This window comes from Emys orbicularis, chromosome 1 (genome assembly GCF_028017835.1).
Source record: "Emys orbicularis isolate rEmyOrb1 chromosome 1, rEmyOrb1.hap1, whole genome shotgun sequence".
Classification (NCBI taxonomy): domain Eukaryota; kingdom Metazoa; phylum Chordata; order Testudines; family Emydidae; genus Emys; species Emys orbicularis.
In genome coordinates this window covers 50,517,841-50,589,929 of record NC_088683.1, presented here as the reverse complement: position 1 = coordinate 50,589,929, position 72,089 = coordinate 50,517,841, and the positions used below count along the sequence as shown (strand labels likewise).

Sequence of the window (72,089 nt, the reverse complement as noted above, 5' to 3'; positions counted from 1 at the left end):
GGGGATTGAAGCCATGATTATTGCATTACAGTCACATGGGGCTGTTCATGTGTTGAGGATGGACAACACCAGAATGCAAAAGCAGTTGCTGTATGGCAAACTGAATGTGGGGAACTGCTTATGAGGCAGCCAGAAGAAACACTTCAAGGCCACAATGAAGCATAACTTGAAACAGTTGTAACATTGACGTTGACACATGGGAGTCGTCAGCAATGGATAGATCATGCTGGCAAGCAATAATCACTGATGGGGTTACCCAGTTCGAGATTAACCACCGTAAGGATTTTGAGGCACAGAGGCTGAGTCGTAAGCAGCGGCGGACTCAGCAGGCACCCTTCCTCCGCATTGAGCTACTATGCACTTCATGCAGAAAGGACTGCCATACATATATTCATGTTTTTAGCCACAACTATACTCAGAAGATGTAAAACCATTCTCAAGGTCACGTTCAGTCACTAAGGACAACAATAATATTCCCATGGACAACCTTGATTCATATCCTTCTTCTCTGGTCAAGCAAACTCTTTGGTCATTAATATGGCAACAAAAATAATTTTCATTACACACTCCCAGGAATTGCTTAGTATGAGTTATAAATTACATACGTCTTATTCCAATGGGAGTCATTACCATATGAATTCCTAGTTTCCACTCCTTTCAGGCACCCATCACAGAAGAGCTCCAATTGCTATTGTTATTGCATAGCTCTTGTGTTCTGCTGGAGCCACTAACTGCAAGGTTAATGGTCTGTCTGACATAGTATACAGTATAGGTAGGCGCTCTTGGCCTCTCAAACTCTACATGACTTTGAGGTGAATTAGTTGATACTTGGCAAACACTTAAGATGAAGGCCATTAATAACACAAATGCACATTACACCCTCCACTCCACAGACTTTTTACATTTGGGGCCAGGTCCTTAGGTGGGGTAAAGTGCCTTAGCGCTGTTGAAGTCAACAGAACTCCACTGATTTACACCAGTGGAGAATCTGGCCCATAAAGTTTGGTATGAGAGTAAATAAGTTCTCAGGGCTGAATCCAACTTTGCTTTGTCTGGGCTTGAGTCGGCTTAAAATATTTGGCCAAGTTGTACAGGGACTTCAAAGGCCAAGTTCTCCTTTCTATGCCAGACATTCTTAGATAAAAAACACAGATAAGATTTCTCATTCCATTAACTTGTATACTTGAAACAAAAACGAAACTTATGCACTACGCTCGCTTGCTTTGGGGACTTGCATGCTGGATTTGGTAGACACAGAACATAACAGGATAAAATTCACCTTTTCTGAGTCCTCCTATATGAAAGCACTTTATTCAGGCTACTAATGTAGATGAGAATAATTTCTAAAAGGACAAGTTAATTTTGCCATGATATCTGGATCTTTGTCTTGTCCAGGCCCTTCATTTTTTACACTGCTGATGCATTTTAGCAGCAGAATCTTGCTAAGTAGCTCAGGAAGGATCAGCCCTACCCAAGTGTGATCCTGCAGTGGTATATAGCAGACATAAGGACATGAATCCCCCACTCTCCTTGCTGTTGGTGTAGGTGGTGTCATTACCAAAAGGACATGTGGCTTGACATGAGCACACTATGCTACGCTGATCCTGGGTTAGTGCTTTGTGGATGTTGCAGGCAGATGTCACTCAGAGCACGCCACACAGCACATGGTTGGAAGCATGAAGAGACGCATCAGGACTAGGGCAACATACCTGGCAGCCCTATGCCAGCTTTGCTCACTACCCAACTGAGCTCCCTTCTGTGTATTTTGTGAGAGCCAAAGGACTTGGGCCATCACTTTGCTCTGGGGAATTCTTGATAACTAGAAAATGTGCTTTCTGTTAAACATACAGACAAAAGCCCTGGCCCTGCTTTTCTAATTACATTTCTACTCTTTGTCCATGTCCGAAACCATCCATCTCTGCTCTTTGTGAATTCTGAGTAAAATGTTCACATTGCCAGCCATGAGTTTTTCTCGACACTGGTTGATTTTTGAACAATTGGCTGAACAAACATGCCTTTACTGGGTGGGAATAGTGACGCAGTCATGAGATGGGATAGAGTTTATATGGTACCTTCCTTCAGAAATGATTGCCCCAAGCAATGATTTGTCAGAAACACTTATTTGAATGTTTCTGTAAAGACAAGTTGTATCATGCCACAACTGCCCGTGGATAATGTTTCCTAACCAAAAAACAAAAACCCAACTGGTGTTCACTCCCAGGTCTCAGCCTTTATTAAAGCACTATGTATAAACCACTAAAAGGACAGACTGAAGCATGTCCTGTGTGTGACTGACTTCTCATTCCAAGGTGAGTCCTGACTATCTGAATTCTTCCTCCCAGTCCTTTGACACCCATTATATGTGATGTCGGATTGCTCAGCTCATGTTTTCTGTTGCAACCATGGATTCATTTCTTGAAAACACAGATATCAATCTTTATTTAGAAGAACATTCTCAGCAGAGCCGTTGGCAGTAGGAGTGCCCCAGTTGTACGGGTCACAGCTGTGCACTCTGAAATGTACTTCTTTCTGCCTGCAGAATTCATTACACTGAGCTGCATATTTATAAAATAAACTATACGTTGGTTGGCATGCATTTCAGTGGGCACAGATATAGAGCGAGACTGTGACTCTCCCTGTGCACTCACACATGGGAGCAAGGGAGCATGAGATGACCCTTGACTTCCCTGCTGGCCTCCCTGCATTGGCTGTGCTCATCACAGGTTACAGCACTTCAGAGAAAACACCACTGCTCTTCTTTCCATGAGGATGGACTGGGAATGGGCAGACAAGGGAGGGAGTGGTATCTTCACTCTACCCCCACCTACATGCTGCCAGCACAGCTGAGCATATGCAGAGGGAGAAGTAATGTGCACCAGATAAAGGACTGGCACAGATTATACCCTTTCTGGAGCAAGGGGGGGAATCATGGATTCCCTGTGGTGCTGCCCCTTACTCAGGGCACAACTGAGCCCTTCATGTATTGTCAAAGTTACTGTTGCGTACATTAAGTTGCAATCGCCATTCATTTCCCCACATACAATATGTATTTTACCCTATTTGAAACAGTTTTCACATTCCTGATGTGACAATTTCAAACACTCTAAACACTAAATTACCTTCATTACAACATATTTAAAGAATCACAGCATTAGGGTGTCATAATAGGGTGCAATTCAAGTGACTATAATGGGATTTAATGTACTGTTGCTGGAGGCCAAGGTACCTGTACAATGGCATCAGGGAGTGTACTGGAAGATTGAGACATAAGATAAAACTGGATTGCCACAGTATTTTCATTTTCATGACACGGCCTGGCGATTACAGTAACTATACAAACCAGTATGTATTAAATACACAATAGGTTACACAAAGAGCTGCACCAAACAGAGGCAGACACAAAAGTAAAAAAAAAAAATCCTAATTATGTATTGCAAGGAATGTTTGTTTAATAAAATACCATGTTTTGTTTTTCATTTAACGAATGGGGAGCTGCAGCACAAAGAGGTCAGGTGACTTGCCCAATGTAAGGCAGAGGCAGGAATAAAATTCAGGTGTCATGAGTCTCTAGACTGGTGCCCGGTGCACTGGCCCATTTGTGCATTACTCACGTTCATGTGATGGGGCCCTTAAAGCTTGCATGCCTTCTGCCTTTTGCCTCACTTCACTAGCAAATCTGAAGCAGAACAGAAAGCTCACAATGAAGAGAGCTTTAAAATAATCTCGAAAAACTGACTTATGGTGCCCCAGCAAAATTAAAACTACTCTATCTAGCCGGAGTTGCAGCTGAAATGGAAAATACCATAGGTGAGAACTCAAGACACACCTCAGGATTCCACTGCCTTTTGGTATAAGATTGTATTATTAACTAATGCTCCCGTTTCAAAATGCTCATGGTCTCAAGGTGTGTTTTTTTTTTTAAAAGTCATCTACACCGGAAAGCAATATGGAATGGGAACACTAGCGGTTCATGATCTTCTGGATGTAATTTGTATCTAGTGTGTCTAGTGTGTGCATCAGTGACACAGACAGAGTGGTACTGAGGACTAAACAGCTCTTCAGCCTTCATCCTGCAACTTGTATACACTGTGCAGCACTCCAGCACAAAGGTGAGAGGAGGTACACATGAGCACAAGCAAGGCTAAGCTATCTGCCTAGGCACTGTAAGTATTAGCCTCTTTGCACCCACTCCCTTACTCCCAAGGATTCAGTTAGAAAAGGGGCAAGGTGTGGTGGAGAAAAAGCTTAAATTTGATCTGCAGCCTGCAAACAGGGAGAGCAGGAATGCCTCATGTCTTGCTCTTTGAGAGACAAACAGCAGGTTACTCACTGGAATAGAGCTGGGCCAAGATGCTGCTGTTTGCCAAAGATGAAGAAGGAGAATAGTAAAGGTGGAAAGATGAGCATCAAAAGGTGTAAACCTGAGCAAAGAGCACGAATGCAGGATAATGAAGACAGAGGAAGCTGACAAAGAACCAGAAAGAGACCAAAGATAGCCAGAGAGCACAAAATTGGCCAGATCCTCAGCTGGGATAAATGGGCAGAGCTCCACTGAAGCTAAGCATCTGGCCCAATATTTTCACTGAGATGTGGTGTGGATTTGTTACTGTTTTTAACAGCTTTCTCAATAACAGGAAGAATACTTGAAAGCAGTAATGCCAATGAGAGCCTAGGGTAATAATGGACAGGAAAATCAATACATTGTTTGCAATGTGATATGGCCACAAAAGACACTAGTGTAGTTTGGGGCTGCATACACAAACACATCGTGTCAGAGTAAGGAGGGGACAGTCCTTCTTCATATGGCATTATGTGCATTTGTGGTCCTCTGAATAGCCAACTGATAAATGGAAAGCAACAAAAATGGTCAGCTAGCTGGAGAGACTGATTTCTGAGAAGAGGTTAAAAGAGAGAAATAGATTTTTAAAAGCTTGACTATCTGACAATTAAAAGGGGTTATAATGATCATCTAATTGACAATTTGAAGGGTATAAGCACAGAACCTGGAGAGGAATTTTTATGCATAGTACAAAGAGAAATAACTCAGGACAATGCCATGAAATTAAAAGGAAAATGTAGTCATCAAGAAAACCTTCCTGAAAGTGAGATCTATTAGTCAGTGGATAGTCTCCCAAGGGAAGTGATGGATGGCCCATGTAACAGGCTAACATTGTTTGCCTGAAATACCCCTCTCAGGTCTTGTCTACACTACACTTTTCCCTAAAATTTCCCACAATTGCAACCACAGTTCAGTGTCCACTGGTAACAAAGCAAGAGAGCTAGCACAGACAGGACTCGGGTGGCTGCTGGCATTTTAACCATTGGGTCTTCTAAATTTGCTTGGAACAGTGCTGGACAACAAGGCGACTTTTGACTTGTTTCCATGAGCATTTGCACTATCGCTACCACTGATAGAACTACCCAAGCAGTAGCAAATCTTAGGGGAAAAGGGTGGTGTGGACACAGCTCTTCTTAGCAGGTGTTGGTCCCACTGGGAAAGTGTTAATTGGGTTCTGTGGATTCACTGAGACAGGGGTTCACATTACCCTACCTGGCTATAGGGAAAGTAGTGGCTTTGAGGAAAGAAAGGATCTAGATTGTGATCTGAGCAGTCTGGAGGGAGAAATCCAAGGTGCAACCAAGCCTGGGTTCAAACCGAATTTTATGTTACCGTGTTTATTTCTGTACCGATAAAACCAAACCCCATTGAAGGGGTGAGTTGGACTCTACCTCATGTGTGTCCTGTGTTTGAGGGTAGGTTGGAAAGACACCTGTTCACACCCCATTGCTTGGAACTTTTAAATGTAGACTGAACAAAAATATGCACAAATATATATTGCATGGAATGATCCTGCATAAGCGGGCAACAGTGGAGACAGGTGACATCTGATAGTGAGTAGGCAAAACTGACACACAGTGTGATCCAAGCCAATGCACAAGAGTGAGTAGAAATTAGGTGGTATATGAATGAAAACAGGCTACGCAAACCTCACCTGCCTACCCTGAAGAATATCCAGAGGGAGACTCAATGAACTAACAGGTTTTTTCCTTCTCTAATTTATTTGAATCCATATATTTCAGAATGGAGGGAACAGTCAAGAGATCTCCAACCAATTCAGAACAATGACTACAGTTGAATTCTAACATATATACTATTCATATGCATCAATACAGCTTTGACTGGATTTTTTTCATTGCTGAGTATCATTTTCTTTTGGCCATAGCACTTGGCTATTTGTACCCTGCTCCTTCATAATCTTGCAGGAGTTTTCAAACCTAGCAATTTGAGTTATATACCCTTTAGACCATTTGCATTCTGCGATTCTACTATTTCCAAATAAAGTAGCATCCCATTTTATCAACACAAGCCTGTTTTACTGCTAACATTATTTGATGACTTGTTTATCCCAAGAATACAAACGTCAACCAAAGGCACCAGTTTTCCACATCTTCCACTCAAAGAACATAAACCAAAATTATGTGTTAGCGAGTGTGATTGCTTTGAGAAGACATAGCTATGCAAGTAACAGTTTGCAATTATTAGCACTATTATAAACCCTAAACGTATGGGCTATCCAATGCTATGAAAAGGAAAAACTGATTATTTTGTACATTGCTGCCCAATAATTATTTCTGACTTTCTGGTTAAGTCAATATAAAACTAGAATCCTGCTATACAAATGTGGATGTTAGAGAAATGTTTGTACATTTTAATGAAACATTTTGTTGTTTCTCCTGGGTTGGGATTACTAAACTCAGAATGTCCTCAGTTCTCTGGCGGATTTCTGACTTAACACACTGCAAACATGCCCCAAATTTGCTCTCCGGATAAGTAGTTTATCAGATAGTTTGGCATTTTTGGTGAGGCAGTAGACGTGTACAAGCGAATTACCTCATTCAGGCATAACATGCTCAACATTTCCCTTTCACATCCATAGCGCAGAAGGAGCAGCAAGGTGTGGAAAGATCAGAGAAACAGACACAGGAAGTCATTACATAGTAAATTGCAAGGATCCTTGGAAAACCTTTGTGATAATAAACCATAGAAGTGTGGTTACAAAATAAATCCATCTCACTTAAATCATGTGATTAGTCCCATTAAAGTCAGATTTCAGTGAGACAACATGCATGAGTAGGGCAGACCAGGATTTGACCCAGTTGCTGAAAAGAGTAGAAAACCACAGCTAGTGAGTCAAAGAATGTGCTTGCAACTTGAGAGAGGAGCTAGAGCATCCATATTTATTTAATTTACATAGCACCTATGGCTCTGGCAGCTTCAGTTTTAATTACATTTTAATTCCACAGAAAGTAAATAACCCTCAAATGATAGCACTCACGCTGGCACTCTTCTAACCATCACCTACCTGCCTCAGGACCCTGAGGCTAATCCCAAAGAACCCAACATTATTTATCAAAAGCAGGGCCGGCTCCAGGGTTTTGGCCGCCCCAAACAGCCAAACAAAACAAAACAAAACAAAACAAAAAAAGCCGCGATCGCGATCTGCGGCGGCAATTCGGCGGGAGGTCCTTCACTCCGAGCAGGAGTGAGGGACCATCCCCCGAATTGCCGCCGAACAGCTGGACTTGCCGCCCCTCTCCGAAGTGGCCGCCCCAAGCACCTGCTTGGTAAGCTGGTGCCTGGAGCCGGCCCTGATCAAAAGAAACATAAAATAAGCACTGAGGCAGTCATAGCTAAATAAAAACATACAGCAAATGCTGAAAGAATGATCAAGCCCCTGGCAACCTGAGCTGAAGAGCACACCCCTGCACAGCAACAGATAGCCCCCAGTATGCTTGAAAGTCCACTGCCATGCTTACATTATGCACCACTGAGGGACGTATAGCTGCCAACCACAGGTACTGCTGCTTGTGATATTTCCCATCATAATTTATTGTTTGTTTCCAGGATAATCATGCATAGTACTTTGGCTTTACCTGATCCTTCTCACCCACAGACCGCACCCCCTATTAATGTTGTTGGCAAATCAACTGTACAATAACATTTTTGTATTTTAATTAATGGGCCATAGTCCAACTGGGAAATTTTGACTAGTGCTCAGGATTTGTGGTATATTCAACTATTACAAGTTTCTTCACTCAACAGGATCTGCACTACGAGCTAGGGGTGTGTTTCCCCAGCTCGCGGACACATTCTGACATTAGCGCTCATCTGGCTAGCGTGAGTATAAATAGCAGTGTAGATAAGGCATGACTTAGCCATGTCAAATCCATACTCACCGATTTCAAGCAGGTACTTACTCCGCACAGTTAAGCAGTGCCTGCGCTGCCACTGCAATTGCACTGCTAGTTATACTCACGCTACCTCAATGAGAGCTAGCGTGAGTATATGTACAAAAGCAGGGGAATCACACCTCGAGCTTGTAGCGTGGATGTAGCCTTAGTTTCTTTTCTTATACTTCATAGTCTGCAGCCATCTAACTTGAACAGCAACTATCCATCCCAGCCATTCCACTTGCACACATCTGTCCACCACTGGTTGTTATCCAGCTTCCATTACTATAGTGTCTGAGCACCCTGCAATCTTTAAAGTATTCACCCTCACAGGAAAGTATGATTATCCCCATTTTACAGATGTGGAACTGAAGCTCAGGTCACACATGAAGCTGTGGAGGAACAGAGAGTTGTACCCCCACCTCCTAAGTCCAAGGCTAGTACCCTAGCCACTGGATCGTCCTTCTTGTGGGTCAAATCCAAGTCCCAGTGAAGTCACTGGGAGTTTTACACCACTGAGCTATCATACCAGGTTGATAGTAACTATGCTGATACTACCTATGTACTGCAGTTCAACATACACAATAAAAGAACATAAATTGACAAATGTGGGTTATGGAAACATGTTGGAAACTTTTCCCAAATTTTTACTGAAAGAAGAAAAATAACAACCTAAAAATACCTCAGCCCAACCCCTTGGCTACTACCCAAGTTCTCCATGTGCTCAGGGGGAACTGGATTCCCATTGCTAGTATTTAACAGCAAACTCTCCCACCCCCACACTTGATAGATGACTTAAGTGTTGAACTGGTGGACCACCAAAATAGTAATTTAGGAGGCCCCCAGAGGATTCGTTCTTTCTCCCTTTCTCATCTCCGAATTCAGAGACTAAACTGAAAGCTGCTACAAATAGCTCCATTATTATTGCCACAGTTCTGTGGAAAGGGAGCCAGACACTCCTTAATTCTAATCCCAGCTCTGCCACTGATTTGAATCCTAGCCTTAGGCAGGTATTTAACCTCTCTGAGTCAAATTCAGCCTCCATAAATAAATGTAGTTTCCATAGAAGTCTCTAGTTCAAATCCAACAATGCCACAAATAGTGACATAAGTTACACATTGAGGGCAAGCTGGTCAGAAAAAGGGTGTAAATGGTAAAGTGGAATCACCAGCCTTTGCACTCAGTGATCAGGCACAATTAGTGTAACTTAGGCCTGGTCTACACTTAAAATTTAGATCGATATAGTTATGTTGCACAGAGGTGTGAAATATTCTCATGCCTAGGCACCATAGCTATGCTGACCTAACCCTTAGTGTAGATGCGACTAGAATGCTTCTGTCAGCCTAGTTACTGCTGCTTGGGGAGGTAGATTATCTACAGTGATGGAAAAACCCTTCCCATCATTGTAGGAAGTGTCTACACTATGGTGATACATCAGCATAGCTACAGCGTTTGAGCTGTGCCACTGTACAGCCCATAGTGTAGACGTGGCCTTACACTCAGAATGCAGAAGGGAAGTTAGTGTAGCAGGAAAAGCACCTGACAGGATAAGAGTGTCAGAAAAAAGAAAGACCCAACCCCTTCACACACAGAAATAGAATGTGATTCTCCTCTTCTCTTACATTAATACAATCAGAAATCATTGGATCAATGGAGTTAAACTGGTGTAAAACAGGTGCACATGCTTTTTCCTATATCCCCACTAAGTAGCTTTTCTTGCTACTGCTGCAACAAGTAAGTCACATCTGTTTATATGGATGTGGCTGAACCAAAACAATAGATCTGGGATTGCAGCTCAAATCTGTCTGCATATATAATGTGCCAAATCTGAACACCAAATCTAACCACCCTGAACACTGGGAAAGTTTAGATTCAGATCCAGAACTTGACTCTCCAAATTCAGGAGTGCTCAATTCTGGAGTTATTTCCCTTTTTTGTCTTAACATGTCTTATATATCCATTGAATGCCATGTGGGTGAAAGCTGCACTATTTTACACCCATTTACAATTGTTTCCTTTACTTCAACTTACACCAAATTTGTAAATTACACCATCAATCACAACAACTCTGATATTCTGTGTCTCAGTATTCCATCTGTAAAAGGGAGATCATTAAACTTACCCAGCTACACAAAGTGGGAGTATGAGGATTATTTCAGTAAGTGACCAAGGGTGAAAACCTGGCTCCAGTGAAATCAATGGGAGGTTTTACCATTAACTTCCAGGAGCCAGGATTTCATCTCTAGTGCATATCTGGTGCAAGTCCAATAAAGGCAGTGGAGTTACACATAGAATCAATATGGCCCATTGTTTATTAAACTGTTTGAAAATATAAAGTGTTATTATTTTAGATGTAAGATAAAAGGGGTTTTGTTTGTTCGTTTTTCTTTTTAAATAATAGAAGGAAAACACTGAAAACTTTACCGAAACAGATAGATACTCATGTGGACAATAACCAGGGTCCCAGTGCAGAGATTGGAGAGGTCTTTCTTCGCAAAACAAAGTTTAATTTAAAAAAATTGTGCCAGCAGAGATCCAACTGGCATCCTTTTTATGTTCAGGAAAGATAGCTGCTATTTGTATATAAAGTATTACAACAATCAATGTGATACTCAAAGATTAAACAGGAACATCCTTTACTTATAGAACAAAGGACAAACTGACTTACGTTGTTTAAAGTTAGAGTGGAACTGACCTGCCCATTCTTTGCCGCTAATGAATTCCAAAATTTAATCTAAAATAACTTTAATTTTAAAAGGTACAGTAACTAACAGTATATTTACCTATTACACTATTCACAAACCTAAGAATTTAAAAGCAAGGAAAGGATTAAATTAAATCCACCATAAATCTTACATATCTGGCCAGGCACACTCCCTTTTAAGTCCCTTTTACACTGATAGAGTGGCATAAAGCAACTGTAGTGCAAATAGGAATTTGTCCCATCATTCTTATCAAGTACAAATAAATTCATAGTTTTTCATCACAATACAACCTTAGCTCTCACCCATTTAAATGAAATATTTTTGTTCTCTTGATCTCAGTGTCTAAATGCTTTCTTTTAAAGGATACTGTTAAATGGAAAATATTTTCAGTTAATGTATTTGTCAAGAGTGGAAATTTCAGTAAATGACATATACCTAGTCAGTGTGATATGTCCCAGAGATAACTACATTTACCTATCTATTGTACATAAGATAGGCCACACATAAGGAAAACAAATGTCTCTGTGACAAGCAATACAGATCCAGCGGGCCCCCAAAGTAAGCCTTAGCAGTCCTGAATCTCTTGATACACCCCTTGTCAAGTTTCTCTAATAAAAGGAAGCAACATCAGCCTAGACATTAGGTCAGTACGACTCCAGCGGAATCTAGCCACCAGAAGATTTCCTCGTGTAGCTCTGGAAAGTTGAGAAAAGGACATCTGACCCTTTATGAGCTTGATTAAATAAAGGCGAGTGTGCTGCGTTCCTAACAGAGGGACTTATAAAGAGGAAATTCTCCAGGGAGGGTAAACTAAAGAAACCTGCTCCCATTTCCCTCAGGAAGCTTAGGGAGTCTAGTTGTGTAGACTTGAGTATTAAGCCCTGGTTTGTTTATCTGTTGCCTGTGCTTTAGTTTGTTTAAGCAGCCAGCCCAGAAGCACTGCACAGGACTTCTGAGTCTTACTGCCTTTTGTTTTTTATATTGTCTAAACCCAATAAATGAGGCCAGTCTGAGAATGGAGTTTTCTTTTGTTTAAGCACAAGAGCCCCCAGTGGTTTGTGACGGGGCTTGTTAACAGGGGCTTGGACATAGTGCGCATTAGAGGATTTTATTAAAAAACACAGGGGAAAAGGAACCTTTTGCAAATACTGTTTTACTCTTGATTGACTTAGTTTTTTGTTTTATCTATTGTCACTGGTAATACAAGAGAAGGGGTAAGCTAAGCTAAGAGTGGGAAGACATATATTAGTAGATCATCAGCAAACATACAACTCATCTTTGATTTTTACAGGACAAAATCTTAAACAGATCTTATTCACCATCAGAACGACTACATACAACAAGTTTAGTGAACCACAGTACATACTGGAGATATCACTAACCAACAGCTAATCTGGGCCACATCATTTATACAAATGACAACATTATTGCAGTAATATAAGCAAAGGTGTTTCCCCCCCCTACTTTTGAATACAGAGATCTGCCCCTCTCCAAAAGTCTGTTTACTAGAACTGGTAGATGCTTTCTGCCATGCTGCCTCTCAAGCTGGGGAGGACAGCCCCATAAACATAAGCAAAGGTGCCTCCTCCTTATCCTTCTTACAACTTAATCCCTCCTTAAAACTCTCTTTTGCTATGATTCTGACAAAAAACTAGTGCGCTGAGACCACTGATTATCATGCTGACCAATATTGCCTCATTCTTTCCTTATATGTCCCCATCCATCTATCTATATCCATCTATTTTCTCTTGGCTTGTATTTAGACTAAAAGCTGTTTGGGGGCAGGGAGGATCTTTGTTTTGTGTTTGTACAGCACCTGTCTGAGAGGCATAAGGCGTGGGCCTACCAAGTCAAAGATCAGGACAGGAGAGAAAGCAAGTCTCTATTTAGACTCTGCCATCAACAACCACTTTGTTCATTCATGTTCAAATTCTTTCCAAAATAACTGCCATGATTACTCAGAATGGCATTGTCAAATGGACACTTGGCCATTATATCTGAAAACATTCCCTGGCTTTCATTCATTTGTATGTTGTCTTTTGATGTCAAATATTATTCTCTTAGGGCTGGTCCACACTAACCCCCCAGTTCGAACTAAGATACGCAACTTCAGCTACGTGAATAACGTAGCTGAAGTCGAAGTATCTTAGTTCGAACTACAAGATACTTACCGCGGGTCCACACGCGGCAGGCAGGCTCCCCCATCGACTCCGCGTACTCCTCTCGCGGAGCAGGAGTACCAGCGTCGACGGCGAGCACTTCCGGGATCGATTTATCGCGTCTAGACAAGACGCGATAAATCGATCCCAGAAGATCGATTGCTTACCGCCGAACCCAGAGGTAAGTATAGACGTACCCTTAGAAGCAAAATGAAAACTATAAGGGAATATGACTGCACTCTACAAACACCAGGGAGGGAACTGAGTTATTTAAGTAAAAGGACAATATGGGCACAAGAACAAATGGGAATAAACTGGCCATGAATAAATTTAGGCTGGAAATCAGAAGATATCTAACTATCATAGGAGTGAGGTTCAGGAACAGGCTTTCAACAGGTGTAGTGGGGGCAAGAAACTTAACTGATTTTAAGATGGAGCTTGATAAGTTTATGACCAGGATTATATGATGGGGTTGCCTGTGATAGCAGGTATGTGGACTCAAAGACACAGGAGGTTCCTTCCAGTCCTATGTTTATAGTTGCATCACCACTCTACTGCCTATCATCCTCAAAGAAAGAGATTATAAAAGGAAATGTGGGCAAGCTCTGCATTGTACATATCGCTTCCTCAATAGACATCAGAAGTTTTAAAAAAGCAAAATAAAACCAATCTGCAATTTGATATTAGTGAAAGATATTACTGCACATGAGTTATCAAATTGTGCTCTAACAATTTTTAAAAATTGATGGAGGTTAACACAAAACTTATTAGAGTTTTTTATTTATTTTATTTTATTGGACTAGATTGTGACTTGGACTACATGTCTGTATATAGGCTATTGTTCTGGGTAGGTGGGGCTACATACACACTATTCCTGAGGCAGAGTTGATTGGTGGGGAGGGCTGGGGAAATAGGCGGAGCCTGTGCTTTACTCCCTCCTCTCTCACATGCCAATGAACACACACATATTGATGGCTAGTTCACCTGAGCCAGGCCAGCATGGAGGAAGGGAAGTAGTTTAATGTTGGTACAGGCCAGCAACAAATCACAATTTCGTACACTCAAGCAAGAGGAATCAGGAGGAGGAACTATTGCTCAGAAGAGTGGCTTGAGTCACAATGTTTTCTCCAAACTCACAATCTAGCACACTGTAAACTTGTATTTGGGAGCCAGTCCTATACGGTAATTGATCAACAGCTAAATCACTGTATTGAACGATATATACAGGAAAATAATCAATTTACAGCATTTACTGCCATTATCTGATGCTGAGGAACAGCAATCAAAATTATTTGCTTTACCTGCGAAGTTTCCATTAAATAACTTAGTATGTCATACTAGTCCATTATTATGTTCCATTCATTATTTCCTTTAAGACCAGAAATGTACACAAGGTAATATTTGACCCACCACAGAAATGAAAAACAAAAAGCTCTGTACGTGGATTGGAAATAAGGGAATAAAGTGGAGGTTTTCTGCCCACCTAACCATACAATTAACATCAAACTAAAGTCATTGTCTTATCCAAACCTGATATTGTTAAGAATGTCAGAACTTTTCAAGGCTTGAAGTTATTACTAATTTGATGCAGTAGTGTGAATGCAAGAAAACTATCAATGGGAGTTTCCTTTTTCAATTTAATAGGCATGAATAGTATCTGGATTATAAACCTCAAAGTCTCTTTTTGGAGAGTGAGAAGTGATAATCGTTATTGTATTGCAGAAGAAATCAACTAGTGAAAATATATGGGTATTCATAAATCAGTGGTTTCAAACAGCTACCAAAGCCTTTCAGAAATTATTCCTTTACTTTGCTATAGTTAAATTCACACTCAGGCCATTTTTTAATATAATACAGTAGCAGGAATGAGTTATGCAAAATGGAAAATAAAGCATGAGAATGAGATGTTGAGGATTTTCAATGAAAGATAATTAAACCACCTCTCATTTACTTTGTATTAGATGCTAGGCTATGGGTAGTTTTAGGGCATAAGAGGAAAGAAAACAGTATGTTCCATAAAAGACCCATAAGATTGGACACAATTTGGCTGGATAGTATAAGTGCCTCCTTTCTTAATCCCTAGGCCAGGATTTTTAATTTCTGTTTACCTTCCAGCTGGAAAGGGTCACCTCATGAAATTAATAGGTGGCAAGTTTAAAACAAACAAAAGGAAGTACTTCTTCAGATAAAACACACAGCCAACCTGTGGAACTCACTGCCAGGGGATGTTGTGAAGGCCAAAACTATAACCGGGTTCAAAAAAGAACTGGATAAATTAATGGAGGATAGGTCGATCAATGGCTATTAGTGACCACCGTCAGGAATGTATCCCCATGTTCTAGGAGTCCCAAAACCGCTGACTTGTCAGATGCTGTGACTGGAAGGCAGAGGATAGATCACTCAATAATTGCCCTGTTCTTCTGGCATCAGCCTCTGTCAGAAGACAGGATACTGGCTAGATGGACCATCTAGTCTGAGCCAGGCTGGCAATTCATGTTTATGTTCTTAAATGCTGAGGCTCTAAAATGACTGACCACGCGGGGATGTACACTGTATCGGTGGCATGATCATCTCTCCCCTTATGTGGCAAATGCAGAGGTTGGGCACGTAAGGGGACTGCCTCTGGACTGAAGCGCAGCAAACTCCAGCTGCACCAAAACTCTGTCCCGGCACCGACACGCGCGGGGCCCGTGCAGATAGCGCGGGAACCCACCCCTGCCGCCGAGCATCCCAGCCCGCTGGTTTCGCCTTCCGCTGCTGCAGGCCCGGCAGCCCCAGTCCTCCGCGGGGCGATCGCTGCGCCCCCGGTCCCTTCCTGCGCCCCCGGCCTCGGCGGGGCTCGCTGCGGGATGGAGCGTGCGCGGTTAGAGCGCGGGAGCTAGGGGGCAGCTCCCGGCGGGCGCGGCGCTCTCCGGGGCGGGGCTCCGGGCCAGCCGGGCTCCACCCAAGCCCAGGCTGCGCGGAGCCCAGCCGGAGGCAGCCACCAGCGGGCAGGGGGGCCCCGGAGGCAGCGCACCAGCGGAGCCGCCATGGGGCTGGAGAAGGAGACGGGAGACACGAAGATCTTCATGGCCGAGGACAGCTTCGGGCGCCCCGGCGGCCCCGCGCTAGCCGGCCCGGAGAAGCGGGCGGAGAATGGCTCCGACAGAGACCCGCATGGGCTGAACACCCACCTGAAGGTGAGGGGGTTAGGGCTGCATTGGCGGCCACCTGCACGCCGCTCCCTGCTCGCCTCCTGGCCGCTGGCTCCTTGCAAAACAGGGGGCTGCGTTCCCCCTTAGCCGCCGCGCTGCAGCCCCCGTGGCCGGCATCGGGCCCCTCCCTCTCTCTCTCCCCAGGAGCCCGAGCCCGGGCCTAAGAATATGTTTTAACATACGTGCTGTTGTTTGAAACGGGGCAACACAAAAATCGCGGGGGGGTGTCTCTGCCCGATCCCCCGTGAGCCCGGCCTGCCCGCACACCTGTGCAGATCAGGCTGAGCTGAATTGTTACAATCCGAACTTCCCTGGTGCGGCCTCTAGCCAAAAGTCACTCTGCGCTGTAAAGCCTGGGGGCAGGGGTATTTAACCAAGCCGAGTGCAACCTGCTCCGTTTCTTTCCCATCAGCAACAAAAACTCCAGTATAGTTCCCTCTTCATCCCCAGCGTTGTATCATTGCAATTGCCGTTGGAGACAGAAGCTGATTTAGCTTGGGGGGGGGGGGTGTTTTTTCTGTCGTTCTAGCTAGGGTTTGAGGATGTCCTAGCAGAGCCTGCATCATTTCACTCCTTTGACAAAGTTTGGATCTGCAGCCACGCTCTCTTTGAGCTCAGCAAATACGCGCTGTACAAGCTCCTGACTCTATTCCTTGCTATCCCACTGGCTCTGGTTGCAGGAATTGTCTTTGCAGTACTCAGCTGTCTGCACATCTGGTGAGTAAATTTATTGCCTTCCTCCTGACACATTAATATCCATATACAGTAAAGAAGTGCCTCTATAAACTCAGTCTCTGCACAGGGGAGAATGAACAATTCTTATGATGTTGCCATAGATCCTAACTAGCGATAGTCACCTCTACAGCTAGTAAATTTAGGCTGATTTGAGTATTTACTGTGTTTTTAAAGTGACAGTAATGAGCTTTCTGTGCCTGGGGTCCCCCATCTGTAACAATTTCTTCTACCCTGGGTCTGTCTTGTTTATTTAGTTTGCAAGCTCCTTGGGACACGGACTGTTTCTTACTTTGGATTTGTGCAGCGCTTAGCACAATGGGGCCCTCATCCTGGGTAGGGCCTCTAGATGCTACTGTGATATAAATAATAATGATGATGATGATTTAGTTTATTGGACTATGCAGATTGCTTAATCGCGTGTATTTAATATAAGGGCTTGACAGAGGTATTCTGCCAGCTGGGTAGGAGGGCCATGTTTCCCTCCTTCCCACTGCAACTTTTTCTCATCAGTTTGGCACCCAGTCCCCTACTCAGTCTTACTCAATTGAGCTAGCTACTCCTCCTTTCCCATGCCACCTTTGCTGGAAAAAAATAACCGTAGGGTACATCTTATCTTTGCTATTGCCACTAAAGCTGCTGCCTCTGCCTTTGAACATGAGGCATGCTCATAACAAAGTGCAATGCAATGTACCGTGGGCACCTCCAGGAAAGGGACCCCCTGCTGAGCTCAGGCAGTCTGATCCTGGCCACACGCCCAGTTCCACAGGCGGACACAGTAGCTCTAGAAGCTCACAAGGAAGCTGATGTACTTTGTTACATTTTTGGCAATGGTTTGGAGAATCTTCAGAACAGAGAGGCAGCTAGATTGTGGAGGTGGATGGAAGGGGAAAAAAATGGGGGCTGGAGATGAAAGGGCTACATAAGGGGAAGTTGGGAATCCATCTGACTGCCAAGGTAGGTGAAAGGAGTAGGATGACCAAGTGCCCAGTACCATGCCCACAAACCAAGATTTTCTTTACGTACTAGTTTTAGACAAGATTTCCATTATCAGAACGTGCTTTCAGGCATGGATAGCTGGAGTTTAACAGTGAGACCTTTCAAGCTCTTTAAACATCTAAAGATGTTGTAGTCTAATAAGCCCCAGTTCATTAATACTGTTCTAGGTTTCTGTGCCACAGAAGCACCTCTTGTATAGACTTCCATGCAGTGGAATGCAGACATGAGTTTTACAGAATTAGGTCTCTGAAAATCAGTTACAGCGTCAAATCCGACTCATGTGAGTGATCCCCATTGACTTTAACAGGAGCTGCAGTGGCTCAGCACTTCTGAGATAGAGGTGTCTAACCATAGGCACCCAATTTTGAAGATTTTGGCCTCAGTCTCTCTATGGGCCTAATTATTTCCTTCACTAAAGAGTACAGAGGAGAACTTTCATTCTCATCTCCTGTTATACCCTGGGTGGGGTGTAGAAGAGTTAGCTACCTCTGGCTCCATCCCTACCCTAGCCAGAATCATAGAATATTAGGGTTGGAAGAGACCTCAGGAGGTCATCTAGTCTAACCCCCTGCTCAAAGCAGGACCGACACCAACTAAATCATTCCAGCCAGGGCTTTGTCAAGCGGGCCTTAAAAACCTCAAAGGAGGGAGATTCCACCACCTCCCTAGGGAGACCATTCCAGTGCTTCACCACCCTCCTAGTGAAATAGTGTTTCCTAATATCCAACCTACACCTCCCCCACTGCAACTTGAGACCATTGCTTCTTGTTCTGTCATCTACCACTGCTGAGAACGGCCTAGCTCCATCCTCTTTGGAATCCCCCTTCAGGTAGTTGAAGGCTGCTATCAAATCCCCCCCCCCCCCTCTTCTCTTCTGCAGACTAAATAACCCCAGTTCCCTCAGCCTCTCCTCGTAAGTCATGTGCCCCAGCCCCCTAATCATTTTCGTTGCCCTCTGCTGGGCTCTCTCCAATTTGTCCACATCCCTTCTGTAGTGGGGGGACCAAAACTGGACACAATACTCCAGGTGTGGCCTCACCAGTGCTGAATAGAGGGGAATAATCACTTCCCTCGATCTGCTGACAATGCTCCTACTAATACAGCCCAATATGCCGTTGGCCTTCTTGGCAACAAGGGTACACTGCTGACTCATATCCAGCTTCTCGTCCATTGTAATCCCCAGGTCCTTTTCTGCAGAACTGCTGCTTAGCCAGTCGGTCCCCAGTCTGTACAGTGCATGGGATTCTTCTGTCCTAAGTGCAGGACTCTGCACATGTCCTTGTTGAACCTCATCAGATTTCTTTTGGCCCAATCCTCCAATTTGTCTAGGTCACTCAATTTGTCTAGGCCAGGATCCGATTCTAGTAGGAGACAAAGACCAGCTAAATCCAGTTTTCCCACACCAGCTTCAACCCAAAATTAGTGAAGCTTGAGTCTCTGTAAAGGTCTGTGTAGCACTGTCTGCCCATTCCACATTCCTGGGAGCATGGATTTGAACGCAGCTGTGTTTCCAGGATCTGGTGATGGGGCAGGAGACCCCAGAGCTGGCATGGAGTGGAGGCATAGGGTTTCCAAACATATAGTACTGGCTTCTTTTGGAATCCCACTGGGCTTACGAACATACCTGCTGCTTGTTTTGTGGGTGGGAGGAGGGGAATTCCATTCAAACCCTCCTTCCCTGGAATGATTCCAGGAAAACTCCATTAACGGATTGTGAGTTCTCCCTCCCATGTAACTGGCTGCAGGAGGAGCTATCAGAGTCTCTATGCCTCAGTTTCTTCATCCATCAAACTGAGCCAATTATACTGAGTGGTCTTTTATGAGGCTAAATTCCATGCTGTTTGTATCAGAGGGGTAGCCGTGTTAGTCTGAATTCCATGCTGTTTGTAAAACACTTTGAAGTCCTCAGATAGAAAGTGCTATAGACATGCAAAGTACTGTTGTTGTAACTATATTGGCACACTAAAAATCCACTTAGGCCTGGCCTGGCATTGCTCACTCACCTAGAACTCTCCAGGATTTCAGCAACAGTTGTGCACCCCAGATCTGAGAGCAGATTTTAGTTCTCGGTAGCTGGGATAACTTTAAAGAAAGACGCAGGATATTATACATCATGTAATGGGAGTGGGGAAGGGGAAAGAAAAGTAAATGAGAAAAATACCAACAGTGTGGTTTGATTTACACTTACTTTTTTTTCCCTATTAAAAAGTAACACATTCTGGACCCTCCCTCATACTGGGTGCATTAAGCCAGTCTCCATAGTTACACTATCTGGTAAGAATGAGACAGTCTGAAACTGTGCCAATGCCAGCCAACAGTTTAGTGACCTGTATATGAGCTCCTTGGAGCAAAGTTACTTGTCTGCATTCCTTTGCCTGTAGTGATTTATTTCTCTCATGCTACAGACTATAAGTTGTGGAAAACTTGTCACACCAACTCTTAGAAGCTCCCTGTGAATATCCTGAGTAAACTTTAAAAAATCTCTTTAAACTGGAGCTTGAATTTTCTGTTGAAGTGGTTTGTTTTATGACTAGGTTGTGCTATGTCAATACCAGTGTTCCAAGTGATGCACTCAAAATTCTGACCCTTATTATAGATCAGGGATGAAATATTGCTCCGAGTTACATGTGTGCAACCACCTAGAAGTGTAAGTCATGTGTAACTCATGGCAGAATTTGGCCCTACACTTTTTTTCTAAAAATGTCCTGGTGATTGTTCATTAAGGTCCTAACCGTGAGAAAAGCTGAGGACTTGCAACTCCCTCTGGGGAACCTTCCATGCTAGTGTAGCATGCACAGATATCCTCTCCCAGGTTGCAAACAAAGTTCCCCTCTGCCTGTGTAGAGATTTCCAAGACCCAGCAAGCTTCATGCCTTGATCTCATTTGGAGCTGCTGGTGCTTGGCATTATTCTGTATCACGGCCTGAATTTCCATCCATCACTTGCTACGGTACACAGTCAATGACCAAGATGCAAAGAAGTGGACATCTGTCACCTTTCACATTTCTCTTTTATGGCTTATAGCTGTGGTACTCAACCTCGATGACCACAAAATCATGAGCGCTGAAAAGCCACATCCTCACTGAATTAATGGAATCTGAGAGCCACTGAACTGTCCTGACATTGTGTTGTCTCAGTGTGAGAGTTGTCTGTCCTCCCTCACCCCTCTACCCACTTCTTGGCTGCAGGGAATGAAAAGGAGGAGATGTTGTTTCTCTCTCTGCCTTTCCCTCCCCACCAACCAGTTTGTAGGGAGTGGATCTTTGAGGTTCTAGTCTGTTGGTTCACATATTACATTCTACATTGGGCAGCAGGGAGTCTTCTTGTGACTCCCTATTGAGTCTTATCAACACCTCTGTTATGAGTCTTCACTATCACTTTGATTATAGTCTAAGGGTACGTCTTCACTCAAGGGGGGGTCGATTTAAGATACGCAAATTCAGCTACGCGAATAGCGTAGCTGAATTCGACATATCGCAGCCGACTTACCCTGCTGTAGGGACGGCGGCAAAATCGACCTCTGCGGCTTCCCGTCGACGGCGCTTACTCCCACCTTCGCTGGTGGAGTAAGAGCGTCGATTCGGGGATCGATTGTCCCGTCCCGATGGGACGCGATAATCGATCCCCGAGAGGTCGATTTCTACCCGCCGATTCAGGCGGGTAGTGTAGACCTAGCCTAAGCCAATGGGTTTGATTTACTGCTGGAAACTATGGCTGTGTGTTCCCACTAGGCATGTCTACACTGCATCTCGGAGCAAACCTCCCAGCCCACAAACTCTCACTTGCGGGGCTCATGCTAGCACTGTAAAAATAGCTGGGTATATGTTACAGCTTTGGCTGGAGGGGGCTTGAGACCCCGAGCTCCTCCCCCAGCCATAACCTCGACACACCGTCTACACAGCAATTTTTAGAGCGCTAGCGCAAAACTGTGGACCCAGGCTGGGAGCCTTGCTCTCAGATGCAATGTGGACATACCCACTGCTCTGAGGGGAGTTTGAGGGGCTCAAACTGCCTGCAGCCCACTCCACTGTAGAGCCTGGAGCAGTCCTGTTGCCCCCAGAAAGTAGGAGGGGCCAGCCAAGGAGAGGATTCTTCCAGAATACCGGTGGGGGGGCAGTAGTAAGACATCTCCCCTGAAGGGCAGATTCTGTTACTATTACTGCTGCCCTTGCCAGTGGTTCTGCCCAAGGATTGCAGCTTTACCACTGCCTGTCCATTAGGGGTGATTTCCTTCTCCCCCCACCCCACTCCTGATGCAGCTTCCCCCATAGGATTTGGGGTGAAGGTTTAAATTGCACTAGATTATTCAGCAAATAATATCAGATAATGTAGAGAAAATCATAAGCGACTCATGGAAAATTAGTGAACAGAAGAGGAGGCACAATTTATCTAGCAAATGACATGCAGCACTCTATATACTATAGTCATAATAAATTGTATACGCAGTTGAACTGTACATAACCATAGCCACACTGTAGAGTGTAGCATACCCTCTTATACTACATGCATATTATTCCAGTAGCATTCAAAGTTCTATATGGTATGTACGTTACTTGCTGTTTCAGCAGAGACAAAGAAAGGGAAGGTTTTAGAAGAACTATTCTTGTTTAAATCCATCTGGGTTAGCTGAGAGTGCAACATAGACATATTAGTATTCTGTTTGCATTGTTGGACTTGATTTGATAATGGCTGAGAACCCAAGCAGACAAACATTTAGTATTGCTCTATGGCACAGCCTTTTAGAAAAGCACTTTAAAATCACAGTTCAACATTACATAAATCATTTCTACGTTGTTTTTTATCTACACTGAACACCCTTTTTTAAGTGACTTCTAGCTTACTGAAATGCCTGAATAAATGAAGATAGGTCACATCCCTTTAGCACAATGTACACCATATGTTGCTTCTCAACATAGCCAAACTCCCATTTTTCTGAAGGTTTTAAATGTCTCTGAAACCTTTTGGGTTAAATAAGATTCCATTGTTAATAAATGTAACCAAGGATTGAGTGGCAAATCCATTATTCTATAGTAGTAGTAATCCTCAAATCTTCTCCTCTCTCCTTTCCAGGATTGTAATGCCTTTTATAAAGACCTGCCTCATGGTCTTGCCTTCAGTGCAGACTGTATGGAAGAGTGTGACGGATGTTCTTATTGCACCGTTATTTCATAGCCTAGGCCGATGCTTTGCTACAGTCAACATACGCCTGGACCAAGAGTAAACATCAGGGGTACAATTCTGCTGTAGGCTTAGATGGTGGTATGCCTCTTTGCTAATGTAACATAGGTGCACTTATCATTCATTCCAAAACTGTTGGGATTAAAATAGCTGGTTTAAAATGGGGATACATTATTTAAACAAAAAATCATTTACTTTCAGGGGATCAGTTTAAGACTATTTTCATATCTTAACTATTTTAAACAGAAAAAATATGGGGTATTTTGGCAACACTTTATTTTAATGGTACATTGATTGCCAGGTTGCAGAAAAATTCATGTGGAGGTATATGTGACCACCACAATAGTATCGCAGAAAATTGCTGTGGCTGGTGGTGTTACTCTGAATAATAGTGAAATTAGTAGTGATGTGATATACTGGGCCAAACTCACTTCTAGGGTTTCAGAGATGGGTCTGGCCCACTATTCAGCATAATACATGGAAGGTTGTATGCTCAGTTCTCATTGTCAGCAGGAGTTGTGCCTGCAACTCCCTGCATGATACAGTACTGTTGTGCATGGGTAATATTCACTCAGCTCCCATTACTGCTTTGTAAATCTCCCATATATCAATGGAGAAAAGTTCCCCAAAGTTTAGCCCTTAAAATAAAGTGTTAGCTAATGGTTTGAGACAATCAGCTAATCTATATATTTTATTTAATGAGATTTTAATTTTGCTGTATATTTTGTATTTATGTAAATGTTACTTTATCAGTTTTCCTTCAAGCATTATTTCTGAAGCATTTGTATACTTGCGGAATTATTATGCTGAAGAAGTTTGACACTGCAGAAGATTAAATGAGATTGGTGAGATTTTACTGACTAGATTACGCAGATCTTTGGAAATGCTGTTGTGCAATTCAAATATGCCAAGTATATATTTTTTTCGTAATTGAATGTAAAAGCAGTGCACACAAATGTTTTCATACAAGATTATGCAAAAGAGTTTGAAATATATGTTTATGAGAATTGTTCATTTTTTTTAATTAAAAACAGGCTGTAATAAACGCAACCTTGCCTATCTCTGTGTATTATCAGCAACATTGTGATATTTAAAATAATATACACTATTCTCGCACTTTGATTAAGTGGAAAGCATTCTCTCTTATTTCAAGCAAGTGGACATATTTAGTATGCTTGTCCAGTTCTCTCCACACATTTAATTGACTCTGGTAAATGCTTATTTATTACTTTTAAAGTCTAACTATAAAGGATAGTTTTCCCTCCTGCACTTAATACAGCTTTATAAACCAGAATAGCGTGTAAACAAAGGTACATGAAAATTATATTGATCTTATAATGGGGTACATGCTACTGATTTATATAAATGCAGATGAACAAGTTACAACTGTAAAATGTTTATAATATGGTGCAATATGTTTTCCTCTGAAGCAATTCCTTATCATATATGAGGTATGTAATAAAATAATAAAAAATTAGCTTTTTCTATTTTTGGTAGCCCAATTTACTCAGTCATCTTTTTTTGTCTTGGTTAGATAGATGACCAATATTTAAATCATTTTAAAAAACTTTTCTTTTAAATGAATGTAGGATACTTGTGCAACTTTACACTATCATATGGTAGGAAAAAGATGGTGTAAATGGACACAGCTCCACTGATCTTGGTGCTGTTTCACCCATTTACAATAGTAGAGAATTTGTCTCCCTATGTAAGATTTAGAACCACTCGTAAGTTCAAACTTAGCAAGTAAGACAGAATACTTTCTTCTAAAATCATGTTAATATTCTCTAAAATAGACTTCCCATTGAGGTACTTTGGCTATATGCCAAATGATTTGGGGGGGGGGGAAATAGTACACAAATTTCATAGCATATGAAACAGAGCTTTATTTAATGAGCTGCAAAACATTCTCATTCTCCACTCAGTAGTAAATGAACTAGTATACATTATGTAGTCTTTGTACTTCAAAAATGCACTTTTTCCATAGGTAGCAATTGGAGATGGACTCAAACCAAAGTTCTAGAACTGCACACTTTCACATTCAAATCTGGATCTCAATACACATAGCTGGTCCCTATTGCGCTAGTCAGAAATTCCCACCCCTTCCCAATTAAAATTTTCAATGAAAATATGTTCTTCAAAAATTTTCAGATTTTTTGTCAAAAAACAGAATTTTTTTTGACTTTTTGACAATCAAAAACCAAAATTTTTCACCTTTTGTTTTTTCAGTGAATACCTGCACATTTTTACCTGCATATTTTTCACACACAAAAAGTCCATTTTGTAGAAAAAGCTATTTTGCATCAAAAAGGTTTTGACAGAAAATTGGTGACCAGCTGTAGTCCTTATCTCTGAAATGTGCTGAACCAGTACCCCATCAATGAATAGCACTAAGCTTTGAGGAAGTTCAGCTCTGGATCCAAACTTTATGATTGAGGCCCAGTGACAACTGATTTGCTCTTGGTCACATGCTAATGGATACGGGCATTCTTAAAAATAGCTTGCTGAAGTCAGCAGGGCTCTAAACTGCCAAAGAGAATCTAGAAGACTGATCTGGGTTGGGTCTGTCTTAGATTTTGGCCAGTCTGTACATTATTCATCACTAATTGATTTTTTTCACCATTACTGTAACTACATCACAAGACGAAAGCAAGCTTGTAATGAAGAACATCTCATTAAGGAAAGTATATATAGTTATAAGCTGTCTTGTTTTTCTATTTTAGGACCAATAACTTTCTCTGGAGCAGGGTATACCTCTGCTTATAAAAGTGTTGCTTCCATCCTTAAAAAAACTGTCAGGTTTTGGGTTTTCTTTGGTCATGTAAAATATATCTTCTAAATTTTGAAAGATCAGTGTTATGAAAAAGGAGGAAAGAATCATAGAAATGTAGGACCTAAGTTCCCTCTAAGGTGCACACGTGTGCAGCCATGCAGAGACCACCAAGGGCTGTCACCTAACTCCCCCAGCCCCGGGGCTGCGGCGTGGTGAGAAGTGACACCTCTCCCTCAGAGTTCCAGGGCTGCAACGGGGAGAGAGGACTCCCGCAGCCCAGGGGCTGTGGTGGGGAGAGGCGTCTTTCCCCCAGCCCCGGAGCTATTACGGCGGGGAGAGGATCTCCCCCAGTCCAGGTGCTGCTGCAGAGAGAGAGGGCTAGGGGGAGTCCTCTCTCCCCGCCACAGCCTCAGGACAGCCTGCACCCCAAACCCCTTATCCCTGGCCCCACTGCAGAGTCTGCACCCCCAGCCGGAGCCTTCAACCCTCTGCCCCCACCCTGAGCCCCCTCCCACACTCTGAACCCCTCATCCCCATCCCCACTCCAGAGCCCAAACCCCCAGCCAGAGCCTTCACCTCCTACACCCCAACTCTCTGCTCCAGCCCTGAGCCCCCTCCCACACTCCGAACCCCTTGTCCCCACCCCCGCCACACATCACCTCCATACAGTATTGGTGCACATAGCAAAATTCATTCCACACATGGATGGGAAAAATTAGAGGGAACATTGTGTAGGACTGGAAGGGACCTTGATAGGTCATGTAGTCAGTCCCCAGCAGTGAGGCAGGACTAAGTATTATCTAGACCATCCCTGACAGGTGTTTGTCTAACCTGTTCTTAAAAACCTCCAGTGACAGAGATTCCACAGCTTCCCTAATTAATTTGTGCGAGTGCTTAACTACCCATACAGGTAGGAAGTTTTTCCTAATGTCTAAGAGAAATCTCCCTTACTGCAATTTAAGCCCATTACTTCTTGTCCTGTCCTTAGTGGTTAAGGAGAACAATTTGTCACCCTCTTATAGCAACCTTTTACATACCTGAAGACTTATCATGTCTCTCCACAGTCTTTTCTTCTCGAGACTAAACAAACACACTTTTTCGATCTTTCTTCATAGGTCATGTTTTCTAGACCTTTAATCATTTTTGTTACTCTCCTCTGGACTTTCTCCAATTTGTCCTCATCTTTCCCAAAGTGTGTCGCCCAGAACTGGACACAATACTTCAGCTAAGGCCTTGTGGGTGCTGAGTAGAATGGAAGAATTACTTCTCATGTCTTGCTTACAACATTCCAACTAGTACATCCCAAAATGATTTTTGCTTTATTTGCAACAACATTACCCTGGTTGACTCCTATTTAGTTTGTGATCCATTATAATCCCCTAATCCTTTTCTGCAATACTCCTCCTAGGCAGTCATTTCCCATTTTGTATTTGTGCAAATTGATTATTTCTTCCTAAGTGTCGTGCTTTGCAGTTATCATTGAAATTCATCCTACTTATTTCATACATTTTTTCCAGTTTGTCAAGATCAAGTTCTAATCCTGTCCTGAATAGAATCAGACCCAGGACTGATCCCTCTGGGACCTCTCTTGATATGCCCTTCCAACTTGATTGCAAACTATTGGTAACTGCTCTCTGAGTCTGCTTTTCCAACCAATTGTGTACACACCGTATAGAAGGTTGATCCAGGCTATATTTCTCTAGTTTGTTTATGAGACAGTATCAAAAACTTTACTAAAGTTGAGATATATCTCATCTACTGCTTCCCACCCCCCTCCCCCCATTCACAAGGTTTCTTATCCTGTCAAAGAAGGATTTTAGGTTGGTTTGGCATGATTTGTTCTTGATAAATCTATGCTGATTTATCACTTTATTTTCTTCTAGATGCTTACAAATTTGTTTGATTATTTGCTCAATTATCTTTCCAGATATGCAAGTTAAGTTGACAGTCTATAATTCCCTGCATTATCCTTGTTTTCCTTTGTGTAGATAGGTACTATATTTTCCCTTTTCCAGTCCTCTGGGATCTCTCCCATCCTCCACATGTTCTCAGCGATAATTGCTAATGACTCAGAATCTCTTCAGCCAGTTCCTTATGTATTCTAGGATGTATATCAGGCCCTGCAGACTTGAAGACATCCAACTTGTGTACGTAATTCTTAACTTGTTCCTTTCCTATTTTAGCCTGAGTCTACCCCATTTACATTGATGTTTGTTATGTTAGAAGTCCAATTACTGCTAACTTTCTTAGTGAAAACTGAAACAACAAATGGCATTTTAGCCATTGCTGCATTTTCTGTTGTTATCTTTCCTTCCTCATTGAGTAATGGGCCTACCCTGCCCTTGGTCTTCCTCTTGCTTCTCACATATTTGTAAAATGTTTTCTTGTTACCATTTATGTCCCTAGCTAGTTTAATCTTTTTTTTTTTTTGCCTTGGCCTTTCTAATTTTGCCCCTACATTGAGGTTTTTTTTATAGTCTTCCTTTGTAATTTGACCTAGTTTCCACTTTTTTGTAGGACTCTTTTTTGGGTTTCAGATCATTGAAGATCTCCTTGTTAAGCCAAAGTGGTCTCTTGCCATACTTCCTATCTTTCCTATGCATTGGTTAGTTTGCTCTTTGCCCTCAATAATGCCTCTTTAAAAAAAAACTGCCAACGCTCCTGAATTCTTTTTTCCCTTAGACTTGTTTCCCATGGGATCTTACCTACCATCTCCCTGAGTTCGCTAAAGTCTGCTTTCTTTAACTCCACTATCTTTATTCTGCTGTTTTCACCCTATCATTCCTTAGGGCAGGTCTTCACTACGGGGGTGGTCGATTTAAGATACGCAAATTCAGCTACGCGAATAGCGTAGCTGAATTCGGCGTATCGGAGCCGACTTACCCCGCTGTGAGGACGGCAGCAAAATCGACCTCCGCGGCTCCCCGTCAACGGCGCTTACTCCTACCTCCGCTGGTGGAGTAAGCGCGTCAATTCGGGGATCGATTTTCGCGTCCCGACGAGATGCGATAATTCGATCCCCGAGAGATCGATTTCTACCCGCCGATTCAGGCGGGTAGTGTAGACCTAGCCTGAGAATCATGAAGTCTTATAATTTCATGATCATTTTCACCCCAGCTGCCTTCCACCTTCAAATTCGCAACCAGTTTCTCCCCGTTTGTCAGAAATAAATCTAAAAGAGCCTCTCCCCTAGTTGCTTTCTCCACCTTCTACAATAAAAAGTTGTCTCCAGTGCATTCCAAGGACTTGTTGGATAATCTGTGCCCAGATGTATTATTTTTCCAATAGATGGCTGGGTAGTTGAAGTCCCCCATCACCACCAAATCCTGTGTTTTGGATGATTTTGTTCATTGTTTAAAAAAAAGCCTCCTCCACCTCTTCTTCCTGATTAGGTGGTCTATAGTAGACTCCTAACATGACAGCACCCTTATTTTTTTTTACCCCTTTTGTCCTTACCCAGAGACTTTCAACAGTTCTGTCTCCCATTTCAATCTCAACCTCAGTGCAAGTGTATACATCTTTGATATACAAGGCAATACCTCTTCCCTTTTTTCCCCTACCTGTCCTTCCTGAACTAGCTGTATCCTTCTATACCAATATTCCAGTCATGTGAATTATCCCACCCAGTCTTTGTGATGCCAATTATGTCATAATTGTGATTATTCACTACTGTTTCTAGTTCTTCCTGTTTATTCCCCATACTTCTTGTATTAGTATTCAGACATCTGAGATCTTTATTTGACTCCCCCTCTATATTCCTACATGTCTCTCCTTTGTCCCTGCTATAATTGCCCATATTCTTCCCAGATTCCGACCCTTTGCCCAGGTCTCCATGTTTTGGACTTACCTGTGGGCTTCTGCCTCTCCTGTCCCTGTCAAACCTAGTTTAAATCCCCACCTCACTAGGTTAGCCAGTCTGTATCCAAAAATACTTTTCCCCTTCCTTGATAGGTGGACCCCATCTCTGCTCAGCAGTCCTGAGAACAGCATCCCACAGCTGAGGAAGCCAAAGCCTTCCTGGTGACACCATTCACATAGCCAACCACGTGAACTGGTGAAAAGATACAGACACCACTCAATACCTGGTTACTGGTGTGAATCTGCCCCAGGCCAGTTATCCTTCCATTATGCCTTGCACATATTAGGCCAAAATCTGCTCTCAGATACACAAGTATAAATTCAGAGAGATGCCATTGACTTCAGTGGAGTTATTGCAAATTTATAGCTGTATACCTCAGAGGAAGGGTGGTACCGTGGTTAGAGAACTAACCTGGACCTAAGAAGACCTGGATTACAGCCTTCACAGGCTTCCTATCTTCAGCAAGTCAGACAGGTCACCAGATCATCAGCTGTCAATTGTTATAGCTTTATTTGACAGATGTGAAGCCAGGCAGCGAAAGTAAAAGGCTATGGATGCACATCTCATAAAATCATAGCAGTATAGTTTGGAAGGGACCACAAGAGGTTATCTAGTCCAGTCCCCTGCACTCAAGGCAGGTTTCATCAAACTAGCACAAGCATAAACAGCAGGGTAGCTGTGCTAGCATGGGTAGCGGCCTCCTGAAGTACAGCTTAATAATGTCCATGGGGTTCAGGTGGGTTTGTGCTCACATGGCTCTACCATGCCTATGCTATTGAGGCTATACTACTATTTATATTTATCTAGCTCATTGAGAACTAGCACGAGTATGTGTATGCGAGCAGGGCTGTTGTGCCCCCCAGTTCATAGTGTAGATGTAGCTTAAAGGGATGGATCCTCTGCCCCATTGACTTCAACTGATCTGTGACAATTTAAACCAGCTGAGGGTCTTCCACTTAGGTTTTCTGTGCCTCACTTCCCATCTGCAGAATGGAGATAATAGTACTTTCCTTGCTCACAAGTGTGTTGGGAGGATAAAGACATTAAAGATTATTGTAATGGGGTACAAATAAGTACCTTAGATAGATTTATATTTATGAACTGTCAGTTTAGCTCTGCTAGGGAAATAATTTCAGAACCATGTTTTACATGCGGAGAGTATTCTTATTTAAAAAGCATAACTAACCTTAATTTGTCTTATTCTATATTTGTCCTTTAATATACAGAGGGCTTTAACCGACCTCCTCACATGAGTTGTTTAACACGGTCCTTTGCATCTGAGTTATTGTAAAACAAATATTTTACCGTTGCATGTAGAAAGAGGTTGTTACATTTCTATCTTCCCCCCACCCAATGTGTTCTTTAATAAAACTGAGTTTGAAAGAAATCCTAACAGGAATGTTGATTTATGACTAAATAAAAACCCCTTCCCCTCCCCTCCTCCCGCACCCTCCACCTAATGAGTATACTTAGGCACACACCGTTTTTTTCAGAGATAGCTGAAAAGTTCAGGACACTCCTGCAGTTCTGGCGCATTGGACCACACACTTATATCTTGTAGAAGCCAAAAAATGATAACACCATTATTTGTACTGGGTGTGATCTTCCCCCACCTGCAGGGATAAACTGTTGCTGTAAAGTCACATGAACTCTCTCTTTTAAAAATACATGTTGAAAAAGAACAGTCTTTGAGAAAAACAAGTAGAACAAGGTCAAACACTGGACACTTCCACCAATATTGTACACTAACAGAGTGAGCATAAGAAAGTTAGAGCTAACTGCAAGAAGTTACAGTAAATGCACTCAACGTGCAATTATAAAAGAGGTGGCAAGTGAGGTGCTGTAGATGCACATTATGTTCTAGCTAAATCACCACAGCAAATGCCTATTTATTGATTTCAAACCCAGCAATTGGCAGGCCACCTAGTCTTCAGCTGAATGAAATGAATATGGTTATGCCATAAGTGTTTTAATACAAGAATAGCTTCCCCCTGGAGAAGTTTGTACCTAAATGAGCCTTAAGTAACTACTGTAAGGCTTTAATTGACTATTACTCTGACCTTGAACAACACAGAGTAATCACTTGGCTAGAGATAGGTATAAAATACAGTTTCCCGTTATGCAACATATCCTCCTCCCATTGAAGTCAATGGGACTTTTGCCACTATCTTCATTGGAAATGGGAACTTCCCTGTCTGTATTCATTACTTTGAACCTGACCCAAGACAACATGGTATTTCTAGCTATTAAAAAAAAGAGAGAACTCTGCAGCAAACCTGACAAAAATATCCCTATATTTTGGCCTGCTTGTGAGAGTGCCTAGAAAATGTACTTTTTTCCTTGGAGAGATTTCTCCACCAAAAACAAAAACCTTTCTGCTTCCCAGAATAATTGTGTGTTCCAGTCGAGGTGATGCTGACAGTCATCAGTGAAATACAGCTTATTTTGTCAGTTTGACCTCAATCTGAATACTATCAATACCAAGTATTTGTAGACCAGCAAAGGCTTGATGATATAGTGCAAGCACTGAATGAAGTGTTGAAGGAAGCTATAAGACCAACATGGATTAGCCAGTTGCATTATATAATTCATGCTACAGCAACTGTAGCAGCTCATCAGTTTATCATCAAGCCAGCACAGGATGTGAACCAACAAAAAACTTGCTATATTCAAAAACCTCCATGGAAATGAAGGTTAAACAAGAAGATTAAGCTGTTACATCACAATATCAGCCTATTGGATGAATTTGGGGAAAAAAACATTTAAAAATAAAACAGAAGCAAACAGCCCTGGAGATGAAATATGAATGAAAGGGATGTGAGAGTTGTGAAGGAACAATGTAAACAAAAACTTACCGTACTGAGTCACAGACTTGAAAAATATTCAGCTGTCAATGTCAAGAGAGACCACAGAGATTCTTTGATTAGATCAACATTAAAAGCAGAATAGGAAAATGTAGAGAGACAATCAATAATGTGGAAGAGTTTCAGTGCTACTGGAAGGAACTCTGGTCAAAGGATGTACAATATAATCCAAAAATGTAGAAAACACACAATAAAGGAACACACAGGAATATCAAAGAAAGAAATAGATACTGACAGGAATTAAAAACTGGAAAGCACCCAGACCAGGTGGGGTGCATGGATTCTGGTTGAAATGCCTACCAACTCTCCATGATTGTTTACCTGAACAACTTAATAAATGTTTGAAGAACAGCTGTCCAAGATGGATGGTGATGGGGAGAACAGTCTTTATGTAGAAAGAAGGCCATAGACTGATCACATGTTTACCAACTGTATGGACATTTCTAATGGCTATTCTGTCCAAGAAGATCTGAATAGTGCTAGCTCCTGAGCAAAAAGGCTGCACAGTAAACATGAAAGGTACAAAAAATGACCTCAGACTGAACAGAAGGATCACAGAAGAGGCAAAACAAAAAAAGAAAAATGTAGAGATGGTTTGGATAGACTACCAAAAAGTACATGACAGCATCCCACGTTCATGGATAATTAAGACACTGAAAATGCACAAATATTATTTCCTTTCTGCAGCAATCTCTGGTTAACTGGAACATTCGACTCATCCTGGAAGGGTGTCTCATTGATGAGGTCCAAATTAAAGGAGGAATCTTTCAAGGGGATTCCTTATCTCTAATGCTGTTCATGGCAGGAATGCTGCTGCTGTCATGGATGCTCCATGAGATAAATTATGGTTATCATATCAGCTAGGAGCAACTACCAGTTAACCATTTGTTATACACAGATGGTTTGAAACTATATGGATGGTCATAAAAGGAGATACAGAGATTGATGACTTGTAGAAAAGTTTGGTGAAGATATAAAGCTATGGATTGACTTGGCGAAATGCGTGTCTGCATCTGTAGAGGGGAACACTGGTATATCCAGAAGGCATACAAGTTAACAAAGATACTATCCAAGATATCTCTCAGCATCATAGCCCCTACAAACACCTTGGAATCAGGGAACTGTCAGAGCTACAACATAAAGAAGCCAAAGAAGAAGTTAGGAAAAGAATATTACTCTAAGAACAAAATTCTGCTCAAAGAATTTGATCCAAGCTAGCAATATGTGGGCGATATAAGTAGTACAGTACAAAACCAGAGTACTCTAGTGGAAACAAGAGAAGAAAACATCTGACATCCAAACAAGAAAGCTCCTGGTGATGCATAAAGTATAATGAATATCAATCAAGACTTGGGCAGGATGTACATAGGACAATGTGATGGGGGGAAAGCCTGCTATCTCTGGAGGAAGCAATTGTCAATGAAGAATATCACATCAAAATATATGAGGAGTCAGCCAGAGTATAAGATGATCTGGTCTTGATAACAAGTGATAGGTGAGCCTGCATTCCAGCTCAAGGAAAGACTTGAGAGATTTACACAGAAATCAGTGCACAGATAATGGAAAAAGATCAAACCCATTAGTGACTGAAGATTAACAAACTCTTGGCTTGTAGGATACCTCAAAAGAGAGACAGGGAGCCTCATTATCAGTGCACAAGAGCAGTCTTTAAAGCTTAACTACGTTTGAAACAAAATTGACCAACAGAATTGCTCCCCAAACTGCAGAACATGTTCCGAAAAGGAAGAGCCAGTGGAACAGGTATTCAGCACCTGCATGAACCTGGCTGGGAGGGTCTATATGAACAGACACAATGAGGTCACCAAGTATCTCCATTGGAGCCTCTGTGGTAAGTACAGATTTGAATGAACCATGTGGTATTATGATCACTGAACTCACAGTGCTGTAGAGAATGAAGAGGCTAAGATTTTATGGGATCTAGCCAGTGTCACAGACCAAACAGGGCAGGCAAGCAGGCCTGATATAGTTGTAAAAAAGAAGACCAACAAGACCATGTTAATTAATATTGTATTACCAGTAAGCAGAAACAGCAAAAAGGAACAAGGAGAAGATAGTGAAGCATGAAGAACTCTGCTATGAAGTGGAACCATTATTGAAAACTAGAACAAAGATGATCCCAGTGATAATTGGAGCACTTGGAGAAATCCTTAAGGGTATGAATGAGCAGCTCAAGAACACATTATGAGTGCACGACATGATCAGTGTCCTCCACAAGACAGTGCTTTTAGGCACTGTGAGAATTTTAAGGAAAGTCAAAGGTGAACGAGGCAGTTGAGCACCTAAAGGCAGGAAATGCAGAGGGTTTAACAAAACTCCTGACTACCCAAATGTATGGAATAAGTTCATGGTCAGGATTTATTGGAGACTCATAGGAATAAATTTTAGATAGTAGCTTTCCCTTTTTTATACTTAAAGATATTGTATGTTGTGAAGGCTATTTGGTTTTTAAAAAATCCCCATGATGTAATACTGAGGGATAATATATAGCACTTCTCATCTTTAGATCTCAAAGCCTTTTACAAAGGAAGGCAGTACCATTATTCCCATTTTACAGATGAGGTGACATACCCAAAGTCACCCACAGGGCAGTGATAAAGCTGGGAATTGAACCAGGTCTCCTGAGTTCCAGACCAGGGCCTTATCTACTGCTGTTTAGCAACAGCTCTCTCACTGGGGCCTATATATGTAGTACGGGGAGGGGAATTTTGGCAGAGGAAAGAGTCCATGCTAGAGTTAGAAAAGTAATCTGAAGAATGTACTAAAGCAGGTGCCTAAAAATGCACCTGCCTGAGCTTTGTCAATTCTGCTTGTGTTGTTCATTTAGTTGTGCTGCTTCTCTGCAAAAGCCATTGTATTGGCATGAGGGAGGCTGTGAAAGGGAAAATATACAAAAGAGAATAAAAAAAAATACCCAGCAATGAGAAAAGAATAGGGATTAGAGAGCTAAAAAGAGGGTGGATGAGTTTGCACTTAGCAAAGACTGTAAGTTCCTCCTGGAAAAGAAACAAAGCAAAAGGCAGGAGCAGTCATGATCGGAGTTGCAGCATCTCTGTCCATTGTGGACACATCCAATATCTCCTTTAACTGCCTGTGACTCAGCTGTAATTCTTGTGGTAATGCCAAAGACACAAGCAAATGGGAAGAAGGAAGCAGCCGCAGCCATACTATCAGACCAGAGTGAATTTTGGAGAATTTCTGCAAGCAAGAGGGAGCTGCTATATATTCTAGTTATTGTATCTGTCTGAGTATTTATAGTATTCTCATCCCCATGGTAGCACGCAGGATGGTACACAGGTTTTGTTTTTTCATATATCCCACAGAGTGAGCAACCAATGCAAAATGATTTGCCTGATATCTTCCATTTGCCACACTGCAAAGTCACATTTGCTCAGGAAGTTGTACAGGCCTACAGAAGCAGCTACAATTTCATTTAATATAGAGTTAGGGTCTATTATATTTGCAGCTCTCATAAACTGTGACTAACAGTATATGAACAGCTAAACTAAGAAGAATAGACAGGCCTGGCACCAGAGCTGATCCGGAGAACAGAGGGTTGTGCTGTCTGCGGGGAGCTAAGGTATGGGATGTTGACCTGAGGAGGAAGAGGATCCTAATGGGAGCAGGAAAGAATCCACTGATTGTCTTTCATGTGGGAACAAATGATACAGCTAGGTTCTCGCTGGAATGTATCTAGGGAGACTATGCCAGGTTGGGAAAGACACTTGAAAAAATGGAGGCAAAGGTGATCTTCAGTGGGATTCTACCTGTCCCTAGAGGAGGAGAATGAAGGTGAGACAAGAAACTGATGGTCAACAGATGACTCAGGCAGTGGTGCTATAAGAAGGGCTTTGGGATGTTTGACCATTGGGAGGCATTCATGGACAGAGAACTGGTCTCATGGGATGGACTCCACCTGAGTAGGGAGGGAAATAGACTTCTGGGATGGAGGATGACACAACTGATTAAAAGAGCTTAAACTAGAAACTTGGGGGAGACATTTGGAAGATTCTCATATAATCATATTTTAACATTGAGAGGGGGGAAATCAAATAAGAAATGGAGAAAGGAACAGCATTGGGTAAGAGAATGGACATTAAGAGGAAAGATAGTGCCGATACCAATGAAGCTAACAGCAGAGGTGAAAGTAAGCCGGTACGGTCCGGGCCCTTTGAATTCCCGCCTGAGCCCGGCTGCCAGAGTTGCGGCGGGGATTTAAAGGGCCCGGAGCTCCGCGGTGGCCGGAGCCCCGGGCCCTTTAATTTGCCCCTGAGCCTCGGGGACTCCCAGCCACCTCTGCAGCTGGGAGCCCCAGGGTGATTTAAAGGCCCTGGGGCTCCCAGCCACAACCGGTGCCCCAGGGCCTTTAAATCTTGAGAGGTACCGCCTCTTCCAGTTGAGGCCACGTCTCCACTCAGGACTCCAGCCATACCGGTAAGTCCTGTAAGTTACTTACACCCCTGGCTAACAGTCGGGTAGGTGATACTGGCAGTAGAATGACAATTCCTTGCCAATCAGGCAAAGAATGTGGGTGAAGCCAAGTGGCAGCAATTAAGATGTTCGTACACCAATGCAAGGAGCCTGGGTAACAAAATAGAGGAACTAGAACTACTGGTGCAGAAAGTGAAACCAGATATTATAGGGATAACAGAAACATGGTGGAATAGTAGTCATGACTGACTGGAGTACAGGCATTGAGGGGTTTGTGCTGTTTAGGAAAGTCAGAAATAAAGGCAAAAGTGGTTGAGTATCATTGTATATTAAAGATGAGGTAGACAGTAAAGAAATTAGAAGTGATGGAATGGATAAGACAGAGTCTGTTGGGCCAAAATCACTTTGGGGAAGGAAGCTACTAGAAGTTCCCTTGGGTGAGTGCTCAGGGTATGCTACAGACCTCCAGGATCCAATTTGGATATGGATAGAGACCTCTTTAATGTTTTTAATGAAATAAATACTACTGGGAATTGTGTGATTATGGGAGACTTTAACTTCCTGGATATAGATTGGAGGACAAGTGCTACTAATAATAGTAGGGCTCAGATTTTCCTGGATGTGTTAGCTGACAGATTTCTTCACCAAATAGTCACTGAACCACTGAAGAGGTGATGCCATTTTAGATTTGGTATTGGTGAGTAGTGAGGACCTCATAGAAGAACTGGCTGTAGGGGACAACCTTGCTTCGAATGATCATGATCTAATTCAGTTTAAACTTAATGAAAGGATAAACAAAAATAGATCTGCAACTAGGGTCCTTGATTTCAAAAGGGCTAACTTAAAAAAATTAAGGGAATTAGTTAGGGAAGTGGACTGGACTGAAGAACTCATCTGAATGTGGAGGAGGCTTGGAATTACTTTAAGTCAAAGTTGCAGAAACTATCTGAAGCCTGCATCCCAAGCAAGGGGAAAAAATATGTAGGGAAAGGTTGCAGACCTACCTGGATGAACAAGCATCTCAAACAGGTGATTAAGAGAAATCAGAAAGCCTACAAGGAATGGAAGATGGGCTGGATCAGCAAGGAAAGTTACCTCTTGGAGGTCAGAAAGTGTAAGGATAAAATGAGAACTACCAAAGGCTAAGCAGAATTGGACCTTGCAAAGGGAATTAAAACCAATAGAAAAAGGTTCTATAGCCATATAAAAAAGAAATCAAGAAAAGAAATGGGACCACTAAGCACTGAGGATGGGGTGGAGAGTAAAGATAATCAAAGCATGGCCCAACACCTAAGCACATACTTTGCCTCAGTTTTTAATAAGGCTAATGAGAGTTTAGAGCTATTAGCAGGGTGGCTAATTGGAACGAGGATATGGAGGTAGGAATTACCACATCTGAGGTGGAAGTCAAACGCCAGCAGCTTAATGGGACTAAATGAGGGGGCCCACATAATCTCTGTCCAAGAATATTAGAAGAACTGGCACGTGAAATTGCAAACCCAATAGCAAGGATTTTTAATGAATCTGTAAACTCAAGGGTCATACCTCATGACTGAAGAATAGCTAATATGGTACCTATTTTTAAGAAAGGGGAAAAAGTGATCTGGGAAACTACAGGCCTGTTAGTTTGACCTCAATTGTATGCAAGGTCTTGGAACAAATTTTTAAAAGAGAAAGTAGTTAAGGACATAAAGGTAATTGGGATAAAATACAACATGGTTTTACAAAAGGTAGATCATGCCAATCCAACCTGAGCTCCTTCTTTGAGAAGATAACTGATTTTTTAGACAAAGGAGATGCAGTAGGCCTAATCTACCTGGATTTCAGTAAGACATTTGATACAGTTCCACATGGGAAATTATTAGTTAAATTGGAGAAGATGAGTATTAATATGAGAATTGAGAGGTGGATAAAGAACTGGCTAAAGGGGAGACTGCAACGGGTACGGGTCATACCAAAAGGTGAACTGTCAGGATGACGGGTAGTTACTAGTGGAGTTCCTCAGGAATCAATCTTGGGACCAATCTTATTTAACATTTTTATTACTGGCATTAGCACAAAAAGTAGAAGTGTGCTAATAAAATTTGTGGATGACACAAAGTTGGAAGGTATTGCCAATATGGAGGAGGACCAGAATATCATACAAGATGATCTGGATGACCTGGTAAACTGGAGTAATAGAAATGGGATGAAATTTAATAGTGTAAAGTGCAAGGTCATGCATTTAGGGACTAACAACAAGAATTTTTGCTATAAGCTGGGGAAAAGCTATAAGCTCGGAAGAAGCAGAGGAGGAAAAAGACCTGTCTGTATTGGTTGGTCAAAGGATGACAATGAGCTGCCAATGTGAAGCAGCTGTGAAAAAGGCTAATGCAGTCCTAGGATGCACTAGGCAAGTTATTTCCAACAGAGAAAGGAAAGTGTTAGTACCATTATACAAAGCACTGGTAAGACCTCATCTGGAATAATGTGTGTAATTCTGGTTTCCCATATTTAAGAAAGATGAAGTTAAACTGGAACAGGTGCAGCGAATGGCTACTAGGATGAGCCAAGGAATGGAAAACCTACCTTATGAGAGGAGACTCAAAGAGCTTGGCTTGTTTAGCCTCCCCAAAAGAAGGCTGAAGAGAGATATGATTGCTCTCTAAAAGTATGTCAGAGCGATAAATACCAGGGTGGAAGAGGAGGTATTTAAGTTAAGCGCCAGTGTGGACACAAGAACAAATGGATATAAACTGGCCATCAACAGTTTAGGCTTGAAATTAGATGAAGGTTTCTAACCAAGGGGAGCAATGGGGGCAAAAAACCTAACTGGCTTCAAGACTGAGTTTGTTAAGTTTATGGAGGGGACACTAGATGGGGAGGGTTCTGAGTTACTACAGAGAATTCTTTCCTAGGTGTTTGGCTGGTGGGTCTTACCCACATGCTCACGGTCTAACTGATTGCCATATTTGGTGTTGAGAAGGAATTTTCCCCCAGGTCAGATTTGCAGAGACCCTGGGGTTTTTTCGCCTTCCTCTGCAGCATGGTGCAGGTGTCACTTGCAGGTTTACACTAGTGTAAATTGGGGATTCTTAGGAACTTGAAGTCTTTAAATCATGATCTGAGGACTTCAGGAACTCAGCCACAAGTTATGGGTCTATTACAGTAGTGGGTGGGTGAGGTTCTGTAGCCTGCGATGTGCAGGTCAGACTAAAGTATCATGATGTTCCCTTCTGACCTTAAAGTCTCTGAGTCTCTGGCTACAACCGTTGAGCACAATGGCTCTACATTCTTATATTTTCATAAGAAATCATTGACAATATTATATTTAACAGGAATAAGAAGATGTAAATACAGCATCAGGGAGATCATTGCTGGAATACAGTGCTAGTTGTGGTGTCCACATATTAAAAATATGTTGACAAATTGGAAAGGGTTAAGAACAGAGCAACTAGAATGATTCAAGGTGTTAAAAACATGTCTTACAATGAGATACTTAAGAAGCTCAATCTCCTTAGCTTATCCAAGAGACGGTTAAGAGGGGAGTTGATCAGTGTCTATGAGTACCTCCACAGAGAGATTTGATAATAGAGGATGTGTTAATATAGCAAAGGCACATGCCTGGAAGCTGAAGCTAGACAAATTCAAAATGGAAATAAGGTGCAAATTTTTAACTATGAGTGTAATTAACTGTTGAAACAATTTACCACTGACGTGGTGGTTTCGCCATCACCTGTAGTCTTTAAATCAAGAATGGATGTCTTTCTAAAATATATGCTCTAGCTCAATCAGAAGTTATGGCCTTGATGCAGGAATTATCGGGTGAAGTTCTACAACCTGTGTTACGCAGGAGGTCAGACTAGATGATCACAATGATTCCTTCAGGCCTTAACGTCTGTGCATCAGGGAATGAGACTACATTGTAAACAAATCCCCATGCTTCATGCCACATACCAGTTGGGGCCCAATATCCGAAAGAAAAACCCCATAAAGAACGTATTAATGGCTGAGGTTCTCATCCATAAAAAAAACACTTAAGCCTGTGCATAACTTACAGCACATGAATAGTCCATTGAAGACATTAGAAGGTGGGATTCACAAAGGTATTTCATTCCCAGGTGAGTTAGGCACCTTTGTAAATCCCACCCTAAATTACTTAAGTGATCTTCTTATGAACCCTCTCCAAAGTGTTTGGCTCTTTTTAGTACTGCACATGCTGAGGGTTGCTTACCGATAGACACTGTTTTAGAAATGAAATAAACTGGCTGGCTTCTGTAGAAAATAAATTTAAAAGAAATACATTGCCAGGGGCTGATTCTGATCTCAGTTACACCAGAATATATTAGGAATAGTGCAGATGATGTCATTGGAATTACACAGGTGTAAAATAGGTGTAAATGAGATCAGAATCAGACTCCTAGTGGGCAGTTATACACTTGTAGTTAACTGTTATATCTCAGTCTCAGACATTGCTGTGTGGCAAGTATTTTACACTCTGGTACCTATTTGGTAGAGTGGGAAATCATGCTGGGTATTAATCTAGAAGCATATAACACAAGTGCCGAAAAAACTTCCTCTTCTAAAAATGAGAAGTACTGCCAGTGCTCGGCAAGTATTTTAATCAATTCTACACTTAAGTTTCAATCTTTTGGAAGGTTTCCATAATGGATATATATATATATATATATATATATATATATATATATATATATATATATATATATATATCTTCAGATAGTTTTTCAACAACACATTGTCCCATCTGATGAACAATATAAACCATGCTGGTTGTTCTTTTGCTCAGTCGTGTTGCATCTCTGGATCCACATTTGTGTTGGCTGGTTTGTTTGTTTGATTGATTCTTATGAAGGTAATGGTGTTATTGGAAATGGACACATTCCTTTGACCCTACCCATCCCTACAGATATGCCTCACACTCAGAAGTTGTTAGCATCAGTGTAATTTTCGCTTTGTGATTTATTCTCTCTTGGCATTTAACTTTAAGCAGTAACTTGTATTCTCACCAGATACCATAGTTCATTTCAACCCCTAAGTTCCTTGATCTGGAATTCATCTTTCAACGTGTATAAACTCTGCCAACTTTGAAAAAATTTTGTACTGCAGTGATGCTGTAGTCCTACATGACTTCTTACAAGCTTCCTAGAAACAGGTTTCTTCTGCAGAATGTAAGAACTCTGGATCCATGTAGACTTCGGAGTTAACAAATGTATTTTTAATTTAGTCATCCTTAAGGCATGCAACAATGCTGCATAATGCTTCTAAAACTTCTGATACACATGTCTGAAACTGACTAATTTAAACATTCCTAACTTTTAAAACAATGACATGTTCTTCTTCAAATGCAGATTGGTTTTTAAAAAGTTTAGGCCAAGTTTCTAGCCGAATGAATTTTGCAAAAAAAAAATTAACAAGATCATTTGAAATGAGAACCAATGTGAAGCATGGAAAATATCCGCCCTGAAGAAATTTGCTTGATAAAATTATGAGCACTTGAAAAAGAGGGGAGTGAAAGGAGGGATAATTTACCATTAACTGACTACCCGCCCTCACTTATGATCATCACGATAATATGTTTTAACTCCATTTTCATTTTTAGGTGATGAACTTTACAGGCTATTTTACAGCATAAAACCAATGTTTACATCTAGTTTTCTTGGTGCAATACTCTGCTAACGGACATGTTTTAAAAGGTCAGATTATCTCTGCAAACGTTTAACAGGAAATAACTGATCGTTCCAACACGGCGAAATCTTAAATAGCAAAACAATGAATTAGTTCCTAGCAGTGCAGTGCCTTTGTAACCACAAGCAAAGGCACTTCAGACCCACAGAGTGCTGAGCATTGTTGTTATTTATTAATAATAAAACCGAATCTCTCTGAGTTACCCTGTGGTTTAGATTATAAAGAAACCCCATGCTGAAAACATTACAGCGTTTACCTCACTATCTCGTCTTTAAAAATCCCGGAAGATAATATGCATGGCAAACAGGCTACAATGTCTTGCATCTGAAGAAGTGAGGTTCTTACCCACGAAAACTTATGCTCCCAATACTTCTGTTAGTCTTAAAGGTGCCACAGGACTCTCTGTTGCTTTTTACAGATTCAGACTAACACGGCTACCCCTCTAATAGTAGGCTACAATGTGTTTGCATGGATCACTCTCCTCCCAGAAAAAAATACAGTAAAAGGGCGGACTGGTTAAATATTTGCATAGCTGTGAAATGAATCACTCGGAACAATTTCCCTCTTGCAACCCAAAAGGACCCCAATTTTCCACAGTTGTTCTTGTATGTAAACTATTGTCAAAGAAAAATACAAACTCCTCACTTTGATTTAGATGTGAAATACAACTACTCTCATTACTTTCCGCTCTGAAACATCAAGGCAACCGTTTTAGTACACAATATCTGGTGATCTGAAACAGGATTTATGAAGGAAACTGGAGGCTTCTGACTGCGACCAGAGAACACAGAGACAGCTCCTAAGAGCTTGTCATCTTAGGGCTAAAATTTGGTGCCTTTCCAGCACCACCGCCCTAGCAACATGCCGACGTGCTGCAAAGTGAATACATCGATTTTCCTTTTCGAAGCAAGCAGCAGCCTAACTTGGATCACTGTGTGGAGTGGTTGGCAAAGCAACCTCGCCCCAGGTTTCAAAATCTGCACAGGCAGAACAAGGTTGGGAAAGTCCAGTTTCAGGAATTCCCCCCCCCCCTTTGCACCCCCTGCTGCTCCCAGAGCTTTGGGGATATGCCTAGACCCACCATTGCTGTCATCCCAGCCAAAAGCAAGCAGAACAAACCCTGGCCGGCGGCCAGCTGTCTCACTTATAGCTACCTCCCCCTCGCTTGCTTTTTACAATACAGGATCTTCCTTTCTCAGCTCGTCTAAATTATAGCGCAGTGAAACCTCAGTCAGACTCTCCACCAAGCCCAGGACAGCATGTCTGGTAGCCAATACGTAGACTCAGAGGTAGGATTTCCTTGGGATCCTTTAAAAAGTCAGTTTCAGTTCAGATACTTCTCGTTCCTGCTTCCTCCTGCCTCCAAGTACCTGCTTCAGCTATCGCTGGCTTGGCTTCTCTGGGCATTCTTGGCACTTTTCTTTACTGATCTTGCTCTTGACCGTCCGTAACCCCTCCAGCAAAGGAGATAGGCTGTGTGCTTGGGAGGGGTGATTAGAGATAAGGATAGCAATCGGGGGTTATTTGTCCATGCTGCTAGCTCTCCGAGGAAACCCGATCTATTATTCGGCACCTTTGGGGAAGTTCCTCTCCCCATCCAGAGCCGATCGCTTTCCCTTCGTCCGGCTCTTTAACTTGTATTTGTAAACGTCTATGTAGGAAACCGCGTCGCCCCGCAAAGCGAAAGGGTCAGATGAAGCGCTGACAGCTTATTTCGTGGGCTGTTAATGAAGCTGCGGGGTGTTTTCCAGCCAGCACTAGTGACATGTTGCACAACGAGCAAAAGTCACCACCAGCACCACCTGAGCAGGCTGCTCGGCCCGCTGCAGCCCTGTCGGGAAGGGGGTATGCTCTGCCCCGGCAGCGACTCTCCTTGGCAGCCCTGGGGAGAAGTATTTGACAAGAGCCCAGGGCGACCCGTGCCAGGGGCTCTGGTGTGATGGAATGTGGGACTCGCCCCAGGGGGCTGAGGGATGAGATCGGGGACTTGGAGCTACAGTTGGCTGGGCTGGAGATGGGAGCCAAGTGAGGGACCCGGCGCAGAGATCGGGGACTGGGCACATAGCCCCAGGTTGGAGATCGGCCTCAGATGGGGGGACAGACCTGAGATCCCGGGGGTAGGGACTGAGATAGACCCCGGGGGCTGGAAATGGCCCGGCTCAGAGAGCTGGCGCTGCCGGGATGGGGGGCGCAGAACGGGACAAGGCGGCGGTGGCTGGGGCATGGAGCGGGCGCGGATTCAGCGGGGCCGGGCACATTCTCCTCGGGGGCGAGGGCGAGGGCGCGGTGGGGCGGGCTAGGCGCCGGCTGCCGCCGCGCGCTGACAGGGGACCCCTGGCGGTGGGAGTCGGTGCTCTGCCTGGTACCGCGCGAGCGAGGGGTGTGGTGTGAGCTGCTTTTATCCGTTTAAAAAGCCAGCCGGGGGGCAGGCTCGGCGCTGAAGGGTCCCCGGCTCCGCTCACGCTGCAGCCCAGCCGCTGGATGAGCTCGTGACACTCCCCGCCACCGCCCAGCCCCGGGGAGTGCCTCATCTCTGCCCCGCTCCCGTCCCGTCCCCAGGGGCTCCTGTACACCGCGCCCGTCCGGGAGCAAGGGAACATCTACAAACCCCACAACAAGAGCATGGCCGAGGAGCTGAACGAGAAGACGATGCACGACGTGCACACCAAGGAGATCGACCTGGTCAGCCGGGACCCCAAGCGGCTCAACGACGACGTGGTCAAGGTAAGGATCAAAAGCCAGGAAACGCGGGAGATCCGGGGCTGGGGGCAGAGAAGCTGGAGCCGTTTTGTTGTTATGGGGGATTTTTTTATTATTATTTTTTTGCGACAGCAGCTCCGAGTGCCGGAGGCACGGTGTTTGCAGAGGTGCCAGGGACGGAACTGATAACATTTGTGACAGTTCATTGCTTCCCTTCCCTCCACCACCTGCTGTCCCGGCAAACTATTTAAGAAGGGGGGGGGGCACTCTACTGCATCGGTTTAAATAGCCTCCTGTCAGTCAGTACATTAATTGTGGCCATTTGGGCTAGCTGGGGAGCTTGCAACTGGTGGGATCGCAACAGAATGGGGGCGGGGGGACACCCGCTAAGTGAATGAACCTGCGCTCCGAGTTCCATAGCAATGGAACCTGTTGCGAGAACTCAAGGGAAACAGGGTATTCAGCACCATCCGCACCGCCTGCTGCTCAGCCAGCGTGTTTTCTGGGCATCTCTAAACGGTCACCAAATAGCTACTGAAGCGACTGTAGCTTTCAAGCCAATAGTGCAAGCTGAACAAAATGCAGCTGTAACTGGCGGGAGGAATGCCCCATTACAGAACCCACGGGCTGAGTGAACTGTCCTTCTGTTGCAGTCAAACTGGCTGCAAATGCTTGTTGGTAGTGCTTTGCGGTGTGGTGGGGGTGAGACATGGAACGAACATTACCATATTTAACCCAGGAAGGGAGATTTTACTGGCCAGCAATGAGTCCTATAAATACCTTATAAAGGAATGGCAACAAAAAAAAAAAAAAGCAAAAATCAGGTGGAACTCAGATTACACTGTTAAGGATTTCTCTACACTATTTTCCTGTGGAACAGCTTTTCCCTGATCCAGATGCACACAGCTCACTTTTCCTAAGCCAATTGTTTGCAAAACCATAGCTCCTGGTTATTTTTTTTCTGCAGTACTGAAATGATAAAAACAGGCAATAAACAAGCAAAAACTCAAAGTGACTGTGCCTGGACCTCTGGTCATATTTTTAATTCCAATTCTGATCATTTCAGCAAATCTGGGACAATGGACATTGTTGCCTGGGCCCATCTGGGTCAGTGAAACCCTGGAGTTGATCCCTCATTAGCAGAGGAATGTCCTTCAAGTTTGTTGGAATCTGGGGAAACAGCAGATATCCACTCAATGCTAACCTGTTTCAGATCCAGCAGTCATATAGTGCAATCCTAGTTCATCCTGCCTCTAGGATGGGAGGTAAAGCCTGTCTATTCAGGTACTTTCAAGGAAACATTTCATTCTCTCTGTATCAGAAGAATTTCACTTTTGTTGATTTTCAAGGCAGGTTGGTGAAATGATTTAGACCTCTAGGGCCTAATCCAGAAAGGTGCAGAGCGTTCTTAAATCTCATTGACTGCAACACCATTTGAAGGCACTCATCACAGCAGATGCTTTCTGCCTTGCTGGATCAAGCCCTAAAAGTTTTTGCAGGCAGATGGTATGCTCATAGAGCTATTTCCATAACTTTGCCTTTACAATCTAGAAACAAAAGAAGTTGAATTCTGTACACACTGAAAAATGGTCTACAAAAGATACAGAATGGTGCAAATCTTAATTTACAAGCCAACAACTTGTTTTTATAAACTGAGAATTTTGTTTTCCTTTTGGTTGTGGAAGAGAAGCTGTAGGGGGAGAGCTATGTGAGAGTTCAGAGAGAAGCATGCTAGTGCTCATGTAACCCACATACCTCCAGGGTGTGGTGTTCTAGCCCATCTAGTGGCACCCAGCCCACTTAGAGAGAGCGATTAATGAGTCTGCTCTACAGCCTTAGCTAAGGACCACATGGCTTTTAACTCATGTGGTAGAGGCTCATGCATTTAGCTCCAGAGGTCCCAGGTTTGATCCTGCCCACCAATGACCGGGGACTGTCAGTGTTACACTCACTGTGTGCTGCAGCAGTGGTAGTAGAAGTCCCCTGCAACTAAACCTTCTGAGTATGAGTCATAGCCCCTAGGCAGGCTGGAATCTGGATATCCACAGAACAGAACTAAACAGAGAAAGAAAAATCCTACTGGGAAAAGAAGCAGATCGCTGATGGGGAAAAAAACATAGCTGTCTTAAAGGAAACTGAAATTTACAAAGCACATCCCTTCCACCCGCCCACAGGGACAAGCCCTGTGCATGGTTGTTTGTTACTCCCAGTGACCCAAAAGAAAGTTAGAAAGTAAGAATTATAGGAATTTAAAAAAATCAAAACCTTTGGTCTCTCTCTGAAACAATCTGGATCCCTCTTATCCACAAATGTGCCACTTGCAAACACCCTAAAAATCTCCACCAACCAAACAATCAGAAAACTGATATTGCTTCCAAAGTATGCCCATCCCAGTGAGTGAGTGACAGGGAATGTCAGTATCATATCAAGACAGTGATCCCCACTTTCAGTAACGTTGAGAGAGATAAGGTGGGTGAGGTAATATCTTTTATTGGACCAACTTCTGTTGGTGAGAGAGACAAGCTTTTGAGCTACACAGGGTATCCAACTTTTGTTTTTTTACTAACAACAACATTTGCAAAATTCATAGGGCAATTGGAAAAACAACATTTTCCCGCCTAGTTACAAGACAGGCAACAATTTATTTTGCTGTTTATACTTTATTTCACAGATAGGTCCAATTTGCAAACTTTAGATCCAAATTTCCGGGTTCTTTGGCTACTGCTTTTAAGTTCAGCTCTTTAAGGGGCAACCATAAAGTTCATGTCTAGATCAGAGCTTTCTGAAAGCTTCTGGAGAGGCAGTGTAGTCTCGTGGACAGGACTTGACTGGGTGTCGGGTGATCTGGGTTCTGCTCCTGTCTCAACCACTAGCTGGCTGTGTTGCCTTGAGCAAATAATTTTGCTTCTATTCCCCCCTGCCATTTGTCCATCATCTACTTAGCTGTTCAGGGCAGAGAGTGTCTCAAGGCAGCAAATGTGTTTGTACAGTACCTAGCACAATAGGGCCCCAGTCTCAGCTGGGGTCTGTAGGTGCTACCATACAAGTAATAAGCCATACAAGTAATATTACAATACAAGTAATACACAAATAGTACAAGTTCAGGGATGTAAGGAGTCAGAGTTGTGATTCAGGCCTATCTCTACTTTGTTTAAAATATTTGTGTTTCACCAGATTCAGAACTTTCTGCCTTTTACTCGGCATCCATGCATTTCTTGCCACTGTGCTATGAGAATCAGAGAGTAACATGGGGGCAAGTAAATCAACCATGAAAAGTAAATGATTAGACGGAGAGCAAGGAATCCACTCTTTAAGCCGCTCTTTAAAAGGCCTCAGTGTTGCCTGCACTCAAAAAAATCTCATAACAAGTTTTAAAAATAACCCCAGCTTGTGAGAAGCAGGGGATGCATTCCCCTGGTGTACATCACGCTGAGCCTGCCACACAGTTTACTGCATTTGCACAGTGTCCTCTGCACCAGATAAATAGGCTGTATGGAGCACAGCAGTAAAGCAAGGTGCTATCAGATAGGTAGGAATCAAGAAAAGGGCATACCCCTGCTCCTGATCTGTACTGACACTGGAGGATTATAGGAGCTTGACTCTAAAGCTAAAGATATTGGTGACCTCAGCTTCAGTCACACTATAACTTTAAAAGATCTGTGAAATGGAAGCTAAGTGCCATACTAATTCATGAAAAGCTGACTAAATGACCTGATTTATTTTAGCATTGGGGTGTATATTAGAACTCACTGAATCTAAGGCCCTCTCAGTTAAGGTGAAAAGGCAGCAGGGTGTGGGATTCTATGTGGCAGCAAAACAGCTGAAGGAGAGGAGGAGGCATTGAAACACCTCAGATTTGAGCCTCAGATCCTAAGGTGATGTACCTATAAGTTCCTATAAGTACCTTCAATAGTTAGTATTACCCCTGTCCAATCTCTGACTGTGGGGTGGGAGTGGGGGGAGAAAGAATCTTTTAACATCTGGCATTTCCTCATGCTCACGAAAGGCTGCATTCTACAAGATGACAAGTGCCCCTGACTGGGCAACATAGTGCAGGATGAGGTTCTAAATTAACTGATACGCTCAAATCTCTTCATGTGTGTACAACATTGTGTATTCATGAGGCGGTGTGAGAGAAAAACAACTTGCTTTAAGCAGTGCCATGAGTTGCCTACACCGCACCATTTGGATTGAACTACCGCAGGGGGAATACTGCAAAACTTTTCCAGGGGTAGTCTCAATGTTGTCAATGAATTAGCTTCAGCCATGTGCTCAGTTCTCATGTCAGCTTTCAGGGAACATTCACGTGATCAAATTTTATTGGCATGAATGTTCACGGGACATGAATTTCATAGTTACATGCATGAGTAGTTCCCAAATTGAATTTGAAAACTGACATGTAGCAGTATTGGCATGCTTCCCCCTATGTCAAATCAGGGAAGAGAAACAATACCACATGACTTATTTCATAGACTCATAGAGTTTAAGGCCAGAAGGGCCTTTAAGGCCTGTCCAATCCCCACTAACCAACAGAGCTCAACTAGTGTATACTCATACTGAGCTCTTTAATGTCCATGGAGTTAAAAAAATTGCCATAAAATTCATAACATATTTTCAAACAACAAATAAATCTAAAAAAACTGCAACATTTGTGGATATTTCATGAGCAGAAAAAGATCTGCTACATTTATCAAATATATTTTTTGTTCCAAACTTTTTACTCAGCTCCAAATTGAACATTGTTGTCTCATGTTATTTTTTGAAGTAACAGTCCTTTACAAATAAAACAGTCAGCACCTCTGCAATTTTATTTTTCTTATGCACTCAGATACTCTGGTGATGGAGGCCATACAAGTTTGTAAAGAGGGAGAAAATAAAAGTAATTGTGTTTGCTTGCCGCTGAGTGCCAGATTTTCCTGGTTTATTTGCTGCATGGTCTACATTATCAAAAATGACCACTAATTTTGTGTCCAGCCCCTGGGTACCCAACTTGAGAGTCTAATTTATGAGTGCTGAGCACCTTCACCTCCTATTTGAAGTTGTGGGTTCTCAATGTCTCAGAAGAACATGCCTTGATGTCTCAGGTTGGACACCAAAATTGAGGCACCAAAAACTAGTGGTTCTTTTCAAAATGTAGGCCTTCCATAGTATCTATATTAAGTTCTTCTTCCATTATGCAGATCTGTTACAATTTATTCTAAAGTTACAATTTTCCTGAGGGGATGTTTTTCATCCACTTAGAAAAAAATGGGGTAAAACGCTTAGTTACATGTGTGCAACCCCACTGAAGTCAATGGAGTCACATACATGGAGGAGAACCAAATTTGGCTTGTCTTTGTTTATGCTTTCTTTTAAAAACTTAGCTCAATTTGCATAACGAATTTTAAAGTGAGTGTTGGTGCAACATTTTGATATAGAGAAATATGAAGACATGCTGGAAACTCATGAGTATGTAAAGATTCTCTGCTTATCAGAATCTAGATCATTTTCAGCTGAAGCCAGACTTTATATCTACAGGAAGGCACTTTCTGAGGGTTAAAGCCTATATTAATTTCTTCAAGCAGAAATCATTTGGGGTAGAGGTATAGGAAGGAGGGGTAGAGTGTAACCTCAACCCTCTTGTGAGACCCACATAAGACTACAAAATTGTAGTCCTAGCACTCAGCGGGAGGACAGAGAATGCTCCCTCTCTGTTTCCTCTGGGATGAAGGGGAGCGAGCTAGAAGATGGGGTAATGGCTCCATCTACCCAACAGTGGAATTGGCCAGCCAGATGGAAGGTAGTAATGGGTTCTAGCAGCAGGCGTACTGCCTCTGAATCTAGGAGATCCTGGGGACATTCTGTAATACATAGAACAGCCTTATAGCTATATAGCTCATATATCACAATTGACTCTGAGCTGTACTCTGTGCTTTCTATGCCACGTTCTTCACCTCTGTGAGAGGAGACACAACCATTAGTGTGTGTATCACAATAGTGACCTTTATCACAACCCCCTAATTGTTCTCATCTGCCTTTTATCATTCCCCAAGCGGCCAATATTCACCTGTGGCTGGCTGAGGGGGTGAGGGATGCTTTCTCCATGAGGACTTTCTCACTCTCTGCACTTCCTAAAATTGTGCCTCACAACACACACTGATTTTTTTTCCATCTTAGGGCCAAATTATGGTCCTATAACCCTCTGGAGTACTGTGGCCTGGGGAACACTTTGAGTGCTCCAGCAGTGGTGGAGGAAGACATTCTGCCTGCATAAGGCATAACGACTTCACTGGTGCTGGGAAAAGCACAGTGAGGAGCAGGTTTCTTTGCACCTTTAAAAATATGTAGCCTACCCTCCTCCAGCTATTCCTTGTTTCTGACACAAGCTGAGTGGGCTATGTCCAGCCTCCCAGCCCACTCAGCCATGCCACCTCAGCACCAGTACGCACTACCAGCAATGATACTAGGGTGACCAGATGTCCCAATTTTATAGGGACAGTCCCGATTTTTGGGTCTTTTTCTTATATAGGCTCCTATTACCCCCCACGCCCTGTGCTGATTTTTCATACTTGCTGTCTGGTCACCCTAAATGATACAGCTATCTGGTTCCCACTCCTTGGTCATGAGCACAGCCAGCCAGATTATGACTGTCCCCTACAAGGATGTGTTAGATAGGAAATGTCCATTGCACCTTCTGGAAAACCCATGCAAGGCCATCCACAACTTGGTTTTTATTTTTTATTTTTAAAAGCAATGACCACCAACTACTTACTGCCCATGAGACCCTTCTTTCTGGGAAACATCTCCTGGCTTTACTACAGATACAAACAACAAGGAGTTTTTGCACCTAGTTTAATTTGCAAAAGCTTTTATCATTGTTGCTCAAATACAATTAAGTGTTCAGTCCTTTCTCTTCAACAGTTTATTCAGCTCAATGCAGTTCAGCTCACTACAGGATCAAACATATTCCAGAAACTTTGATCAGATGTGAACAAACATCACATACACCATTTACACTGGTATCAGGGAGGGCACTACTATTCAGTCTGTACAATGAGCCACGTTGGCCTGGCACTCCCCTTTTATGTATCTTAAAACAAGACTTGGCAGAATTTGATTTTTTTAAATATAATTGACGGATAATATCAGTGTTTATTTGTAAACATTTTTTTCTATTTTTATTTATTAAAAATTTCACAGTTGTGGGAAATTATATGGGGGGGGGGGTGTCAGACAACAGGATGGGTCAGACAATAATCATTTAATGACAGTAGACATTGATTTCAAAAAGTTAAAGCTGTATAACCATTAAAATAGAAACTGTCAACATCACGTCAAAATATACAGAGTAAATATCCTTAAATCAAACTCTACTAAGTTCTCGCTCAGCATTTTTCTTACTTTGCCTATCTGTACATTTCTGTTATTATCAATGGAAATATTTTTCATTGGTTTGTGTGTGTGGTGAAATTCACATTTTACTGACATTTACAGATAAAAATCTAATCCTTCCAAGCCTACTTAAAAACATTTATGACTCCCATCAGTGGCTAAAAAGAGAAAGTCAGTGCTGAAGGCAATATTAAGTCAACTTAATCACCTCATCTAATACTTTGCATCTAGGCAGTCAGACACCTTTGTGTTGAGTGCAGCATGAATACAGAGATAGATGTCTAGACAGACAGAGCATCTTTCATCTAATGAATGAAAGAATATCTTAGTTCACAAACCTTCTGTGAGGAAATTCAGTTTTGTCATCCATGTTTTACAGATGGGAGTGCTAAGGCACAGAAAGATTGTGGCTTGTCCAGAGTCAGTGGCAGAGCCAGGAATAGAATCCAGGGGTCGAACTAGATGAAATAAGAGAAAATCCAGAGCTCAGCCAGGACTTTTCTTCCATCAGGAATGGATGAGATTTAATATACAGTCCCTTTCCTTTGTTTCTGCACAGTGCTGATAGTTTCTTAATGTCAAATATTAACTTGCAAGTGTTTATTTGGCTCCTTAATTGTACATAGTCCCAGAAGTTTGGACAAACTTTGCCTACCCATACACTCTGGTGGCCTTGTTCAAATGACTCTTACATAACTAGTTCTGGATTCAGGGCTTAGGGGACTGATTCACCATTGCAATACTCCAGTGCTATATCAGGGTACACTGGTTTGGAACTGGAGTAATATAGATAGGGAATTGAGGCAGAGCTCTTTTGAAGCATCAGTCTTCCTTTACATGGAAAGCAAGGAAGTATTGGTACTCTTTTGCTGGACTTGGAAGTTTAATCATTCGTAAGGATTACAGTGGTTAACCAGTAATTGTATTTATTCTGATCAAAGCCTCTTTTTGAAATATTTTGTTTATATTTAAGCTCTCACCATAATTAAACCCTTATGCATTGGCTTCCTGTTTAACACCAATGAATATGATTCATAACTCAAAAGGAAAATGTTTGTTTGTTTGCTATGGTGACATAACTAACTATTCAGTACTGATGCTTATTGTATTAGCATTTTTACACTGCCCCCAACTTATACCAGGTGCTTCACAGAAGTTGAATGTTATAGCCATCATAATTTGACAGATTTAATGTAACACACGAACTTTAAAAACACTTTGACAAGCTCAACTTGGAATTATCAGTGGGTAAATGTCATTTTGGGGCAGAATTTCCTTATGATGCATAGTGTTGAACTCTTTAGCTCACAATTCTTCATTAATAAAACTGGGAGTTCTGTGACATGAACATGTAAGGAGTATGCAATAGAGAGATCTGCACATCAGGTCCAAAAAGAGTATTTTACACTTTGACACTTTTCAAGCAATAAGAAGCAATACACCATACTGAACTGGCTTGGATAAAGCTATAGAACTAGGGGCGCCTGCTAACTGAAGAGAAAATTCATGTCAATTAAGTTAATCCCAGTATTTCTCTGTACCCTCCAATGGCCAGCCTCTTAATAACTTTAAATGGTACCCCTTATTATAGGCAGAGGGGGCAATTTCATCCATGGTGTAACTCTCTGACTTCAGAGGAATTGTATGTGGGATGAGTTTGGTCTGTAGTCTTATGCTTATCTGGCACACATGCTATGTTTTCAGACAAGTGGAAACTGATAAATTCAGCTTCTCAAATAGGAAGCGAGAAGATACCATCACAGCTTAAGGTGAAAGCATCACATTCCCTATTCAGACTGCTGCTGTGCTCAGTTTAAACTGGGATTTTCAAAAGAGCCCAAGGGAGCATCAGTGGGGTTTGGGCACCTACTTCCTGCAGGCTCCTCCGAAAACCCTGCCCTCACTCCCAACAGATAACAAGAAGCACACCAAATGCACTTTCTATTTCCTATCTGCCCCATTTCTCTGCTCCCAATCCTTTTATGAGCTCCACACAGACAGATCTCTGTTCCTGTGCAGAGCTCATTGCAGGAGCAAGGCCCTAGACTCACAGTGTCATCTATAGGAATTATAGCAATATTTAAAATTAAATAGTTTTAACACTGTTACTTGAGGATCTGTAATTTAAGGCCTTCCATTAAAAAAATTCTAACAGAAGATATGCAGAGTCAAATATTTTTTAAAGGATCAGAAAAGTGAATTAGACTTTAAACAGCACTATGCACCTTGTATTAATGCTACCTTCAGTTCTAGGCATGGCAGGTAAAAAACAGGAAGGGGGCACGTGAGGGGAAGGAGAGAGAGAAAATTGTTACATATAATTATGGCAATCAAAGGGAAATTGTTTGTTTCAGTTGATGTAGTGTGGCTACCCAGAGGAAACTGGGTGTTGGGAAATTATACTTCTTCTCATCCCAATTATGTGTTGGTGCCTCTACACAAATTCTCATTAAATTTGTTTAATAAAATCTTTATTGATTATTTGTTATTAAGGAGATTGTGTTTGTAAGTGGGGAGATTTAGGTGAATGAGAAAGAGGTTAGAGATACAGTATAATGTGGTACTGGAGCACAAACATTTGAGCTAGAACCTGATCCAAAGGCCATTGTAGCTAATGGAAATATTAACAGCATCAGGGCCCTAGAAACAAGACATTTGCATTGTTTTAAAGAGTAGTGGAGTCTTTTTTTAAAATCTGTTTACCAAAATCTTTATTTCTCATAAAGAAATCCTAGGGTGAAATCCTGAAATCAATGGCAGATTTCTCATTGACTTCAGTGTCGCCTGAATTTTACCTCATAACGATATTTTTTCTGAATAGGAAACATTTTCAGAAAACATTATCCTTGGTGTAGGTGGTTGAATCAGATGTATCAAATTGTGGAGTGTGAAACAAAGTGACACAAAAAAAGTTAGTTAGTTGAGAAAAGTTTCAGTATGGGGAAAATGCAGTGACCTAACCCAGCTTTCAGAACACCAGATTCCAGGAAGGGAAACAGCAGCTTTGTTTCCTCTATGACAAATTTACTCTGGCAACATCAAAGTAATTTTCCTAGGGAATTGGCTGGTAGGAATACACCACCTGCACAGGACGTATAGCAGTACTTCAGATAGATTCAGATGACTCCTTGGATGGATATTTCATCATATCTCTCAAGCTACGTTGAGACAGACCAGGTGAGAACTTGGATAAAGGCCCTCTAAAGAATGCCTAGTTGTTGCAAGAAATTATATTGGTAAAAGCAGGTGGAATTCTCCCTGCATTCACATGCATAACTTTGTTCTCAAGAGTAGTTACAGTGACCTCAATGGGACCGCTCAACGGATCAAGTTAAGCATGTGCTAAGAAGTGTATGCAGGCCTTGGGTCGTACTGAATCAATAACCCCACATAGTGTCAGGGAACAAGATGCTGTCTTCTTGGCAGGACATAAAATCGGAGCTGGGTGAATTAATAGCAAATAATTTATTTGAAATGTTCACAAGCAAATCATGATTTTCTCAGATTTATTCATTATTCAAAATTATTTAGTGAATGTATCTGTGGATTGTTTACAAGCAGCCCATTGGAATGATTTGATATTCAAAACTGAATATTTGAACGGTATTGGTTAGTTTTGATTGGACACTTGGCATATTTCTCTTCGCTGTTTGGAGGAGTGTCAACCTTATAATCAGGATTCTTATTTATGAATTCAGCATTTGCTTTCTGTGAATACTCTCAAGTACTCACTGAAGATTCATTATTTCCATGAACATTCTTGCCAGGAAACGAATTTACTAGAATATTGTAGTGCAAGTGAACACAAAAAGGGAAGGAAACACAATCAAAGCAAACTCACTTAAAAGTTTGAGCACATATTTGTGATATATTTTTATTTATTTATTTGCAGCATTGGGCCAGTTTTATATAAAACCAAGGTTCTGACTATTTGTGGCCCTCATGTTTTTTGTTTGTTTGTTTGTTTGTTTTTTTGTGCTAAAGGAAAAGTGCCATCCCTGGGTGACCTGGCTGGTTTCTATGAAGGCAATGTGCTCTGATTTCAGGGCTAGGAGCCGAAGTCTAATCTTGACTTTCGTATTTATTGTGGTCAAAGGCAAGTTACCTCTTTGTCTCATGTGCTGGAAGAGACTCTTGATACATTTCTTCCACCAGATTACAGGTCAAGGTGATTTCCCTGTTTCTGATAAAAAATTATGCCATCTCTGGATACTGCTAGAGATTCCTAATCTCTAAACATCTTTGTCAAACCATGAGGATCTGTACTTTTGAATAGTAAGATTTTTGCCTTTGTCAAGTACCAGATTGCACCAAATGGCCAGTATTTAAAAGGGTTATTAGTGGGAAGCAGGACACCTGGGCATAAGCATGCTGTGTGTTTTCAGGGACAAAATATAAACATGTCCCCAGAAATGCAGGTGAATATGTTTGTTTGCCAGACGGTGCTGCCTCCGTCCTTGGTTCTGGTATGACAGCAAGTTTTTGTTTAAAATGGAAAGCAAGTGAAGAAAATCCTCAGTTCCTCCCTCCCCCCCCCCCCCCCCCCCGCCAGGCACGTGCAACCCAGGGCAGGGGAGTGTATTACAGGTCAAGGAGTGAAATATCTGTTGGAGTTTCTTGTAATATGGACAGCAGCTCACCATGACTGTTTCCTTTTCATAAAGGCTTTGAAGCTCTGAAGTGCTATGCAATGTCAGTGCTCCAGTTTATCATAAAATCAAAATCAGTAAAATCACATGGTTGCTAGGAGCCCAGGCAAAAGAGGGAAGGAGCAGCTCAATGACACATAACCCTACTCCCTCTGCTTCAACCCTAAACCAACCCCATATCCCTCTCCTACTCTTCTCCTCTCCTCACATTCTGCAGGGATGACCTAATGTACTTTTCCAACTTCTCGGTTCCTATGATACATGGGAATAACTGTCAGGAAGGCAGTTGGTTCTGTGTGTGGAAGCATGTATTTTGCAAAGGAAGTGGGAATGTTTGAGTCAGGAAAGCATTTAAAAGTTTGGATGCATTTTATCTGCAACTATTGGGAGCGTCTTGCATAACTTTTACCTAGTTCCCAACCACCTAACAATGTTCTCCAGATTTTGTAACTGTGAATTTTCAATATCCAAAAAGTAAGTGGAAGTACAAATAGCTAAGAACAAAATCCTCTGGACCTCCCATTTTTTAATAACGTTCACCAGTCTGAACCACCTCTGATAGAATTGCATCTGTCATGGAGTTTCTCTCCCCTCCCAAATGTGACTCATAATGCAGTGCTGCTATGGTCATTATGGGACTATATGCATCTTTGCTTCAACTGACTTGTTTTTAAAGGAAGTTGAATACAATGGAAAAATTTAAATGATAAACTGAGCACAATAGGGAAAGATCTTATCTGCTTCCTGCTATATGCTTGTTACTAGTCTTGTAAGGATACAATATAATCTCAAAAAAATATTGGATTTTATTTAATGTGAGGGAAAACTTGCCCTAAAACAGCAGTTCTGGCATTATAATCAGCCTCAACATTTCACATTAGACATGTTTTAAAAATATAAATAACCCCTTTTTATGGCTTATATAGAAATATATTCATGCATATAAATTGCTCATTAAGCACCTGGCTTTTGAGCAGGCCCCGCAGCACAGCAGAGCGTTTAAGCCCATGATTTCAGTGGGACCATTCATGTGCTTGAAGTTAAGCACATACTTAAATGCTTTACTAGATTAGGGGCTTAAGGGTTCAGTCATGAAAGGGGCTGAATGCTTCCATAAGGAGCTGAACACCCTCCCACTGACTTCAGTGGAAATTGAGGGCTTTTAGCACTTCATCATGGCGCTCAGCACCTTGCTAGTTCACACCGAAACTGAGCATCAGTGGCGTATGTAAATTGGATCTTTTGTGGACACAAGCAGTAATGCTTCAAAAACATGGCAGTGGTTTTTTGGGGCATGCATAGTTATACCTGCAGAAATGTTGGCCGAATTGAAACCTCTGTGAAAATGTGGCCTTCAGATATCCTTAGTTATCTTCCTAGCCATCACAACATGGTAAAGTTTGCTTTCCAATGGGTGATGTCTCAAAGAACAAACTTTTAAAAGGAGCAGCAATGATAGCTGGAGGTTTGGGACTGGAATTTGTAGGATCCCCCCCGCCGCAACTCAGCAGCTTTTGATATATAACTCACTCTTGCACCCATCTCTATTTTCACATATAAAGAGTGCACATTTCTTCATTGAGCAGGCTGCTCCTTCGGAACAATAACTCTTATCTCAGACACTGTAATTAATAGAGGTTTTCTTTAAACAAACCTTGAAAGAGTAGACAAGTTCTTCATATCATTTGCCCCCTTGCAAATAAATCTCTGTTCAAACATACTTAACTCACTGATAAACTAGTTTAATAAACACATCCAGGGCAAATGAAGCTGCAGTATTTCTCTAACAAAAGCTACAAGCAATGCAACAACTGACTTTACCAAACTGAATAGTAGGAAACAAAGAACCGCTGAGGTCAGGAAATTTATTGTAGACATAGAACAGAAGTTGGTAATGTTTAAAAATCTTTGGCCTAAACAGAAGGTTATTTTGAGTTATTAGCACCCTTTAATTGGTCAAAGCCCATTTCCTTACCTTGTGTACTTGTCATAATTTAACATGCCTGTATTTTCATTAGCATTGCAGACATGTCATGGCCATGTCACAACACACCCTAGAGGCTGTAGAATAACAAGTTCCCTGGTGTACATGTACTCAGTGAGGGAGGCCTCTGCCTAAATCTGTGCCTGACTGTATGGAGCTGCAACAAATCCTTTACAGGCTAATCTACCAGGGCCAGTGCAAGGAAGTTTCGCGCCCTAGGCGAAACTTCCACCTTGCGCTCCCCCCCCCCCCAGTCCTGCGGCAGCTCCCCGCCCCCCCCCCCCCCTGAAGCGCCTCCCCGCGGCAGCTCCCCCTCCCAGGGAGCCATGAGGCAGCTCCCCACCCCAGCTCACCTCTGCTCCGCCTCCTCCCCGAGCACGCCGCCCCCGCTCTAATTCTCCTCCCCTCCCAGGCTTGTGGCACCAAACAGCTGATTGGCGCCGCAAGCCTGGGAGGTGGGAGAAGTGGAGCAGTGACAGCGTGCTCGGGGAGGGGGCGTAGCAGAGGTGAGCTGGGGTGGGGAGCCCTGCGTCAGCTCCCGCCCTGAGGCACCCCCCACAGCAGCTCCCCACCCCCCGGGCCCGGGGAGCTGTGTGGCAACTCCCCACCCCAGCTCACCTCTGCTCCGCCTCCTCCCCGAGCACGCCGCTCCCGCTCTAATTCTCCTCCCAGGCTTGCGGCGCCAAACAGCTGATTGGCACTGCAAGCCTGGGAGGCGGGAGAAGTGGAGCGGCGACCACGTGCTCGGGGAGGAACGCTGTAAAAAAAAAATTGGGGGCACCGCTTTTTGGCACCCCCAAATCTTGGCGCCCTAGGCAACCGCCTAGTTCACCTTAATGGTAGCACCGGCCCTGTAACCTACGTTTGGCATATTTGACAAAAGTGGAACCCAAGTAAAGTTTATCTTATCCTCGTGAGCCAGTGAGTTTCTCTACTAAAAGCTAATGGGAAACTTTGCTGTATCTCCCTGCCCTAATGTCCATATTTCTAGCCACTTCACTCCTATTTTTACATGGCTTGGTTCACTTTGGCTCTTGTTATCAGTCTGATGACACTCACCATCGCAGTGTGTTACTGGACTGATAACCAGAGGGGAAAGCTAAGAGACATGAACATGCTGCAGGAAGAGCGATGTAGTCAGAACAATGGAAATGACAATAGAACCTAGAAATGATGATAACAAAATGCATAGGTTGCCTAGAGCAGATGCTGCTTGTACAGGGTTGATCCCTATGCTGTGGGCAGAATCTGCTCCTCACAGGAGGAATCAGGGTGATAGTTATGACTAAGACTCCGTGTTTGTCATGGCAGTCACGGAAGTCACAGATTTTGTGACTTTCCGTGACTTCCGTGACTTCTTCAGCGGCCTGTGTGGCTGGCCCGGCAACTGCCTGAGCAGCTCGGGCAGCCCCTGGGACAAGCGCACCAGCTGTTGCTGTGGCTGTCTCGGGCTCCCTGCCCCCCCGCAGCAGGTGTTTGGGTGTGGGGGGACTCAGGATTGGGGATTGGCATGCCGGGCGGTGCTTACCTGGGGGGGGGCTCCCCAGAATGGCAACAGGAACTCCCCTCCCTCAGCTCCTAGCTCCAAGTGCTGCCTCCGCCCGCAGGCACTGCCCCTGCAGTTCCCATTGGCCGTGATTCCCAGACAATGTCAGGTTAATATCCCTACTTAATCACTGTAGAGTAGCTTGGGACTTGTGGCCAGTGGAAAAGTGAAATGGGAAGATGTGGCAACGGGACATTGACTACAATTCATATGAGATGGTGTATTCAATATTGTGCAGTATAATCTAAAATTGATATAAAAGTTCCCATGTTTGTTAAAATTAGTCTGGAACAGTAATCCCTGATTGTTGTGGCATGAACTAATCATTGTTTAGCCTCTCACAAACATAACGGTTCCTATGTACTTTTAGGACATTTGTGTGTGACTTGAGCAGTGCCACCGTGGTATAGCAAGTACCATGACTCCATGACATCATCTTCATCTCTTACACTTAGAACAGGCATGTCTGCCAAGAAAAGAAATATGGCCTGATTCTCCTCTCCTCAGGAGTCACTCCACAGAAGTCAGTACAGTTAGATTAGTATTGTAAGACAAGCAGTTACTGAGACTCAGGCCTAGAGAGAACATTCACTCTGCTTTTCAGGCTGAAAAGTCAAATGAGATTGCTTTGGAGTCATATTTTTAAAATAAATATTTCACCATTGTAATGAATTATATGTAAATACATCTGAGCACATGGGCGATTCTAATAATTTACTTTAACAGCTTTGTGAGTTCCATATAAACATATAGTTTCTTTTTTTGGATGCCAAAAAGATAGTCAAGCATAACCTTTTTGTTAAAAACAGACTAAGTTAAAGATGCAGCCTCAGAAGGGCTAAAGGGCTTCAGTGCAAAGTTAGTTTCCCAGTAAGATTTAATGTTTCTACTATGAGCCAGTCAAAAAAATGAATTCTCCTATAAAACAGCCAGCCAGGACAAACTCAATCCTGTGGTCCTTCTAGATGTGTGTAAAGACTTTTGGCCTAATCCTAAAAACCCTTTATGCACAGGACTAATTTGAGGAGTAATTCGACTCAGTGCAGAAGCAAATACATTTATGTTGCTGAATACATTTTGTGTTTCACCTACATTAGCATAATGTGATACAAAAGTGAATGTTGATGACAGGTTTTATGTGCTTAACTAGAAAATCCTTGTATAGTTTGGGGAAAGGGCTACTATAACCTAAAACTTGTTATCTTAACTATTGCAGAAATGGCTTTTTTTAACAGCATGTTTTTATGTTCACGAATGAGGCAATATACACATTGCATAGATTCACACTCATATTTTCCACTCTCTGTTAGGAAGGTTGGCTCTAGAAATCAGTGTGCAGGTCTTAGAATCATCTAAGTTCCAGTACATGGATCACTAAACTCCAAGTTTTCTATTGAAACAGAAATATAATATCCAGACCCTGTCCTAATGGAAATGATGCTTTTTTTCATTTCTGCATGTATACATTTTTTTTGTAATGTATTTGACCGGATTCAACACCACCTGACAGTTCATGTTAGCCAAACAATGTCACGACACATCAAGCAAGGATTACTTTCCTTAACATATGTTACTAGATTTTGGTTAACTTGTACTTGCAAATTTATAGATTTATTTTATGGGCCAATGTGCTGCACAAAAGAATTCAGCATCATTTATAAAAGTCCAAAAGTATAAACCATTCAATCCTAACAAAGCTTTAATGGAAATACAAAGAAAATGGAGTATTTTTATTTCTTTGATGTCACGCACAAGATTGCCAGCATAGCAATATGTTTCATTCATTACAGTTACAAAAATTCCATTTTCCTATCTTTGCTTGTTGATGGTATTGAACTTGGATGACTGTAGAACTTTACAGGAGAAAAGCCCCTAGTTTTCTATACTGATGTCACAGGGAGTTATTCTCTAATATGAGTTAAAACAAAAATTCATTTATTTGAGCTAGAAAACCATGTTTGTAATTCTTATTTGAAGAAAAGACATTTGCCAATCCTACCTTTTAAAGTTGATATTTTTATTATTATAATATTTTAAATTAGGTCGAGTTACATTTTACAAACTCCTTATAAATTTCTGGCTCTGCACAGCTTCTATAAAAAATACATAGAGTTGTGTCTCCATTGCACATATAACACGTTTTCGTAATGGAAGATTGATTCCATGGATGAAATCCTGGCCTCTTTGAAGTCAGGAGGAGTTTTGCTATGGACTTCAGTGAGGCCAGAATATGCTGTTGAATTGGTTAGAAAACTTGTTTTCATTTGGTGAAATAATTCTTTTAGAGAAGTACCAAATATCACTTTTGTGCTATTAGAGCCTTCTTCAGAGTGGCATTATAGCTTGCTGTTTGCAGAACCAGGGAGAAGAATTAGGCTGGGAATGGAAACCTACAAGTAGCCAGGGCTGGGGAGAAGTCTTAGGCTTAGTAACACACCAAATTAAGCTAAAATGATATTATCCATCCTTAACCAACACTACACCAGGAGGTTGTATCCATTTAAACAAATCGATTTAGAAACCATTTTAAACAGTTGGAATTTCTGAGTGAAACCCTGGCTCCATTCAAGTGAATGGCAAAACTCACATTGATTTCAGTGGGGACAGGATTTCACCATCTGTGTGTAGATCAGCTGTTGGTTTGAGGATTAGACAGTGTTATTTTGGAATTTTCTTTTTGTGAATAAAATCAGATCCCCCATGGTGGTGACGTGGCAGCTAATGACTCTACAGCGAGTGTGTGGCTTGTGTCTGGAGCTGGGTGGAGACTGCACTAATTTACAGGGATTTACATGGTCTCCCTGGAAATACAATTTTAGCTGCTTATCCATTTATGTACATGATTTGTCATCTTTACAGGTATTACAGAAGAGGTAAATGATTACATTCCCTATCCCATAAGGTGTTAAAAATATCAGACTCCATAACCATTGGGTAGAGTAGGATGCTGCTGAGAATAGTGTAAGTAACAAATGTGCTGTGCCTTAGAAAAGCACACTAAAGAACTGTGGCTCAGTGTGTGGCATATTAAGCCTGATCCAGTAAACTCATACTCTTGGCAGCAATCTCATTTGGAGCAGCTCCTATGAGTGTATTGTTCTTTCCACCAATTTATATAATTGTTTTAATTTCTTGCAGCGGAATACTATCGTGATGTTCATTTTTCCTGTTGACCTACTCTGCTTGGTTATGTTGGCCACACTAAATATCCTGTGCCGTGGATTATATCAAACACATGTTTAGCTTGTGTGACATGGGGCTGAACTATTATGTCTCAACATGTTTCTGTTAATATTCTAATGGAAATGTTATGACAATTAAGCTTCCTGGATATTTTGGCATTTCAACAGAGACCTGTAAAATATACATCCTTTATTGTAGCTCTTCCTTCAGGTGAGTTTTTGCACAGGTTGGCTATAATAGTCAAAACTATGGAATGTGTACAAAAGGGTATTTCTTCTAAATATTAATATATTAGCCTGGCCAGGTATCTTACCAATAGAGTGTCAACCCATGATCCCTATGGGCAAGAACCAGATTACAATGAAAAGATGTTCCTAATGATTAACTCAAACTGAGAATCCCCTGACACTTCCAGAATGAAAGAGATGCATCATCGGGTGCTGATATAAATATGGCACATTAACAACTATTTATGTTTGGTTTTAAAGCACAAGTTTAAAAAACTGCCTTCCCCACACACTGACTGTGAAAATTCAATAAGGGTACTAAGGGTGGTATTAGAAAATTCAGCCAAGAGTGCATGTCTTTAAGTTAGAGGACTGCATGATGTGGCACGAATGGATGTAATCACTATAGAGGGCTACATATTTTTTTAGGAGAGCTCCCAGAAGGTTGTATTGGGCACTCAACACATTGAAGATGCCATACAATGTCTCACAATTTCCCCCTCTCAGATACTCTGAATATGAGGGGGCTGTGACGTTGTGCAGTCTATACGGTTTTATAAAAACATGATAAGTGAATATAATATAACTGGAATATACTTCATGCAAAAGGTCTCTTGTAAGGTATCATTACAAAGCTTATAATCTACTGAGTGTGATCATCCTATCTGTATAAATGTACCACTCTTGTATCTGAAACTAGAAATATGAAATATAACTCTGAGGGCCTATTGTAATTATGCAAAGTGTGGGCCATTAATGGTGGTTTGGAATTTTAATGACTCCCATTGTCTGCAGATGGCTGTGTTTACCTGTGAGTCTTCCTGTATATGTGTGTGCTGGCAAGTGGGTAATGAAGTCTTGCAGTGACATGTGATCATGTCACCTGAACTGGAATCCATCTTTAACCTGGTGCTTTTCCAGTGAGGGGGGGTGGAAACCCAGAGGGACAAAGGGTTCCCGCCTTTTGCAAAAGATATATAAAGGGGTGGAAGAGAACAGAGGGGGAGAGGAGCCATCATGAAGAATCCCCTAGCTATCACCTGAGCTGGAACAAGAGCTGTACCAAGGGAAAGAATTGTGCCCAGGCCTGGAAGGTGTCCAGTCTGAGAAAAAACTTACTGAAGCATCTCTGAGGGTGAGATTATCTGTATTCAGTTTGATTAGACATAGATTTGCGCATTTTATTTTATTTTGCTTGGTGACTTACTTTGTTCTGTCTGTTACTACTTGGAACCACTTCAATCCTACTTTCTGTATTTAATAAAATCACTTTTTTCCTTATTAATTAACTCAGAGTATGTATTAATACCTGGGGGAGCAAACAACTGTGCATATCTCTCTATCAGTGTTATAGAGGGCGAACAATTTATGAGTTTACTCTGCATAAGCTTTATACAGGGTAAAACTGATTTATTTGGGTTTAGACCCCATTGGGAGTTGGGCATCTGAGCGCTATAGACAAGCACACTTCTGTGAGCTGTTTTCAGGTAAACCTGCAGCTTTGGGGCAAGTAATTCAGACCCTGGGTCTGTGTTGGAGCAGACGGGAGTGTCTGGCTCAGCAAGACAGGGTGCTGGAGTCCTGAGCTGGCAGGGAAAACAGGAATAGAAGTAGTCAAAAGTGTCAAAGTGTAAAATACTCTTTTTGGACCTGATGTGCAGATCTCTGTATTGCATACTCCTTACATGTTCATGTCATAGAAGTAGTCTTGGTACATTAGGTGGCAGCTCCTCACTATAATCGTTCATGCCTTTATCATTTTAAGGTTGGACTGTTGTATTACACTTTATCAGGGGATAGTCAGAAGGCCCATTAGAAGCGTCTACTCCTGAAAATGTGGTTTCCCATCTTCAGAGCATATTGCATCTGTGGTCCATCATATCCACTGGCTGCCAGTTCTCTGCTGGGTGAAATGTAAGGTGCTGGTTACTATCTATAAAGCCCTAAAAGTTCTATAACCCTGTTATCACAAAGGCCAGCTGTCCCTCTATTCCCAATCATACAATGCCAACATTTAACAGAAACGCTTTCCTTGCCTATCAAGGGTGAATGGGCCCTGGAGCTGAATGTTCCGAGCAGATGTTCCTCATTTCTAGAATTCACTCCTGCCAGAAGCGAGCTGGAGCCTGGCCACTTTTAGAACATGATGTAAGATGAATCTCATTAGTCACGTCCTCCACAAACTGCAGGTTCTGGAATCCCCTGATATACTGTATGGTTTGCCAATTGGTCTTCCCCACCTTTCAAGAAGTTGGCTTGGTTACCATGGGGGTGATTATGTGTGTGCTTCACATGATTGGGGAAATGTTGTTTGCTCTTGATTTAAACTACATAAAATGTGTCTAGATTCTGAATACCTCAAATACATCTAATAAAATAATAATTTATATCTAGGGTTTCTGGTTTTCAATTTACATTGAGCTGTCAACATTTTACAAACTATTAAATTGCTGTCACCTTAGGATGTGAAAATGACTGCCTAATTCAAATGCACCAGAAGTCCCTGTTGCACTGTTGAAGTCTGGAGCTTGGTTTCATGGTAACATAGATGTCACAATGTGAAGTGGCTGGAATTAAGGGTCCAGTCATTCAAGAGGCAGAACATGCAACATGATTCTGTTCATTACAGTAGGAATTGAAGACAATCAGCACCTTGCAAGTTAAACCCTTACATGATCAGGAGATATGAAAATGTTGGGTTGATATTTAATGGCTTAAATTTGTTTCTCTCAATATTTGCTCCTCTGTAACTGACTTCATAGGAAAAAAATTAGGGAAAGATGCACTATTATTTGAAAAGCTTTTATTGGGGTTTTTAACCTCATTCTATTAAATTAAAATAGATTTTCCAAATGCACTAAAATTGTCTAAATAAATGACTTGTAATAATTTCACATAACCACATAATACTCCACTCACAGTGCTTTAGGAAAGCAACTATTTTGTTACAAAAATTTAGACTTTTAAATGCATAATATTCAATTTCTCATTCTAAGAAAATTTTCTTCTTTAACAACTAGATGAGCCCAGTGTCAAAAGTGCTGTTTTTCATTCGAATTCAAAGGAAATTACACAAAATGTATCATAACTCTTTAACATCAATACTTTGTCACTTTCATAAACCCAGCAATAACTTGTTTCACTATTAAGAGGGGCCTGAAGAGACAGGACAGTAATTCACTGTCTAGTGTGATTAAGTCTAACATTATTTAAATATTCTAAATGCTTTTGCAAAATGGAAGGCTTTGCATGGAAATCTTTACTACTGTTTATAAGCCATTCATTCTACAGTATTGCATATTGTGATTTTGCAATGCAGAACTGCTGCTCCTCTTTTTAATCTAGTTTTCTATTCCAGAGCATTGCATATTTACATTAGAATATATGGAGCCTAATCTTGATCTCACTTCCCTGATCATATAAATTAGGAGTAACCCCAGTTACGTCTATGAAGTTTCACTGTCGCAAGTGGAAAGCAGATGCTTGTCTGCTGTATCTTCTTGTGTTCTTCAAGGATTGGTTCACAGTCAGACAGCAGCATTTCTCTACGGTGCAATTCTCCTTATAGCCATTGGAGGCCTGAGAATGGTGTCCCCATTTGTTCTTCTTTTTGCTCCTTCCTTCGGGGTCCATGACCCAATTTCCCTGTGTCCATTATAGGAGGAAACTCCAGGCCAGGAATCTGAGCTTCCATTCCAGTTACATGAACAGATCTGCTAGCCACAACTAGCAGAGACTTGTTTTATATTTTAGACACACTTACATGCAAATGCTTCACACAGCCCACAAGACTGTTCCATGCAATTCAGAGACTAAGGTCCTGATTCAGCAAATTACTTAAGCAGGTGTTTGACTTTAATGATATGAATAACCCTATCTTTAGTCAGCAAAAAACTTAAGTGCATGCTTAATGTACATATGTGCTTAAATGTCTAAATAAATGGGACTTGCATGCTCAAAGTTAAGCACATGCTTAAGTGTTTTGTTGAACCGAGGCCATAATGAGTAGATCATTGTTAAGACAAAGGGTATTTGGAATCCACACATCTGTCGGTTGTGAATATCTATCTAACCTGCTTTTGTGTCCTCTTTGCCTGCAGATTGATTTTGAAGATGTCATTGCTGAACCTGATGGAACACACAGTTTTGACGGGATTTGGAAGGCCAGTTTCACTACCTTCACTGTGACAAAATACTGGTTTTATCGCTTACTGTCAGCAATCTTTGGCATTCCTCTGGCTCTCATCTGGGGTATTTACTTTGCCATTTTGTCATTCTTGCACATCTGGGCAGTGGTGCCATGCATAAGGAGCTACTTGATTGAGATCCAATGCATCAGCCGGGTCTATTCTATCTGCATCCACACATTCTGCGACCCATTATTCGAGGCCATCGGCAAAATGTTCAGCACTATCCGGGCAACAGTACGAAAAGAAATATAAGTGATGCTTCAAGGACAGCTCTCTGTCTGGAGAGTCTTTTTGTGTGCCAATTTCAAGGCTCCTAAATCAATCTGCAGTAACGGCTGGTGAATATACTGGCCCAAAACAAAGAATCCTTTGTTCAGTTTTCATTACTAATATTTATCCCTACTGGATTTTTTTTCACTCTGCATTTTTCAAACTGATCTTGAATTGCTACTCTCCCATTCCAGCCACATATCATTTTGCTGACCATTTGATAAACAGATTGATGTGCTTTTGTCGGGGTTTTTTTTAGCCCTCCATTCATTCCTTGCAAGATACATTCACAATGATATAATAAAGAACTGCAAAAATGCTTTTCAACACTGTCATGCCATTCATTTTATTGTGGGCAAACAGTATAAAGCTATTGCAGCAGAATGAACCTGACAGTTGGCAGGTTTTAAAAGAATGTTCTTTTTTCAATTGTATTGTCAGTTGACTACAGCCATTTACTGTAATGGTCAGATATGGTCTACTATGAAAAGACAGATATAAATAAATTACTTAACTAATATATGTTCTGAAAATCTAATGCCTTATCAGATCAGAGACTTTGACACATATAACTTTCCATGTCCAAATGCTGAATGTCCATAAAAAGCTACAGTTAATGCCTTCTTGTGTCATAGTAGCTATCCTGAAAGTTTGCTGCCAACTGTTGGTCAACCCTTCACTATAATTACAGAAGCAAACTGAAGATCAAAGCTAAAAAATATTGTTATTAAAATGTTTTTCTGGCAGTGACTTATGATGTGTCTCTTAGCTAATATGTAGGTGTTTATCACACTAGTAAATATCACAAATGTGTCTGAGATGACACTGGCTTAAAAAAGGAATAATCCAGGTGTGCCAAACTCATGCCATAACATGCCAACTACAAGCTGTCTCTGAGAGAAGCCAGCTTTAAAAAACCTTCCTGTCAGCCAAGGTCAGCACGCTGTTAGCTCACAGATTATTTTCAGGAGAATTCACGCTTTGCTGAGTCCAAACTAATCCATCACAAGAGATGCTTTAGAAACTCCACATTGTGTTCCACTTTTTTAGCTGAGCTGCAGCCATCAGGAAGTCTTAATGGAGGGTATTGTGTGAAACTGTCAAATGTTGCAAAGCATGAGCCCTTGAAAATAAAGCATTTGCAACATATTATGCTGTGACCCATGGGAGCCTTTGACCTCACAGTGATGTTACTGAGTTCAGAGGATATCCTCATAAGGTTTGCATGAAGCATTTGAACCCTTAAAACCTGAAATGTACATAAAGCTGCCTGGTATAGTCAAAGCTTTATGCATAGTGCTGAGATTCTGCATATTGCTTTTTATGAGTCAGGGGTGCCTTCCATTCTGTTTCTGCCATAAGTGCATTTAAAATCTGTTTGGAGGATGCAGCTACTTCTTCTTCTCTCTCTCTCTTTTTTTTTTTTATAGGCACAGACATTACAAACCTATTAACTACTTTTGTTTTGCATTTAAAACAGACACTGGTATGGGTATAGTTTTATGTTTTTACTATGTACAGAACTGAGAGTGTACTATTATAGAGATTTTGCAGTATTAAAAACAAGCAAGATTGTAAACAAGAAATATTTTATCTTTATATGAGGAAAATCACTTTGAAAAGGCCTCCTTGATTTATCATGTAAACTGTGTATCCTGAAAGATGTCTGTTCACTTAGACTTATTAGTCCCTAATCCAAATACATTGCTGATCCAAGACATTTACATTGCTATTATATGCTTACAGATTTAACCGACACCTTTTTTTTATTTTGCATGTACTACAAAGGCTACAATCTACGCAATAAAAAATGTTTAATGGTAACTCCAGTCTGAATTATTCTTTACCTAAAAAGCTATTTTCACAAATCTCACATCCTGAAGAAGCAAGACCAAACATTTCTCGAGTAAAAGTCAAATAAATCATGTAAGAGAAAGATCCTGTAACTAAACCTTGGGTGGTGACTCGGTGTTTGTTATGAGTAGGTTTTCACAATAGTAAATGATGTTTCCCTCACTGTTATACATTGACATTATTTAGCTAGTAGATAGCACACTGCACTGGGACTTGGGAGATGTGGCTTTTAGTCCCAACTCTGCTCTGGGTGAGCTTAGGTAATTCACTTCACTTTCCTGTTCCTCAGGCATCGGGATAATGATACCTAAAGTGCTTTGGAGCTGTCCTGATGAAAAGCGCTACGTCAGAGCTAAGTATTATTGTATATTTCATTTTACATAGACATCGTGCCTGATCCTGCCACACTTGAGCTCTTTGGGAGTTCTGCCATTGACGTCAATGGGAATAATATTGGTCCTACCAATGCCACTGTTTATCGTAACCATTTTTTGTATTGTAGGTACAGTACTAGGTACTGCATCTTTTGTCCAGTCCTGAACTGACATAACATATGACAGGCTAATTCTTTCCTCAGGTTTATTACTTGATATCTGCCATCCTCTTACCATAATACAAACACATGCTACAAATTAGGATATCACATTTTGAGCCCATAAATCTATTAGCTATGCTTTAAAGCACAAATCACAAACATTAGCACAAGGTAACTTCTCCTACATTCTGAACTCGCAGGACAGTGTGTTCAATGATAATATAGTAAGCAATGCATTTAATTTCCCTGCAGTGTGAATGAAGAGAGCTTTTAAAAAAGAAGATTTTAAAATAAATTAAAGAATGATATGTGGACCCAGAGCAGACGAATATATGGATGGTTTTTGCAGAAAACAGGATGTCAATATTTTTAAATGCCTGAAATGCTGTGTTATTTTTTCCTTTGAAAGGTGCTTGAAAGACCTGGGACAAAAACATCCGTCCAACTTGTCCATCTGACAATGGCACATCAGCAAGAGGCTTCTGGGAACATGGGGATCTGACTCTCTTTTCCATCCTCTGTAGCAACTCACTAGCTGGAGTTTATAGCAGGGAGTACTAGATGGGTATTAGACTGCTGTGGCGGATGAGGCCCTTGCTGCTGAACTGGGTCCCAGCCATGCTGTTGAATAATGGCAGGGAAGAGTCATGATAACGATTTAGCCTGGTTATGAAACATGATTAAGGTCCACTCTAAACTACAAATTGGAACCATATTTATAACCATGGTGTAAGAAGATTGCTTGCCACAG

General features: G+C 41.9%; 2 protein-coding genes across 3 annotated transcripts; both read left to right on the top strand.

The window, feature by feature from the left end:
* Positions 1-16,125: 16,125 nt before the first annotated feature.
* On the top strand, positions 16,126-23,242 carry CAV2 (caveolin 2). The gene is made up of 3 exons (XM_065423734.1): positions 16,126-16,275; positions 16,820-17,007; positions 23,092-23,242. The coding sequence occupies exons 1-3, from the start codon at positions 16,126-16,128 to the stop codon at positions 23,240-23,242; spliced, it is 489 nt and encodes a 162-aa protein (XP_065279806.1).
* A 20,846-nt stretch (positions 23,243-44,088) lies between these two features.
* Positions 44,089-68,931, top strand: CAV1 (caveolin 1). Of its 2 annotated transcripts, none has more exons than XM_065422866.1 (3): positions 44,089-44,118; positions 45,389-45,553; positions 68,590-68,931. In XM_065422866.1, the coding sequence occupies exons 1-3, from the start codon at positions 44,089-44,091 to the stop codon at positions 68,929-68,931; spliced, it is 537 nt and encodes a 178-aa protein (XP_065278938.1). The 2 variants fall into 2 exon arrangements, with proteins under 2 accessions (XP_065278938.1, XP_065278932.1); XM_065422860.1 differs by lacking the exon at positions 44,089-44,118 and adding an exon at positions 44,803-44,946.
* Positions 68,932-72,089: the final 3,158 nt, after the last annotated feature.

Coding starts and splice junctions, on each gene's coding strand:
- CAV1 (XM_065422860.1), top strand. CDS start 44,803: ATGAGATCGGGGACTTGGAGCTACAGTTGGCTGGGCTGGAGATGGGAG. Junction 44,947..45,388: donor ACAGACCTGAGATCCCGGGG/GTAGGGACTGAG, acceptor TCCCGTCCCCAG/GGGCTCCTGTACACCGCGCC. Junction 45,554..68,589: donor TCAACGACGACGTGGTCAAG/GTAAGGATCAAA, acceptor CTTTGCCTGCAG/ATTGATTTTGAAGATGTCAT.
- CAV2 (XM_065423734.1), top strand. CDS start 16,126: ATGGGGCTGGAGAAGGAGACGGGAGACACGAAGATCTTCATGGCCGAG. Junction 16,276..16,819: donor GGCTGAACACCCACCTGAAG/GTGAGGGGGTTA, acceptor CTGTCGTTCTAG/CTAGGGTTTGAGGATGTCCT. Junction 17,008..23,091: donor CTCAGCTGTCTGCACATCTG/GTGAGTAAATTT, acceptor TCTCCTTTCCAG/GATTGTAATGCCTTTTATAA.